General features: G+C 42.7%; 1 protein-coding gene across 4 annotated transcripts; it reads left to right on the top strand.

The window, feature by feature from the left end:
• Positions 1–5,171: 5,171 nt before the first annotated feature.
• Znf143 (zinc finger protein 143) lies at positions 5,172–43,698 on the top strand. 4 transcript variants are annotated; one of them, XM_028894631.2, is made up of 16 exons: positions 5,172–5,277; positions 11,717–11,835; positions 12,145–12,237; positions 13,045–13,128; positions 13,969–14,049; positions 18,348–18,544; positions 20,577–20,651; positions 22,099–22,218; positions 26,346–26,421; positions 27,858–27,983; positions 29,594–29,773; positions 33,559–33,786; positions 35,514–35,662; positions 38,895–39,056; positions 41,191–41,337; positions 42,558–43,698. In XM_028894631.2, the coding sequence occupies exons 2-16, from the start codon at positions 11,724–11,726 to the stop codon at positions 42,639–42,641; spliced, it is 1,914 nt and encodes a 637-aa protein (XP_028750464.1). In that variant the 5' UTR covers positions 5,172–5,277; positions 11,717–11,723; the 3' UTR covers positions 42,642–43,698. The 4 variants fall into 4 exon arrangements, with proteins under 4 accessions (XP_028750464.1, XP_028750463.1, XP_028750462.1 ...); XM_028894630.2 differs by having other exon boundaries at positions 13,966–14,049; XM_028894629.2 differs by having other exon boundaries at positions 5,183–5,277; positions 11,721–11,835.
• Positions 43,699–58,434: the final 14,736 nt, after the last annotated feature.

Below are 58,434 nucleotides of genomic sequence, written 5' to 3'. Positions count from 1 at the left end.
ACTGTCTCTTATGTAATATAATCTAATCACCATTTATAGATATTTAATGTTAGGATTTATAATTATTTAAATAGTGTTCAAGTGGTGTTTTTAATGCATCAGATATACCTAAATTTTCATTTTTTCCCATTACACTTAACCTCAAATTTTAAGTTTCTAGAAGATAACAGTGAACCTTTCTTCCCCCCCCCAAAAAAAAAATCATAAAAATTATGGGTGGGTTTTTTTTGTGTTTGAGACAGGGTCTCTATGTAACCCTTGCTTCCTGGAACTTACTGTGTAGACTAGGCTAGCTTTGAACTCTGTACCTCCCTAGTAGGGTATTAAAGGCCTGTCTCCATGTCCTGCAGAAGTAAATTTCTCTTTTATGTGTTTGGGTGTTTTGCTTCCAAGTGCATGAAGTCAGTACCCAAAGAGTCGAGAAGAGGGCGTCAGATACCCTAGAACTGGAGTTAATAACATGCTTGTGAGCCACCATGGAGGTTCTGAGAATTGAACCTGGGTATGCTGGAATTATCAGCCAGTGTACTTAACCTGAGACATCTCTTCAGTGATCTAGTTCTTGTAATTTGTGTACATACTTTCCCCACTTAATTTTGATGCTGTTCTTCCTTTTGTTCACAGTACTGCTATTCTATTAATTTATGAATGAGTTATTTCCTGATAGTCTTACCTCTGAAAGAGACCAGAGTATAGCAAGGGCGACCAACACACTACCTTGTAGCATATGCTGTGCCTGTGGTAGGCCAGAAGACAGAATTGTAGTCAGCTGGGGCTGGAATTAGGGATGGTTGTGAGCCACCCCTTGGGAGTGGGAGAACCTAGGCACTCTGCAAGAGTAGGTGTTCTTAACTGCTGAGGCAGATGTCTAGCCCTGGAGCTTGGAACTTTTTGAGGTAAGATTATCACAGGATACACTGGTCTTTGTTTGTTTTAACTCTTCTGCCTCAATGTAAGATTAGATATGTGCCACCACACCTGACTAAGATCAGTTCTTTTAAGACTTTTTTTTTTTCAAGACAGGGTTTCTCTGTGTAGTTTTGGTGCCTGTCCGGGATTAAAAGCATGCACCACCACCGACTGGCTGACATCTTTTCATTTTTATCATTTATTTGTGTGTCTGTGTATTTGCCCAAGGAGGTCAGAGAGGTATCTGTAGCAAGTCTTTCTCTGCCAATTCCCAAATAATGGCATGGAAACGTAATATTAATTATGAAAGCTTGGCCTTAGCTTAGGCTTGTCCCAGTAGCTCTTATAACATAACTCATTTATTTTAATCTACGTTCTGTTGTGTGGCTATTACCACATCTGTACTGCTCATGCTACCTTTTCTGCCTGGCTGGCAATCCCACCTTTCTTCCTCTATCCCCAGATGTCCTGCCTAATCCCTTCCAGCCTAGCTATTGGCCATTCAGCTCTTTATTAAACCAATCACAGTGACACATCTTAACACAGTGTAAAGGAATATATTCATTCTCCAACAAGTGTCAGCTCCCTGAAGCTGGAGCTCCAGGCAGTTGTGAGGTACTTGATGCGGGTGCAAGTAATCTTACTCTGGTCTCCTGGAAGAACAATTTGTGTTGAAAACCAGAAGCCATTTCTCTAGTCCCAGATTTTCTTAAATTTGTGGGTTTGGGGCTGCACATATATTTATGCACCTTTTGCATGGTACCCAAAGAGACAAGAAGGTGTTAAATCTTCAGGAACTCAAGGTACAGATGGTTGGTTGTGAACTACAATGTGGGTGCTGAGAATTGAACCTGGGTTCCCTAGAAGTGGAGCTAGTCTTTAACCTGACCCCTCTCTCCAGCCCCAGAACAGAGGTTCTTAAATTGAACAATTGTGTTTCTCCAGAGGCTTAATAGAGCTAGGTTGTATCTAACTAGCTAAAGTAAGTCAGTGACACTATAGGCTTCTTACATTTGAGTGCAGCATGTGTGAGCGAGGCAGCTTAGTACCCATACGCTGAATAAATCAGATGTGATGAAAAAGCCTCCCTGGGCTGGCCTGAAACTTTGTGGACCAGGCTGGAAGCATAGACCCACCTGCTGTTGTACTGGGATTAAAGATAACTACCACCATACTCAACTAATTTTTTTTTTAAATTGAGTTCTCTTAAATCAAGCAAACTAGGAAAAGAACTTTCTCTGCCTGATAATGCTGCAATGCGCTCCTTCCAAGTTAATTAACTACATGTACTCCAGATATAATAAGTACTTTATTTTGCCCCCCACCAGGAATTGACAAATTTATTCAGTTTGAGCATATAAGAGTGACCAGAATATCCAAAACAATCCTGAAAAAGAACATGGTTTAGTAATGACAGTGTAGTGGTACTGGTTTTGGCCAAAGAATAAAGAGCTGAGGAAGAAACCTTATGTGATCATTTAATAGGGTGGGAATTAATAATCTTGATGCAAGTACCTACATGCAAAGGCATAACATGGGTCTCTCAGCTCATATCATATCCCTAAATTACTTAAATAGATTGAAGATCATAATTTTAGATTAGACAAAGCCAGAACACAAAAAGTAGACTACTAAAAATTTATGGATTTGCCAGACATGTTTTATATGTACAGGATATAAGTCTGGCACAACCTCAGCAGCTTAGCAAAATTTCTTTTTTTTTTTTTAAATTCCTCAGAGAATAAGTCTTTAAGATTGTAGCTCCAGTGGCAACAACGCTTGCATGCATAAGGCTGAGTCCCAACATTAGCCTGAAAAGTTAACCAAGAATATACTGGTACATCATAAATCTGATTGGTTGGTATCCAGACACAGAAGAAACTAATGGAAGGCTGTAAATTTAACCTAGCAGCACCCAAACTTTACCAATACAAGACAACTTATAAACCTGGCAAGGAGGAGACACAGCTCAATAGCAGGGCATTGCCTAGCATATCGGAGTACCCAGGATTGATCTCTACCAATACACACACACATACTGATGCACAAAGAATCAGTAAACATTCCTGTTGATATTAAAATGGTCACTATAGAATCACCATACCTAGCAATTTCTTTAGTGAGTAGCCTGAGGTATGGAATTTACTGAACTTAATGGGATCAAAAGTCCTCATCTAGCCTCCTGTACCCATACTACACAGATATACATGCAGACAAAACACTTTTATACATAAAATCTTACCATCTATGGGTACAGACAGTATATTTTTATTTTCAGTCCTGTACTGCAAATCTCATAGATTTAAATAAGCAAAGCCAGCCAGTGGCAAGTAAGCTAATCCAATGTCATCCCATTTTTCCCAAGGGCTTAAGAGCAATCACAACTTCATTTTGCATTCCTGGGAATTAAACCAAGGTATATCCAACACTCAAGTACTTCTAAAGCAGTTCTCAACTTGTAGACCTATACTCCTCAGGAGGGTCAGACACCCTTTCACAGGGGTCATATATCAGATATCCACATTACAATTCATAACTAGCAGAATTACAGTTATAAAGTATAGCAACAAAATGATTTTATGACTGGAAGTCACCACAACATGAGAAAGTATTAAAGGGTTACAGCGTCACTAAGGTTGAGAACCACTGTTCTAAAGACATGCCTATAATCCCATTATTGGCCGGGTGGAGGTAGAAAGACCCCGTCTCTAAGAGGATAAGAAAAGGTGACATACACCTGTCATGCTAGGGTTTGGGAGTTGGCGCCTGGTGGATCATTCAATTGTTCAAGATCATGTTATCGCCCTCTACATAGCAAGTCTGAGGCCAGATGAGCCACAGAAGACCTCTCAAGTCAAAAAAGAATATTATGTTTAAACGTTTCAAGTCCTGTTCCCTATTAAATGAATAGGTATCCCAATTACATAATTATGCCTTGGTTAGAATAAACATAACTAAAAACCTGGAATGATGTTGGATCTGGTGGCATAGACTTGTACTCCTAGCACTCCGGAGGCTGAAGCAAGATGATTCCCTACCAAGTTCATAGCCTCCTGGACTACACTGCAAAGCTCAGTCTCAAAATAAACGGGGTGAGGGTGAAAGTATATAAAACTGAAGTTCCGACTAGATTCGGTTAGAAATTCAGATATTTTCTACTTGTTATCAATAACATTCTTACTTTATCTATTCCATCATTACCTGAAATGCAACAAACTGAATAAAACTGCTGCTTGTTAATCTCCCTATTCTATTGAAATATAAACCTGGCAACTAACTATTTACGCACACTGCAGCTCAGCTCATCTTTACCGAGTACCACCTGAAATGCCTCATGTTTGAAATGGTTTACAAAAGGGTTGGGCCGAGGGCACCAATAAATATCATACCACACACGCCACAACTAATGTCTCAATAGGCTTAAAGAACACGACAGATGCTTTCTCCATCCTCCATTTCGGGCAAAACATGGAAAGCACATACAAAGGAACGCAGCAACGCCAAGTAGGTCGACTACTAACTTCAGAGCCACAAGTTCACGGTCACACAAGACCATTTGCACGGTGTCCCAGCGGAAGCTGGGATCCGCCGGAACTGCAAAAAGTAGCAGAAAGCTTAACTTCCCACCGCACAGCGGTGCCCGGAGACCGGGAAAGGGCAGGCAGTTTCGGAACACGGTCGCGGCCATCAGGGGTAGAGACAAAGAGCCCCAGAGTGAAGGCCTTGGCCGGCTCAGAGAGCCCCAAGGGAGCGCGTGGACCCCACCCCCCCGTGCTGCCCTACCACCCCCTGAATCCTCCCTCCTAATGGAATAACATTCGTCAATAGCAAGGCCAGGCCCATGCGGCCTCCGACAAGCGCTCCGGCAAGCCCACCGGGAGCTCCAAAGCCTCCAGCTCGGTCCTGTAGGGAAAATGGCGCCCATCACCCCATTTCCCTCCCGGGCAATCAAAAGGACCAACCTCCCTCCCTCGCTACAAAATGGCGCCTCCCGCTGGCGCCCCAGAATCGGCATAATTCCCTCGTCGGTAGGGTGGAGTGGTCCGGGATGAGCGGTTCTTCCAACCAGTCAGACACAGAAGCTTTCATTCTGACCTTGGCGCTAACCACTCAGGCGCGGGCAGGAAGGCCAAGCTACGATGACGCACCCAAAGTGGGTGTGGACAGTGACGTTTTCCTGCCCGTCACTCAATTTGGACCAATAGAGAACAAGAGTCTTCCGGTGAGTGACGTAATGACAACCCAATGGAGGCTAGGGGCGGGCTTCAGAATTGCTATGCGGGTTACGGGGCCTGGGGGCCGGGCGGCTGTTTCCTGTCCTGGTGCATGGTGGTCGGACGAAGGAATTGTTGGAAAATTTTCTCGGAGGTTCGTATATAAATGTGTTTTTACCCAGTGTGCATTATTCTCCGCCCGGCCGCCGCCCTCAGCGCGACGGCGCGGGCCCACTTGGGTCCCGGCTCTACCTCCGGCTCTACCTCATGCCGGGCCTTAGGCCTGGCCGATCCTACGGCCGCCTTCGTAGCGGAGCCCGGGCAAAAGCGGAGTTTATTAATAACCCAAGGCCGCCACTCTGGGGCGGCTGAGCTTTTCCTGCTGAGGACGCCACCCTCCCCCCATCACGCCGCGCCCCGCCTGTTCCCCTTAGGGGCCCACTGAGGGGAGGGAGAGCAAGAGGGGAGGGTGGAGCTCTCGGGAGCCGGGCGGCTTTCTTCGGCTTGACCTTCCGCGCGGAGTCCCCAGGCGCTCCGTGGCGAAGCTCATCGGGCTGGGCCTCCGGGCCTCAGCTCGCCGCAAGCCCCGGCAGGGACGCGGGCCCTGCGGCTGGGGACACCGCCTGCGCATCGTATCCGGGTTTCTTTTCTGCTCTGATCGTGGGCATATGTGTTCTTTTTCACAATTTTTCTTTAAAGGCCTCTGAGCCCTAACATCGAATATTCAAAAGTAGCCATTTGTCATTTCCCTGTTTGCTTTCCATTTGGCCAAATAACAAATGTTTCATAGTGGGACTTTTGTTCACTCTTTTAACTTTTCCCCTTCCATTACATCTAATAAGTAGAGAAGAATATCACTGCCCATCTATTATTTTAGAATCAAGCTTTGCCTTCACTTTAGAAATATCCAAACTGGCATAGTCCGTTGAAAATATTAGAAATTGCAAGTTTCAGATTGTGTTCAGTTTGGTCCTTAATTTTTCCAGGAATGACTTGTTCTGCTGTAGTTGGCAAAAACCTGAATAAGAACACTCTTAATTCTAAGTATATGTTAAATTCATTGTGCAGTGTTGGGATTACAAAACAAGCATAAATTTAATCCTGAGATTTTGACTATTTGGAGATTTAATCAGTTCTACAAATTTTCTCTTCCCTTTTATTTTGAATAGTTGTATCTAGGCTTGGTGGCTCTGTCTATAATCCCAACATTCAGAGAGCCTGAGATTGGAGGAGTACCTCATCAAGTTCAAGGCTACCCTTTATTGCATAGTTACAGCTAGGTACACAATGTAAGGTACTATCTCAGAATAAGTAAATAACATTTTGACAGAATTCACAAACCTTCACATCATCTTCTAAAACTATCAAAACTGGGTCTAGTAGTTCAACTTTGTAATCTTCGCTCCCAAGGCTGAGATAGGAGAAATTACAAATTCAAAGCCTGCCTTGATTACAGGTTGGGTTTAAGGCCAACCTGAGCAACTTAGTAGTGAGGCCCTATCTCAGAAAAGTGAGAATCAGGTTGGAGATGTAGAGCAGTGGTGGAGTGCATACCCTGCCAGAGACAAGACCTTCAATTCACCCTGTAAAACTGCAAATGAACTCACCATGCTGGTGCATACCTGTAATCCTAATACTTTCGAGTAGAGACAGGCAGGTCAGGAGTTGAGTTCATTCTTGGCTACATATTGTTTTCAAGTCCAGCCAGTCATGGCTACACAAGAGCTTGTACCAGGAAAGAAAAGGAAAAAAAAAAAAAAAAAAAAAAAAAAAAACTAGCCTGGGAAGGTGGTACTTGCCTTTAATCCCAGCAAGACTCAGAAAGAAGATGGATCTCTGAGTTCAAAGTCAGGGCTACTCAGAGAAACACTGTCTCAAAAAGAAAAAAAAATACTATAAATATTTGGCTGGCCTGGTGTCCAAGGAGGCCAGAAGAAGCTGTCAGGTCCCCTGGAACTGGAGTTACAGTGATTGTGAGCCTTCATGTGGGTGCTGGGAACCAAACCTAGGTCCTCTGGAATAACAGCCAGTGATCTTAACCACAGCGCCATCTCTACAGCTCACTTTTCTTTCTTTTTTTCTTTGTTTTTTTTTTTTTTCTTCGAGACAGGGTTTCTCTGTGTAGCTTTGCGCCTTTCCTGGATCTCGCTCTGTAGACCAGGCTAGCCTTGAACTCACAAAGATCCACCTGCCTCTGCCTCCTAAATGCTGGGATTAAAGCCGTGCACCACCACTGCCCGGCTCTTTGCCAATTCTTATTACTACCAGTCTTTTGTTTTGTTCTGTTTGAGACAGGTCATGCTATGGAGTATAAACTGCACATAAACTTAGCATCATGCCTGACCGTCTGTGTGCCACCACACACAGTGACATTCTATTACAGCCATCCTATGGAGCATTAAGTCATGGCATCTCTTGTGGGTTTGGTTTGCATTTGTGTGATTTCTAGTGAAGTTGAACACTTATTCGTTTGTTTCTTGACCAATTATCTTTGGAGAAATGTCTGTTTGTATCCTTTCCCTATTTAAAAGTTGGATTAGGACCGGAGAGGGCTCAGCAGTTAAAGGCTAAGGCTCACAACCAAAAAGTTAGATTATATGGGAAGTTATAAAGCTTGATTATGTACTCTTTTTTTTTAAGTTTATTACACTTATCTCTCTCTCTCTCTCTCTCTCTCTCTCTCTCTGTGTGTGTGTGTGTGTGTGTGTGTGTGTGTGTGTAAGAGGGAGATAGAGAGTGTATATATGAGTTTGGGTGGTCGTATATGTCAAAGGACAAATTGTGAAAGTCAGTTTTCTCCTTCCTCCATGTGAGACCCAGGAATTGAACTCAAGTTATTAGATTTGGCTGTATAGGAGAGAGCACTTATCCTGGATTGGATCCTCTGCAGTGGGGTAGGGGGGAGGGTGATGGAATGGAATATTGGAAGTCTCTTATCTCTACATTTAATTCCTGGGAGTAAATCATTTGAATTTGCCCGGGGCGGTGGTGGTGCACGCCTTTAATCCCAGCACTCGGGAGGCAGAGGCAGGCGGATCTTTGTGAGTTCGAGGCCAGCCTGGTCTACAGAGATAGATCCAGGAAAGGTGCAAAGCTACACAGAGAAACCCTGTCTCAAAAAACAAAAAAATCATTTGAATTTATATACATGCTTGCTTGCTTTGCTATTATATACAGTGTTTAAAACCAGAGTGTAACCATACCAGGCATACTCTTCGGCCACTTGTTTTTTCTTCACTATGTATCTTGGACACATTTTTCACCGTTTCCTGTAGATTTCTCTTTTTACTGCTGGCTAGAGATCAAACCCACAGTCTTGTAGATGGCAGCCAGGAGCTCTAAAGCAGAGCTGTGTCTTAAGAGGTGCTTTTTTTTTTTTTTTTTTTCTGTCTCCCACTTCAATTAATGGTAGCATATTTAAACACATCTTTTTGGTGGACTTCTAGATTGTTGATGTCTTTTTGCTGTTGCAGATAACGTTCCAGTGAACTGTGCACACTTATACAATTGTTTTTAAATTTTTCATGATAATTTATTTATTTGAGGGAGGGCATACACTTCTGCAGTGCTTGTGTGGAGGTCAGAGGACAACTTGAGGGAGTCTCTCTCCTTCCCCTCTGTGTGTCCCAGGGATCAGATTCAGGTCATCAGTGGCATCTGCTGAGCCACCTCACAGGCACTCAGGAGTGTTTAATAAATACTGAGAATCATATGGTTGGACATCTTTGTGTTTGTTTGTTTTATGGATGAACATGATAGCGCATGCCTTTAATTCCAGCACTTGAAAGACAGGGAGGCAGATGTCTGAGTTCAGGCCAGCCAGGATTGCATAGTGAGACTATCTCAAAAAACCAACCAAACAAAAAGATTTATTAATGACTGAGCCGCCTTTTTAACAATTGGTACCAAGTTGTCCAATTACAGTGTAAATTTTGTTTAACCTCTACACAGTACTTTAATGTCCAGTTTTTGTCCTGTGTAGCCCTGGAATGAGGTTTTTGGTTGTTTTGTTTTGTTTTTGAGGCAGAGTATCCTGTTGTAGCCTTGGCTGTCCTGGAACTAGCTCTGTAGAATAGGCTGACTCACAGGGATCCTCTTGCCTCTGCCTCCCTCTCAAGTACTGGGATTAAAGGCATATGCTACCACACCCAGCTCTAGAATGAGTTTCTTAAAGATGAAGGTTGCTGGGCATGCTGGTGTTAAAGCGCTCAGGTAGCATGTATGAGGCCTTGAGTTCTGTTGCACCTCCAAAAGGGGGGCAAAATAATAATAGCAATATATACAATAAGGAAGACTTTTTGCTTTTGTTTTTTGAGACAGGGTTTCTCTGTGTAGCTCTGGCTGTCCTGGAACTCACTTTGTAGACCAGGCTGGCCCCAAACTCAAGGAGATCTGCCTGCCTCTGCCTACCAAGCTTTGCAGATACTACCAGGCAGGAAGACTTCTTTCTTATTTCTCTATATCTCTGATAGCATATACTAGGTAGTGAAGTGTGTATTCACATATGTCAACATTGTGTACACACACTTTTGAGGAGCTTGCTGATGGTAAGGATGGTAGGGATGTTTTTGTTTTTTTGAGACAGGGTTTCTCTGTGTAGCTTTGCGCCTTTCCTGGAACTCATTCTGTAGCCCAGGCTGGACTCAAACTCACAGAGATCCTCCTGGCTCTGCTTCCCAAGTGCTGGGATTAAAGGTGTGTGCCGCCACAGCCCGACTGATGGTAAGGATCTTAAGGAGAATGTAAGAATGGAATTACAAAGGTAGGTGGGAAACTGAGCTTCTGCTCAGTTGGGGTTAATTCTGCAAACAGTGTGATGCAGGGGGTGGGGAGATGTTCAATTCTGAAAGGGTTCTATCCTAAGATTTCTTTGCAAGGTTCCGAAGTTCTTCCTCTTCTTTAGAGGAACCTAAGCTAAAATGTTTTTGGTTGTTTTGTTTTGTTTTTCAGAGCTGAGGACCAGGGCCTTGACTTTGCTAGGCAAGCATTTTACCACTTAGCTAAATCCCCAAACTCTAGAATATTTTAGAGATTTATTTTTATGTGTGTTTGTATTTTACCTGCATGTATATGACTGTGTAAGTGTGCCAGGTTCCCTTGAACTGAAGTTATAGACAGTTGTAAGCTGCCATGTGGGTGCTGGGAATTGAACCTGGGTCCTTTGGAAGAACAGCCAGGGTTCTTAAACCACTGAGCTGTCTCTCCAGCCCTGTCCATAAGTAAATAAATAAATAAGTAAGTAAATAAATAAATAAATAAATAAATAAATAAATAAGATGAAGGCTGGAACGATGGCTCAGCAGTTAAGAGCCCTGGCTGTTCTTCCAGAGAACCCAAGTTCAATTCCCAGCAACCACATGACAGCTCACAACTGTCTGCAACTCCAATTCCAGGGGATCCAACACCCTCACATTGACATACATGCAGACAAAACACATTAAATAAAATTTTTAAGTCTTTTGGTAGATAGTTTTTTATTTCTTTTGGGTAGATTCTAGGAATAACTGGAGTTTCAGTGTATCTACAGAGGATTTACAAAAAATTAAAGGACACACTAACAGATAGTGAGAAATTATTAAGTGTCTGTATGTGTCTTGAACAGTGAATCACCCTCAATCCTTGGGAAGTATTATTAGCAACAGCTTGAAAACTGAGTTGTGACAGGAGAGAGTAATAGCTGGGATAGATGTGGTATTTTGCTTGCTTTATTTATACTTTTTCATGGATAGATGCTGATGCTAAGAAACTGGGGTAATTGAGTCATTCATATAAGGCCCCAGAGCTACCTAAGGAGGAGAGACTGATAAATGTAGAGAACGGGAGGGATGAAGTGCAATCTGATACTATAATTTTGAGGTGGTGTGATTTATATTATTGTTTTGAGACAGGGTTTCACTGTGTAGCCCTGGGTGGCCTAGAACTATAGATCAGACTAGCCTCAGATTCACAAAGATCCTGCCTCTGGAGTGCTGGGGTTAAAAGCGTGCAGCTAGACACCCTACCAGTAAGTTTTTCAGTATTACAGAAAGCAGACCTGGGCCTGTTTGCCAAACTGCTATGTGTAGATATGTCCTTCAGCTGTGTCATTAGTGTGTCTGTCTTGCTGGAGTTTGAAGAGATGTTTGTTAGTTTTAATAACCCTACCCTACATATTAAGTGAAATTTCATCTTCCATTAAGCACCATTCACATCTTTATCACAGTTTTTTTGTGATTCACAAATGTTATTTGCAGCTTTTTTAACAATAAAATGATTTTTTGCTTGTTTTGTTTTTTTGAGATAAGGTTTGGCTGTGTAGCTCTGACTGTTCTAGAATTCATTATGTAGACCAGGATGCCTCTGTCTCCTGAGTGCTGGGATTAAAGATATGTGTCACCATGCCCGACCAAGATTTTACATTTGTGTATTCAGTGTGCTCACTGGTGTGCATGTGTGGATGACTTGTAGAAGCTAGTTCTTTCTTTCCTCTTACGGGATTCTGGGGATGAAACTCACGTTACTAAACTTGAAAGTAAGTGCTTTCCCTGCGAGCTGTCTCAGCTTCTATTTCATGTGCGTCTCCTTGTTCTCAAGTGCTCATGTTTTTCTTCAAGGTAGAAAATGTTGTTAGCCCAAATAAATCGGGATTCTCAGGGAATGACAGAATTTCCTGGAGGAGGAATGGAGGCCCAACATGTCACCCTGTGCCTGACAGAGGCAGTGACCGTGGCAGGTAAGCGATCGTGCTGGAAAGCATCATGGGAGCATTGAAACTGCAATTAAAGAACTTTTTACTTTTTAAAAGAATGCCATACATGTATCCAGTGTATCTTGATGATATCCAGACCCCTCTCACTCTCTGACATTTTCAATTTGGCTACATAATTTTGTAAATTCTAAAAAAAAAAAAAGATTCTATTTGAGTCTCCTTAAGAGCTAAACAACTTGTTTTTTTGCCTAGTTTTCATTTTATAGAAAAGAATTTAATATCATTAGCGTGCAAATATGTAGCTATCTGAAAAATAATTTTGTTTTATCATAGATGGTGACAATTTAGAAAATATGGAAGGTGTAAGTTTACAAGCTGTAACACTTGCAGATGGCTCCACTGCTTACATACAGCATAATTCTAAAGGTATGTGCATCACATGTGGCCAGTTGGTTAACATCAATGACTCAGAACCCTGACCAACTAGACCTCCATTCTAATCTCGTAAAGGTGCTGTGTGGCATATGATACTTAAAGTGGTTGCAATTTAACTTAAGTTTTGCTTTGATAATTTTGGGCTACTCTGAGATAGCTGAAAGATATTCTGGGGTACTAAAAGGGAAGGAGAAGAGAAGTAAGACATTTGTTACTTTTTTATTCTAGGTTGTGAGTCATTGTGTTTAGAAAACATGTACAGAATATATTTGGTTTTCTTAAAATGACATTGTCTAAAAAAAAAAAAAAATGACATTATCTCTGAATTGAGGTTTAGTTTGCTTCAGGAAATAGCCCAGTTTTAAAAACTCCTTTTTTGTATGGAAAACTGTCATGTGTATGTGGACAAAGGTATACACAGCTCCCAGGGATGATAATGTCAACTGAATTCACAAACACTGACATGTCTGTTCAGCTTCCCTGTGCTCAGGGCCATTGGTACCAAGTGGTTCTGAGAGATACAGAGGTTCAATGCATGCAGCTTACTGTGACAAGCCACTCTTCCTCTTGAATTTGTCTGATTGGAAATTGGAGGGAGGAAGGATGGCTGAGGGAGGATTTTCTGCTTTCTGTAGGGTCACTGGATGTGATATTGAATTGCCTCAGAACATTGAGGGAAGAACCAAGATGAACATGAGCTTACGTAGTGTATGTTTTTATAGTTGATATCATTTTGAAATTGTATAAAGTTTTAGATTTTTTTGCTGCTAATTTATTGGCTTGAATATTTTGTTACAGATGGGAGACTCATTGATGGCCAGGTCATTCAATTGGAAGATGGTTCTGCTGCCTATGTTCAACATGTCCCCATACCTAAAAGTAGTAAGTATTTAAGACACAACAGCCAAGCATGGTAGCTCATGCTTTTAATCCCAGCACTCAGAGCAGGAATGTCTCTGAATTTGAGGCCATCTTGGTCTATATAGTACAGGGTAGCCAGGGTTATACAATGAGATCATTTCTTTAAAAAAAAAAAAAAAAAAAAAAAAAAAGAGACAGTGCACAAGAAGCTCCTCTGATTCTCAGACCTCGTAATTTGCTGCCTCCAGCTTGTTCTTACTACCTAAATTTGGTCTGATTTCTAGTCTTTCTTGAAGATGGGTCAGTAGATACCAGGCAGATGATCAAACTTAACCAAGACTCCTTGGAAAAGACATTGCTGGCCTGAGCACAGAGATGAGTAGACAGAAATCCTAAGGAAATGTGGCTATGTTGGAGCTCATTTTCTTTTTTTCTCCTTTCAATTCTCCTCATCCCTGGAATATATTCTTAAAACAAGTCTCGAAATTCCCTTTTCTTTGTAATAGTTTCTCAGAGCAACTTCACTGAGATGATTTAAATGTCCAGTGACGGGGCTGGAGACATGGCTCAGCAGTTAAGAGCACTGACTGCTCTTCCAGAGGACCTGGGTTCAGTTCCCAGCACCCACATGGCAGCTCACAACTGTCTGTAACTCCAGTGCCAGGGGATCTGACATCTTCACACCAATGTACATAAAATAAATTTAAATAAGTTATTTTTTAAAATAATGTCCAGTCCAGTGTCCTGTCCAGTGATTCCTGAAGCAGGTATACGTGTTAATCTGACTCTGTTGCTGCTGCGTGAGTTAGCTGGAACATGCTGAAAGTGGGGGATCTAAATGTAAGCATTGCTCTTGAGCAGGGGACAGTTTGCGGCTGGAGGATGGGCAAGCGGTGCAGCTAGAAGATGGAACCACTGCATTTATTCACCATACTTCAAAAGGTACAATAGTTCTGTGACTATGAATAATATAGGGAAAAGTGGGAGCATGAGGAAAAGAACTGCCTTTGGCTGTTGGAGTGCTGTTGGGGAAACAGCTGTTTAGTCCTTGAAGTACACAGCAGCAGGTTAGGACGCTATTTAAGGAAAAACTTAGTGGCAGTTTGAGCTGTTCAGGGTCAGTTTATCACAATAAACAGCACAGACATGGAGACAGGTGTTTGAATACCAAGAACTGACATATGTCCAAATTATGGTTTCTCCATTTGTACTCAAAATGAATGTGTTATTCTTTTAGGTTAAATGTTACATTAAATATTGAGGATCTGTTTGCTTATTTGTTTGTTTATTTGTTTCGGTTTTTTCAAGACAGGGTTTCTCTGTGTAGTTTTGGTGCCTGTCCAGGATCTCACTTTGTTTTTTTTTTTTTTTTTTTTTTTTTTTTTTTTGGTTTTTTTCAAGACAGGGTTTCTCTGTGTAGCTTTGCGCCTTTCCTGGATCTCATTTTATAGACCAGGCTGGCCTTGAACTCACAGAGATCCGCCTGGCTCTGGATTAAAGGCGTGCACCATCACCGCCCAGCTGTTTGTTTGTTTTTTAATGTTCCTAAGGCAAGTAACTTTAATGTCCTAGACCTCAGGTTCCTATCTATACAGTAGAGGTGGTAAATTCTGCCTCACAGTATTTGTGTACAGTTTAAATATAAGACATATAGCCAATACTAGATATGGGGGCCTATGTCTGTAATCCTAGCATTTGGAAAGCAGCAACAGGAAGATCACTGCAACTTTAAAGATAGCCTTTCTACCATAGTGGGTACCAGGACAGTCTAGGCTACAGGCAAAACAAAAAGTAAATAAATTGTGTAGTACAATGCTCATAGTAACTACTCAAAAAAAAAAAAAAAAAAAAAAAAAACACAAATGTCCATTTCTCTTTTCATTTTTTTGAGTCTGCTGGACCTGGTGAGCGATTCTGAAGTGGGGAGTGTGGCATTGGGAGATGATAGCTATGAAATATAGACGTAGATGAAGAAAAAGAGACACAGGATAGCTTTGGGAGGGTTCTGGGTCAATACCACAGACACTGAGTTCATTACTTACAGCCTTTATATACCCAAAGCACGAGGGGCAGAAAGACCTTCCCCTTTCAAGGACATCACGGTTCAAGGAACAAAGTACAATCAAGTGTAAACACCTCCTTAGTATGAAGATACCTGGTGCCCAGCCTTATGGCAAATCATCCTGTAATTAGGCCAAAACATACTACTATGCAGCTTTTTTTGGGGGGCGGGGGGCATGGACAGATGGACGGACAAGCTCAGACTCTCTGACCTTGAGTCAAGAGGAAAAGAAGCCAGGAGCTGGGATCTGTGTGGGTTCCCACACCTTTAAATATAAAAGAATGATTTTGTGTCTGTGTGTGTCACAAACTAGTCCCTTGATTTTAAGAATCTTTCACTTCAGCTTTGCTCCATTGACCCTTTGTAAACCATATTTCTTTCTGATGGAGAAAAATATGAGAGCACTCGAGTTTTTTTTATGTAGGCACTTAGTGCTGTGAACTTGCTTCTTAGACCCACCTTCTTTATGTCCCATAAGTTTGGATATGTTATGTTTTCTCATTCAATTCTAAAAAGTTTTCATTTTCTTCTTGATTTGACCCATTTTTCATTCAATAGTGAGTTGTTCAGCTTCCGTGAATCTGTATACTTTCTGCTGTTTCTGTCGTTGATACTCAGCTTTAATCATGATTGTCAGATAGGATGCAGGATGTTGTTGCAATTTTCTTATGTTTTCTGTCTAAGTATGTGGTCAGTTTTGGAGAAAGTTCCATACCTGCAGAGAAGAAAGTACACTCTTAAGTGATCTGTTAGGTCCATTTGACTTAGTACATTAACACCAGCATTTCCCTGTGTGAGGGTTAATGTGGCTTTAGCTGTAGTAGTGTTTCTTTTATGAACTTGGGTACCTTTGTGTTTGGTGCATAAATGTTTAGAACTGCAATATCCTCTTCTTGTTTTTTCCTTTAATGAGTATGTATTATCCTCACCTATCTTTCCTGGTTAGTTTTTGTTTGGAGTCTATTTTGTTATTATAATGGTGACTATGCCTGCTTACTTCTTGGTCTATTTGCTTGCAATATCCATCCTTTGACCCTGAGGCAATGTCTGTCTTTGGTGAAGTGCATTTCCTGGATGTAGAAGAAAGACAGATCCTGGTTTGTTTGTTTGGTTTGGTTTTTTGACCTGGTGTTTCTCTGTGTAGTTCTGGATGTCCAGAAAAACTTGCTCTATTGACCAACCAGGCTGGCCTCAAATACAGATCTGCCTGCTTCTGCCTTCTATGCCACTAAGCCCAGCTTGTTTTGTTTTGTTTTCCCCTTCTTCTTGATCGGTTTTTTTTTTTTTTTTTTTTTTTGGTTTCTCAAGACAGGGTTTCTCTGTGTAGTTTTGGTGCCTGTCCTGGATCTTGCTCTGTAGCCCAGGCTGGCCTCCAACTCACAGAGATCTGCCTGGCTCTGCCTCTTTTTTAGTGCTGGGATTAAAGGTGTGCACCATCATCACCACTGCCGCCGCCGCCACCGCCACCGCCGCCCAGCTTGATCCTGTTTTCTAATCTAGTCTGTTAATTGTGCCTTTTTATTGAGGAATTTAAGAGACTATAAATACTAAAAATGAGCAATGGGCAGTGTTTATTGATTCCTGTTGTTTTGTTATGGTGTGGGCTTCCCTCACCCTTTCTTTTCATTTGCTGGTGTGGGGTTATTTATTCCTGTGGTTTCTTTGGTGTGGTTAACTTTTTCAAGCTGACCTTTCTAGTGCCTTCTGTAAAGCTCGGTTGGTAGATGGATATTGCTTAGTTTTGATTTTATTGTAAGTTTTTTTTCCCCCAATTGTGATTAATAGTGTTGCTGGGTATAGTAGTCTGGGTACCTGTGGTTTCACAGAGTTTATAGAACATCTGCCCAGGCCCTTTGACTTCCAGAGTCTCCATAAAGTCGAGTGTTATTCTAATGGGCCTGCCTTTATATTTGACTTGGTCTGCTTCCCCTTGCAGCTTTTAATATCCTTTCTTCTGTATGTTTAGTGTTTTATTATGTGTCATAGGGAATCTTTTTTCTAGTCTTATTTGGTGTTCAGTATGCTTCTTATACCTTTATAGGTGCCTCCTTCTTTAGATTGGGGAAATTTTTTCTATGATTTTTTTTTCCTCTTGAGACAGGTTTCTCTGTGTATCCCTGGCTGTCCTAGAACTCACTCTGTAGACCAGGCTGGCCTCTAACTCAGAGATCCACCTGCCTCTGCCTCCCAAGTGCTGGGATTAAAGGCTTATGCCATCACTGACCAGCACTATGATTTTATTAAAAATAAATTCTGTTTGGCTGGGTGGTGGTGGCACATGCCTTTAATCCCAGCACTCGGGGAGGCAAAGGCAGGTGGATCTCCGTGAGTTCAAGGCAACCTGGGCTACAGAATGAGTTCCAGGACAGGCACCAAAACTACACAGAGAAACCCTCTCTTGAAAAAACAACAACAACAAAAATACAATCCCCTGTGTCCATTGCTCTTTTCTGTGCTGTGAAAAAAAAATTCTGTTTGTATTTTCAGGTCTTGAACTAATTTTCATTATTTCAATCAAATGTGTTTTCACAGTCTCCATTAAGGCATTTATTCATATCCTCTTTAAGGTCCTTGAACATATACATAATTGTTATCTTAAAGTCTTTGTTTTGTGCTTCAGCTAAATTGCATTTCTCAGGGTCTGTTGCCACAGGTATTGGTGGCTTCTGGAGGAGGTATATTGTCTTGGCTGTTCATGTTTGTATTTTTGTGCTGGATCTAGGCATCCAGAGTTACGATATTTGTGGTGTTTTCGGTGTAGATATATGGTCTTGTCTTTGTTGGGTGGGTGTTCTGTTCTTTGGTAGCTATTGCCCTCTCTGGGTCCTAGGCAACTGTGGTAGCTATGGGGTCCCTGGTAGAGAGTGCTTTCTGAGGGTGGACCAGCGCCACAAAGGAATGAAATAGGTGGGGGAAAGGCTGATATAGGCCATGGAAAAGAGCGAGGGGGACTAGGGCCTGCACCAAGAGGCGGAGTCCCTGGGGAGTAAAGTTAGGTACAGTAAAGTCACCTCCCCGAATCTCAGCCCAGTGTTGGCCACTGTGGGTCCCTGGTAGAAAGCATCTCTGTGGATTAGTGACCGACACAGGAATGGAGATGAGCCGTAAGGGAAAGCTGAGGAGCTTGGTGGCCTAGTGTCGGCCTTCAGTGTAATGCCTTTCGTTTCCATTTTCCCAGACAGTTATGACCAGAGCTCGCTTCAGGCAGTTCAATTGGAAGATGGCACAACAGCGTACATCCACCATGCAGTGCAAGTCCCACAGTCTGATACCATCTTGGCAATTCAGGCTGATGGGACAGTGGCAGGGCTGCACACTGGGGATGCTACAATTGATCCAGATACCATTAGTGCTTTGGAGCAGTATGCGGCAAAGGTATGGTACTTTGCAACTTCAATACCATCTCTGGACCAGGGGTGCAGTTGAGTCGTTATGGTGTTTGTTGTGACATGACGAAACCCTAGAGTCAGCACTAGCACTGATAAACCAAATGTGGTGGCACACATCCGCAGTTCAGGAGTTCATTGTCATCCTTAACTACCTAAAAGTTGAAGACCAGCCTGGGATACATGAGACCCTGTCTCAAAGACAAAGCAAACAAAAAAACACCACCAAAAAGAAGAAGCAGGACTAGGGAGAAGGATCAGCAGTTAAGGGCCTTGACTGCTCTTCCAGAGGACACAGGTTCAATTCCCAGCACCCACATGGCAGTTCACAACTGTCTGTAACTCCAAGATCTGACATCCTCACACAGACATAACAGTAGGCAAGACACCAATGCACATAAAATAAAAATAAATAAATTATAAAAGAAAGATGAAGTAAAAGTAGCAGCTAGCAATTTAAAATAAAAAATATGAGTCGGTACTAAAGAATTCAGCATTTCTTTTCAAATACGTGAATGCTAGGAGTGTAGTGCATGCTTATAGATGATCACAGGTTTAAAGACCCACTTGGGCTGCATAGTAAGATCTTGTCTCAACAACAATTAAAGAAATGCATAAAGAGGGCCAGAGATAGAGAGATGGCTCAGTTAAGAACACTTGTGCTGGGTGATGGTTGTGCACAGCTTTAATCCCAGCATTTGGGAGGTAGAGACAGGTGAGTTCGAGGCCAGCCTGGTCTACAGAGTGGGTTCCAGGACAGCTAGGGCTACACAGAGAAACTTTTGTCTCAAAAACCAACAACAACAAAACAAAAAAAAGAAAGAACACTTGTTGTTCTTGCATGGGACTCACATTTGACTCCTAGAACCCGATCCAAAACTCCAGTTCCAGGGGATATAAAACCCTCTTCTGACCTCCACAGGCACCAGGCACTGCAGTTGGGTTGGTATACTGACATACATGAAGGCAACATACCCATAAAATAAAATTTAAAACTTAAAAAAAGAAAGAATTGGGGAAGAATAACTGATTGGAGTAAACTTTAAAAAAATAAATAAATAGTCGATAATTTACAGTAGGAAGTCAAGGATGAGTTCCGTAAAGGATATAATAGAGTAGAAATCAGAAGTAAAATTAGAGATTAGGGCTGCAGAGATGGCTCAGTGGTTAAGAGTACTGGCTGCTCTTCCAGAGGTCCTGAGTTCAATTTGCAGCAACCACATGGTGGTTAACAACCATCTACAATGAGATCTGATGCCCTCTTCTGGCGTACGGGCAGACATGCAAACAGGACACTGTATACATAATAAATAAATCTTCAGAAAAAATAAAATAAATTAAAAAAAAAAGAAATTAGAGAGAGAGAGAAGTGGGGAGGATTCTTGAAGTTTTTGCCTGTACTAAAAGTGTATATTTTATATAATTTAAAAGTTTGGGCGTAGGGAGAGAGGGTATGGAGATATGGCTATAATCCCAGCATCAGGGATGTAGAGGCAGAAAGATCAGGAATTCAGGTTCATCCTTAACTATATAATGAGTTCAAGATCAGACTGGACCACATGAGACTCTATCTCACCTCCATACCCCAATAGCTTAGGGGAACTAATGGTATGGTTCAGTGGTAGAGTGCAAAGTACATGGAGCCTTGGGTTCAGTCCCTAGCACCATGATAACAGGTAAAAAATAGTTGGTTACTTTTTAATTTGGGAGGAGTTCTTTGTTGTTTGTTTTTTGAGACAGGGTTTCTCTGTTGGTCCTGATTTTCCTAGAACTCTCTCTTTAGAGCAGGCTGGCCTCGGACTCAGAGATTCACCTACTTCTGCCTCCTGAGTGATGGAATTAAAGATGTGTGCCACCACTGCCTGGCTGGGAGACTTTTAAGAATGTACAATGATAGCTGATAATAAATCTGCATGTTACCCAGCCTAAACCATTATCAAAATATAAAACCTGGGGCTAGAGCTCCTTTGTACAATACTTGTCTAAATGAAACCTTTTAAAGCTTTCTTTTATTCTTTGAGGTTTCCATTGATGGGAGTGAAAGCGTAACAAGTACAGGATTGATTGGAGAGAATGACCAAGAGAAAAAAATGCAGGTATGTAAAGCTGAGTCGTGTTAGTTGAAAAAAAAAATTTATTATTATTTTAAATTGTGTGTGTGTGCACTCAAACACCAGGATGTCTGTATGTTCTGGTACCTATGAATACTGTTGCCCCTATAGGTCAGAGGCATGTGATTTCCTTGAAGTTGGAGTTAAGGTGATTATGAATTGCCTGATGTGTTAGGAACTTGGGTCCTTTGGTAGCCATTTGCAATTTTTATGGTTTTAGACTTTTTGGGGTTTGTTTTGCTTTGTTAGCAATACTAGGGAAAAAATGACCCGCTACTGAATCTAAGTGTAGACTAGGATCCCATGGATTTTATCTCTTATGGGAGATTGAAGTGACCTGATAGCCTCTTTATCACTGCTTTTGAAATCGAAAGAAATACATTTGACATTGCCTTGAGGTTCCATTTCCTTTAGACAAAAGGAAAAGTGTAGCTGCTGAGATGGATTCCTTGAGTATGTCAGGAAATAACCAGGTACAATGGGAATTTTGTTTACTTTGGATATTTTTAGGTAGATTCTCACTGTAGCTAATAAGCCTTAATCTCATGATCCTCCACCTCAGTGTCCCTAACCCTGGGATTTCAGGCATGTGCCACAACACTGACATGCATCCTGGTTTTCTAGGTGGAAATGGATCTGTGAGCTCAAAATGTGCACTCTTTTAGTGTCCCTTTTGACTATTCCAGAGCACTGACTTCATTCAGCCTTAGAACAGAAAGAACCTTCATAATTTGAAGTGCTGGACTCTTAGCAAAATGATGTTCTGAGTTGTAGCTCCATAATATGGTTTCATCTTTTTGTAGTTAGATTTTTTCTTTGGGCTGCCATCTCACAAATAATGACATGGAGACTTACTATTAATTATGAAAGCTTGTCCTTAGCTTAGGCTTATTCTCAACTAGCTCTTGTAACTTAAATGAACCTATTTTTATTTATTTATTTATTTATTTATTTTATTTTATTTTATTTATTATGTATACAGTGTTGTGTCTCCATGTTTGCCTGCAGGCCAGAAGAGGGCACCAGATCTCATTATAGAAGGTTGTGAGCCACCACGTAGTTGCTGGGAATTGAACTCAGGACCTCTGGAAGAGCAGCCAGTGCTCTTAACCTCTGATCCATCTCTCCATCCCATGAACCCATTTATATTCATCTACATTCTTCCACGTGGCGTTACCTCTTTTCCATCTCACACCTCATATTTCCTTGTCTTGCTGGTGAATTTCATCTCTTGTATCCCCCCCCCCCCCAGACACAGTTTCTCTGTGTAGCTTTGCGCCTTTCTTAGATCTCGTCTGTAGACCAGGCTGGCCTCGAACTCACAGAGATCCACCTGCCTCTGCCACCGAGCACTGGGATTAAAGGCATGCGCCACCACCGCCGGGCTTGTATTTCTCTATAAGCACCTTAAGTCATATTTTTTTTTTTATAGATTGTCTTACAAGGACATGCTACAAGAGTAACTCCTAAATCTCAACAGAGTGGAGAGAAGGCATTTCGGTGTAAATACGATGGATGTGGCAAACTCTATACAACAGCTCATCATCTTAAGGTATGTATGTAAGAGAGAAGTAGCTAGTCACAAACATACTACGGCAGGCACTGACTGCCAGCATGGTCAGACTCAGACATTCCTGTTCACTCCCATTCAGAAGATACTGACACACACTCACACTCAGAAACACAGGAGTCCGGACAGGCTCAGTAACTATCTGTTCTCTAAGAGCTTGGATGATTTATCTCTGTATCCCTAATTCCAGCATATTCACTGGCAGATATCTATATTAAATTCAATACAATTAGTACATTTCAGTTATGGAACTTACGTAGTTTTCTTTCTTTCTTTTTCCTTTTTCTTTTTTGAGATAGGGTTTTCTCTGTGTAGCCCTGGCTATCCTGGAACTCACTCTGTAGATCAGGCTAGCTTGGAACTCACAGAGATCCACCTGCCTCTGCCTCCCGAGTCCTGGAATTAAAGCAAACTTACATAATTTTATGAGAGTTGTGTTTCATCACTAGAGTAGAAGTGAGTCACTACAATCTAGCAGAAGTTCAAGTTTAACCTGTGATTAGTGACGTGGCTCAGTGATAGAGCAGTTGTCTGTTACGTACAGGCCATGGGTTCAATCCTCAGCATTGTAGAAGGAAAAGACTATCTCGTTTTTTCAAATATTTGAGCCAAGAATTCTCTTCACTTATTTATTTTTCTTACAGATGCAGGGTCTTAGCTAGGTCATGGGGGCACACACTTTTAATCCTAGCACTCAAGAAGCAGAGTTGGATGGATCTCTGTGAGTTCAAGGCCAGCCAGGTGTACAAAGCGAGTTCCAGGACAGCTAGGGCTGTTACACAGAGAAACCTTGCCTCCAAAACAAAACAAAAAAGTATCAAGGGTCTTAAATTTGCTGGGCCAGTGTTCTACCATTGTCCTATGTCTCCAGCCCTTGGTTTTTTTGAGACAGCATCTCACTGTGTAGCTTAAGTTGACTTCTGATTTCTATCCTTCCTTCTCTACCCTCTAATTTCTGGGGTTGTAGGAATATGCCACCACACCCAGCAATATTAATTTGGTGGAGGGCTATTTTTGAAGTGTATACTACTATACCTAGCCTCAATATTTTTATTTTAATTACAACAAAACACAATAGAATATGCCATGACTTTTAACAAATAGCTCAGATTTAATGAGTAATTTACCTTCTCTAAGGAAATATATTTGGGACAGTGGTTTTAGAGCATATCTCTCATACTTATCAATGTATGACTTTGACATGTTAGGTGACCTCTTGGTACCTCATTTTCCCTTATCTATAAAACTGTTTGCCAGGCAGTGGTAACACACACCTTTAATCCCAGCACTCAGATTTTAATCTCAGGCAGATTTCTCTGAATTCAAGGCCGGCCTGGTCTACAAATTGAGTTTGAGAACAGCCAGAACCCTGTCTCGAAAAAAACACACAAAAAAAAAAAACCTGGTTATCTCAGGCTGGGAATGTCACTCACTCAGTAGAGTACTTGCCCCGTCCTGGATTCATTCTCTAGCCCCACGTAAACTGGTCATGGTGACACATACCCTTAATCAATGCTCAAGAGGTAAAGGCAGAAGCCTCAGAAGATTAAAGTCACCCTCACTGCAAAGCCAGGCTGGGATAGATGAGACTGTCTATAACATAACACTTTCTTACAGAGAGGTTGTGAAAATTAGTTAATATTGTTCATATAAATTACTAGAAAGAATGAACCCATTAAAGGTTCAGTGAATGTTGGGCATTGGCATAAGTACTCATACCTCGTAGCAGCCTTCAATAGTGGCTGCTATTTTACCTCACTTTACAGAGAGGGCATTGAGGCTTAGAAAGGCAGGTGCAGAGTTGGAGATGTAGCTCAGTTAGTAGAGTGTAGCTGGAATTTTCTTTGGGCCTCCAACCAGCTCCCAAATTAAGACACAGAGACTTATTAATTATGAATGCTTGACCTTAGCTTAGGCTTGTCCCACTAGCTCTTTTAGCTTAATTTAGCCTGCATCTATTCATCTATGTTTTGCCTTGGGACTGTTTACCTTTCTTTTACTCTGTATGTCCTACTTTCCTGCTTCCTCTGTATCTGGCTGGATGGCACCTGGCATCTCCCTGTGGTCCCCTTTTCTTTCTTCCTCGAGCCTCAATTCCTCCTCCTATTCTCTCCCTATCTGGAAGTTCCACCTATACCTCTTCCCTCGCTATTGGTCATTTAGCTTTTAATTAGACCAATCAGATACCTTAGGCAGACAAGGTAAAATAGCAATACATCTTTACATAATTAAACAGTTCCACCTATACCACCTCCCTCACTATTGGCCATTTAACTTTTTATTAGACCAATCAGATGCCTTAGGCAGGGAAGGTAATACAGCAACACATCTTTACATAATTAAACAAATGCAACACAACTTTACATAGTTAAACAAATATTCTGCAACATAACTTTACATAGTTAAACAAATACTCTGAAACATAAACAAATGCAGTGTTCTTTGCATAGTTAAACAAATATTCCAAAACAGAACAGTGCTTGACTAACATGAATAAGATCTATCTCTAGCACCCCATAATCTGGGTGTGGTGGTACATACCTGTCCCAGTACTCAGGAGGATCAAGAGCACAAGGTCATCCTTGCCTACAGAGAGAGTTTGAGGCCATCGTGGAATACATGAGACTGCAGCTCAGATAGATAGGTAAGTAGGTAGGGAGAGAGACAGAGAGAAAAACAGGTACCCAAGGCCATTCCTCTAGTAGTGTAGCCTTGCTTCAGATTTGAGATACATGGCTTTCTAGCACAGGTTACATGCCACAGTCCACTTTGAGAAACCTGTTGCTCTCTTCCTCATTCTCATCATGCACATGTGTCATAGTAGTTCCTATGACAACTCTAAAAGCACTGAAATGATCCTGTTTTTTAGTTTAAATGAGTCCTTGTTGCTATGTAACATTTGGGTCTACATTGAGAATTACTGGGCTATAGTTTTTGTGGAAAAGCTTTTTTCTTAACTATAAATGCTCGGTCTTAGCTTGGCTTGTTTCTAGCCAGCTTTTCTTAACTTTAAATTAACCTGTCTGTCTTTTGCCTCTGGTCTTTTACCTTTCTCAGTTTCTTTCTTTTTCTTTTTTTTTTTAAATAATTTATTTAATTTTATTTTATAAATAAATAAAATAAATTGGTGTGTGGGTGTCAGATCTCCTGGAACTGGAGTCACAGACAGTTGTGAGCTGCCATGTGGGCACTGGGAATTGAACCTTGGTCCTCTGGAATAGCAACCAGTGCTCTTAACCACTGAGCCATCTCTCCAGCCCCTCTATTTCTTGTTTTGTTGGTTTTTCAAGACAGAGTTTCTCTGTGTAACAGTCCTGGCTGTTGTGGAACTCAATATGTAGATCAGGCTGGCCTCAAATTGATACCCCTCCCTCTGCCTCCCAAGTACTGGGATTAAAGGAGTGCACCACCACTGCCTGGCTCCTTTCTCTATTTCTTTTGTTTTTGTTTTTCAAGACAGGGTTTCTCTGTGTAGTTTTGGTGTCTGTCTTGGATCTCGCTCTGTAGACTAGGCTGGCCTCGAACTCACAGAGATCCACCTGGCTCTGCCTCCTGAGTGCTGGGATCAAAGGCTTGTGCCACCACCGCCCAGCTCCTTTCTCTATTTCTTATACCTTCCTTTCTTACTCCATTGCTGGTTATATAACTGGGTGGCTGGCCCCCTTGCGTCTTCCTCTCCTCTCTTGCTCCTTCTCTGGCTACTTCCTCTTTCCTCTCAGATTTCTCCTATATATTCTCTATGCCCCACCTATTCTTTCTCTTGCCTTACTATTGACCATTCAGTTCTTTATTAAACCATCAGGTGTTTTAGACAGGCACAGTAACACAGCTTCACAGAGTTAAACAAATATAATATAAACATAAGTAACACATCTTAAAATAATATTCTACAACACAATAGGACTAGTGATATAGCTCAGTAATAGCTATGGCATCTCATATCTGAGGCCCTGGGTTCAGTCCCTAGTACTGTAAAAAGAAAAAGAAGTTGGGGGAAAAGCATAAAACAAAGTCATTTACTAGTAGAGGAAAAAATAGATTTAACTTGAAAATATCTTTGTCACAGAACATGGAAAGGAAACAGAATCATGCTTGTGTTTTAATAACAGGTCCATGAACGTTCACACACAGGAGACCGGCCTTATCAGTGTGAGCATTCAGGCTGTGGGAAAGCATTTGCGACAGGTAAAAACATAAATTTTCTTTGCTTTTTAGTTCAGTGGGGGATTGCCCAGGGCAAACCGGAGGCAGGACCCCTTTCTGTTTTCTGAGACCACAGTAGCACATGATCAACTTTTTAGTCGTACTATTTTTATATTTGTATATACATGTGCCTGCATGAATTTATGTGCACCATGTATGTGCAGGTTCCCCTATAAGCCAAAAGAGGTGATTGGATCCCCTGGAATTGTAGTTGTGAGCCACGTGATGTGGGTGCTGGGAACCCAAACCTATGTCCTCTGCTACAGCAGTATGCACTTTGAACTGCTAAGCCATCTATCCAGTCCTTTCAGTCTTTTTCCTAATTGCCTCTTGTCCCGCTTGCTCTGGACCTCCCTCTGTGTTATCATTTTTCTCAAAGATCTAGCTCTGCCTACATATTTGCTGCTCCTCATTCCATCCTCTGCTTTCTTCTACCAGGAAAAATAAAAGCCGTGCGTTAAAAGCCAGGTATGGCAGTGCTCAATTTTAATCCCAGCACTGGGGAGGCAGAGGCAGACAGTTTTCTATTAGTTTGAAGCCAGACTGATATGTGCAATGTGTCCCAGGCCAGCCAAGGTTACAAGCCAAGGCTGCCCCCAACCCCAAATGCTGACTTAAAATATAACTAATACAGCCCTAGAGAGCCATAGAGAATTGAGCCATGTGTCATGGGGGTGCTGGGAATCCAACCCAGATCCTTATTACATGAGTAACAAGTGCCCTGAATCACTGAGCCAGCTCTCAAGCCCCACCCTTTTTTTAAAAAAAAAAAGATTTATTTATTTATTATGTATACAACATATGACTGCAGGCCAGAAGAGGGCACCAGATCTCATTACAGATGGCTGTGAGCCACCATGTGGTTGCTGGGAATTGAACTCAGGACCTCTGGAAGAACAGTCAGTGCTCTTAACCTCGAGCCATTTCTCCAGCCCCTAGCCCCACCCTTTTTAACATTTGGTTTTTCTGTTTAGTTGGTTTGTTTTTGAGGCATTGTCTCACACTGTATCCCAGGCTGCCCTCAAATTGATGACGGTCCTCCTATTTCAGCTTCCCATATATTGGGATTACAGGCATGAGCCACCATACCTAACTTGCCTCATATATTTTTAATAGTCATGCTATTAAAATTTTTATTTTTATTTTATTTTATCCTGGTTATTTGCTGTATATTCCCATAAGTTACTTTCCAAATACTTGTTTAGAGGTGTACTGTGTTGCTAAATTTCTTTTTCTTTTCTTTTTTGTTTTTCAAGACAGGGTCTCTTTGTGTAGCCTGGCTGTTCTGGAACTCAATCTGTAGACCAGGCTGGCCTCAAACTCAAAAAGATCTGCCTGCCTTTCCCTTTCGAGTGCTGGAATTAAGGGTGTGTGCCAGCACCACCTGGCACTAAATTTCTTTAAAATATTTCTTAAAGGTTATGGATTAAAAAGTCATTTCAGAACTCATACTGGAGAAAAGCCATATCGATGTTCAGAAGATAATTGTACAAAATCTTTCAAAACTTCAGGAGATCTACAGAAGCACATCAGAACCCATACAGGTACCAATACAATCAATTTCAAATCTAGGCCAGGAATTATGTTTTTGGTGGTAGCACAGGCTGGTGTTGGAGTTGATGCCTCGAATCAGCTTCTCCGGTTCTGGGGTTACAAACTGGTACTATCAGGCTAAACCAGAAATTCTTAATCTGCGGGGTGGGGATGGAGTCTCTGAAAAAAAAAAAAAAAAAAAAATATAAAGAATCATTGTCAGGCCTTATCTTAAACCCCTAAAATTTCATCAGTTTGCTGTTTGTGCCTGCGTACTTCTTTCCGAGGTGAAACCCCAGCAATACAACAGTAGCCCTCGTTCACCAACCCTCTGGCTTTGCAGAAACTGCCTGAGCAACAGTGTATTTTCCTAGGATTACTCATTTGATAGATAGCCAAATGGAGAACAGACCCTAAGGTATAGGATTCCTCTCTTGTTGCTAAAGGAAATACATAGTAGTCTCAGCACTTGGAGGCAGAGGCAGGCACATTTTGTGAGTTACGGAGCAGTCTGGTCTACAGAGCTAGTTCCAGGACAGCCAGGGCTACACAGAGAAACCTTATCTGGAAAAACCAAAAAAGAAAAAAAAATGTCTCCAATAAATGATATACCTACACATATAGGTACATATATGTGTATGTTCAGCAGATATTTTTATGTGTTCTATGGGTGGTACTAGATTAAAGAAATAGCAGATTGTTTTCTTATTATTGCATTTATTAATTATCATGGATGCATACACTACGATGTATGCATGGAGGTTAGAAGACAGCTTGCAGAAGTTGGTTCTCACCTTCTACCATGTAGTTCCCAGGGACAGAAGCACTCAAGCTGTTAATAGAGTTGGTGACAAGTGCTTTTTGTCTTTTCTTTTCGTTTCGTTTTTTTTTCAGAGCTGAGGACGGAACCCAGGGCCTTGCACTTGCTAGGCAAATGCTCTACCACTGAGCTAAATCCTTAACCCTGGGTGACAAGTGCTTTAACCTCCCACCTACTGAGCCATCTCACTGACCCCAGAAATTATTTTTCTTTGTGGTATTATAGAATAAATAAAATAAGAAATAAGCCTTAGGGAATCCTATAGTTCAAACTTAATCCTTTTTATAAAATAAAATTGTATTACACTTACTTTGTATGTTTATGCACATGTGTGCACCATGGCACACGATGGCGGCTGAGAACAGTTTTCAGGAGTTGATTTTTCCTCTATCCTTTAGGTTCCAGGGATGCAACTCAGGCAGTTTGTTTGTTTTGGCAGCAAGCATTTATACCCATGGAGCCATCTTGCTAAACCTTAAGTCTTATTCCTGAGCCTATTTTTCTTTTATCTTTTCTCTGACGTTTTAGTCTATGTTTTTCTCAGCTCAGTTTTTAGTAGGATTCTATCTTGGAAAGTCACAGTCATTGATGAGTGTTGAATGCCATTCAGTTTTCTTATGTCAACCCAAGTTTGGAGTGGAAGATGCCTTCTCTAGAACACCAGTGCTTAGAAGGGAAGTTCAGGGCAAGCAGGCTGCAGACTGGGGTGAGACCCTGGACGGAGCCAAGTGATGAGACATTTCCATTCTCTGTGTATTTTATGTTTTGCGCCATTTAACTTACTCCCTTTTGTATCTTCAGGAGAAAGGCCCTTTAAGTGTCCTATTGAAGGCTGTGGTCGGTCCTTTACAACATCAAATATCAGAAAAGTGCATATTAGAACACACACAGGAGAAAGACCTTACTACTGCACAGAACCAGGATGTGGGAGGGCATTTGCCAGCGCAACCAATTATAAAAACCATGTGAGGATACACACAGGTAATGATTGCTGATGTCTTGGCCCTGCCTTTCAAGGTTTCCAACTAGTCTCTTCCTCCCAGTTCACATGACGAGAAGAGGTTAAGCAGCTTCAAGATTTCTTTAAAGAAACAACACATGTGGGGTGCACACCTTTTATCCCAGCACTGGGCAGGCAGAGCCAGAGGCAGGCGTGAGCGCTTGCACATGTCAGGTTCTGGTTTTGATCTGGCACTCCACAAATAAAGGAAGAAAGCAGCAGACAGGGAGGGAAAGATTCAGAATGTAAACGGCAGTGCGTTTATGTACGACTGATCAGGTGAATCAGTGCAGCCAACAGTAGGAGCTCCAAAGCTGTGAAGGCGGACGCTGGTGCACACCTGTAATCCCAGCCCTTGACACATGGAGAGAGCAGGATCAGAAGTTCAATGTCATCTTCGGCTATATAGTAAGTGTAAGGCCAGCCTAAGTACGTGGACACTTAAAAACAAAGACACAGGCTGGGCACGCCTTTAATCTCAGCACTCTGGAGGCAAAGCCAGGTGAATCTCTGTGAGTTCAAGGCCCCCCTGGTCTACAGAGCGAGATCCAGGACAGGCACCAAAACTACATAGAGAAAAACCCTGTCTCAAAAAACAAACAACAACAACAAAGATACCCCTATCTCCCCACCTCCAAAAAGCTTCAGTCAAGTCGGTTCCCTTTTTGACTGTTTGGTGCCACCTAGTGTTGGTTTCTGCTTCAGCCTAGGCAGCTAGACTGCTGTTCCAAGTGGTAATGGGCAGCCATTTTCCTGTTTAGGAATCATCTGCCAAATCTTTCCCTTCACCGAGTCTGAGACTCTTCATTGAAATAAGAGCATTTGGCCAGGCGGTGGTGGCGCACACCTTTAATCCCAGCACTTGGGAGGCAGAGGCAGGCGGGTCTTTGTGAGTTCGAGGCCAGCCTGGTCTACAGAGCGAGATCCAGGAAAGGCGCAAAGCTATTCAGAGAAACCCTGTCTTGAAAAACCAAAAAAAAAAAAAAAAAAAAAAGAAAAAGAAAAAAGAAAGAATTAAGAACATTTATTTACTTACTTACTTATTGGCAAGATCTCTCTTCATAGCCCTGGCTGTCCTGGAACTCACTCTGTAGACCAGGCTGGCCTGGAACTCGTAGAGATCCACCTGCCTCTGCCTCCTGAGTACTGAGACTAAAAGCATGAGCCACCATGACCAGCCAAAATAAGAACTTTAAAAAAAAAAAACTTTTTCTTGCCTACTTTGAGAATAGCATCTAGAGAGTAAACAAGAATCCATTTTCAATTACTGTATGTCTGATGATATGTAATGTTATAATTTGTGAATCTTTTTACTGTATAGAATTGTAAGAAAAGGTAGTTACACAAGAAAATGGAAATAAAAATGACCCAGGACATGAATGAGTATACAAGTATACATGCTTTATCATCCAGACTGACCCCAACACTGAACTGGGGTTCTAATTCCAGGTCTTCCACAGGGCTCTTTGTATTCTCCCTCCATTCTGTATGTATTCTCTCCTTCCACAGGGGAGACTTGGCTTCTGACATCCAAACATTTACATAGTCACTCAGTCTTGTCTCTCATCCTACTCCGCCCTCTCCACACACCTCTCCCCACACCCCCCTTTCTCTCTTGTTCTAGTCTTGCTGTATAGCCCAGGCTAACCTCAAAGTTTCTGTACATCTCACTACCCTGGAACCATTGTTCCTTTTTCCTTTGCCTCCATAGTGCTAGAATTACAGCCTATGGCAAGACACCTAGCTCACGTGTTCAGTCTTTAATTACATCTAAAATAGTCTCACAATTGCTTCACCCATACTACTACAGTGAACAAACCTACAAAGGCTGGGGAGATGGCACTGTGGATAAGGTCGCTTGCTGCCAACCCTGACAACCTGAGTTCAGTTCCCAGGACCCACAAGATAGAAGAGAACAGACTCCTACAGTTTGTCTTTAAACCTCTACATGCTCTACACACATGCATTGCCCACACACACACACACACACACACACACTCACTCTCTCTCCTCTCTCTCTCTAAATGAGTGTAATTTTTAAAAGCTTACAAAAACAGGCTGGAGAGATAGATGACTTAGTGGTTAAAAGCACCGCTGCTCTTTCAGAGGACCCAGACTTGGTTCCTAGAACTCACATGAGGTCTAAAAACCATCTGTAATTCCACTTTCAGAGAAAATTATGCCCTGTTGTCTCCTTGGGCACTGCACATAGTTGGTGCACGGAAATAAATATATATCATGATATATATAAAATATATATCAAAAACACCCATACACATAAAATTAAATAAATAGCCGGGCATGGTGATACATGCCTTTACTAGCACTCAGGAGGCAGAGGCAGGTGACTTTCTGAACTAGAGGCCAGCCTGGTGTACATACTGAGTTCTCAGACAGCCAAGGAAGAACCCTGCTTACACAAACAAACAAAGCCTTTGTTTTTGTTTGTTTTTAATTTATAAAGGGCTGAAGAGATGGCTCAGCAGTTAAGAACAAGTACTGTTCCTGCAGAGGATCTGAGTTTGGTTCCCAACACACATCATGTCAGGTGGCTTACAACTGCCTGTAACTCTTATGTTTTTGGTTGAGCCATCTCGCAGCTAGACAGCTAGACAGCCTGTAGCTCTAGCACCAGGGGATCTGATGCCTCTTTTGACACACACACAGAGACACACAAGTACACATAATGTTTTCTTTCTTTTTAAAGATTTATTTATTTATTTACTATGTATACAGTGTTCTACTTGCATGTATGCCTGCCCGCCAGAAGAGGGCATCAGATCTTGTTACAGGTGTTTGCTGAGAATTGAACTCAGAACCTCTGGAAGAGCAGCCAGTGCTCTTAACCTTTGAGCCATCTCTCCAGCCCATGTTTTTCTTAATGTATAAGAAGAATTAAGGATTAATTTGTAATCCTTCCTGACAGCCCAAAACTGAAAGCATCAGTCAAATACTACAGAGGCAGATACTGTAACAGGCTGCAGAAATGCCTCACTTTTAAACACTTGCAATACAAGCATGAGGATCTGAGTTCAAATCTCCTGCATTCACAGAAAATTTTGCTGAGTATGGCAAAATGCCCCTGTTATTTTACCTCTGGGAAGGTCAGGAGGTCAGCCAATCTTGTCAAATCAGTGAGTTCCAGATTCAATAAGAGATGGAGTCGGGCCTGGTGTACATGTATTTAATCACACTGTAACCCGCACTGGCTTGGAACTTGTTATGTAGACCAGGCTGGCCTTGAACTCACAGAAATCCACCTGCCTCTGCCTCAACAGGGATTATGATTATGTGCCACATACCCCACAAAGATTTTATGTTTTAATTATGTGTATGGGAGAGGGGGTATGCATAGGAATACAGTGCCCATGTAGACCAGAAGGTGGTATTGGGTGCCCTGGAGGTGGAATTATGTTGGTTATAAGCCACCTGATGTGGGTGCTGAGAACTGAACTCTGGTCCTCTGCAAGAGAAGCAAGCACTCTTAACCACTGAACCATCTCTCCAGCCACTCAGGCTCTTTTTGAGCCAAGTCAGAACCATAGCAAATTTTCTCTTGTGTGCTGTTTCATTTCAAGATGAAAAGGGACACCCCCACACACACACCTCCCGATGTGAGGAATTGAACTCTGCATCATGCATGCTAAACAAGCATTATAGTGATGGATGATTTGGCTGTTTATTTTTAGAAGTCCCACTCTCTACTTGTGGAGTAATGACTTGTACCTATGTAAAAATGACCTCTGTGTGTGTGTTCTTTACTTAGGAGAAAAGCCATATGTCTGTACGGTTCCTGGTTGTGACAAAAGGTTTACAGAATATTCCAGTTTGTATAAACACCATGTCGTTCATACTCACTCTAAACCATACAACTGTAACCACTGTGGGAAGACATACAAACAGATCTCCACACTAGCCATGCACAAACGGACAGCTCACAATGACACAGAGCCCATTGAGGAGGAGCAGGAAGCCTTCTTCGAGCCTCCCCCAGGTGAGAGCTTTGACAGTTACATCTGTTTTGAGTTTGAGAATCAGCATATGGCCCATGCCATTTTCTCAGATCCTTTTGTTTCATTTGTGGAATCACACATATGTGATTTACAACTGTGGTAAGTGTTGCAGAAGGACACAGATGCCCCCGGTTGTGGAAGAGGAAGAACTTAGTACCTTCTGTGAGAGCAGAGGAAGCTTCCTGAAGACATGTTCTTGGAAAGATTAAGGAGGCAAAGAAGCAAGGCCTGGGGGAAGGGAAGGGAACAGATCTAAGGCAAGGGACTTGCAGATAGATGGAGGGTTTGGCAAGTGAGAAAGACCAAGTGCTTGGTGAGAGGAGGGCAAGGTAGAGACTTTGGAGGAAGCCTGGCCAATATAGCAGTTCTGCCTGGGAAGAGCAAAGACTTCTCTTCTCATTTTCAACACCTGAGTGAAATGTTCAGACACATTTAAGTTAAAAAAGTTGTTGATGGGGTCGGGCAGTGGTGGTGTATACCTTCAATCCCAGCACTCGGGAGACAGAGGCAGACAGATCTCTGAGTTGAAGGCCAGCCTGTTCTACAGAGTGAGTTCCAGGGCAGTCAGGGTGACACAGAGAAACCCTGTCTCAAAACAAACAAAAAAACCCAACTGTGATTGCTTTTCTAAAATACAGATTTGTGCTCCTTTTTCTGGGTTTGTAAAACTGGAATAATGGTATATAAACAACTGAAAAGAAAAGGCACAAAGTGATATATGTAAGAACATTACACTTCAGTGACTGTCACCATCTGAACACACACTAGGTAAATTTGCACACTAAAATCCTTCATATACCAGTATTTTTAGATTAGTACCTGGAGTATTAAGTTTCTCTTTGAAGAGGGACTTTCTTGCTTGTTCCATGGGAGCTGGCAAGTTTTGAGAGAAGAGAGAGGTCGGTAATCTTCCTGGTTGCCCAGTCTAGCAGTTTTAGATGTTGAAATTGTCATTCACTTTCTGATCCCTTTTTGGGGGGGTGGGGATTGTTGACACAGGGTTTCTGCCTGGTTCCCTTGCTAATTCTTTGTGAAAAAAGAACTGGACTGGAGTTCCTGTTCTGTTACTTATTAAATGATTAACCTCAGCTCAGATAACATGCACAGTGATGTCATTGTGTACCAATAGCTTGCTGTCAATCACGTGTGTAAAAGACGAGTAGATTGTGTGTACAAGCCATTCTGGTTTTGTGGTTAATGTTTATAGAGACTCTTTTATTACCTTCATGAATCTTAAATGACTTAAGGAACTTGGTATAGACTTACTCTCTTGGAGGGGCAAGTCTATCTTTGTGTGTAATTCCTCCCTTCGTGTCCCCAGTATGGATGTGCACAGTGGCACAAATCACTCCATCTAAATGTAAAGGCGAGGCCTTCTCAAATCAGAACACTTAAAGTTGATGGATAGGGTTTGATTTAGCTTGGCTTGGCAGAAGTGAAGATAGAAGAATTAAGACGAGGTCCTGAAAACTGTTTTCATGGTTTAGAATATAAAAATCCTTTTGTTTGTTTTTTGAGACAAAGGTTTGTACAACCCAGATTGGCCTTGAACTCCCTGCATAGCTATGGCTGCCCAACCACCTTCTGAGTGCTAGAGTGACAGGCATGTATGACCGTGCCCGGCTCTCAATTCAATTTTCTGTTTCATTTCTGTTGTCTAAATAGATTGGTTAGTTGGTCAAATAAATTATTCATTTATTTTAAACAGGTCAAGGTGATGATGTTCTTAAAGGGTCCCAGATCACATATGTTACAGGTGTAGAAGGAGAGGACATTGTATCTACACAGGTAGCCACAGTAACCCAGTCTGGGTTGAGTCAACAAGTTACACTTATATCCCAGGATGGCACTCAACATGTAAGTATCTACTAAAAGTCAAGAAAGTTAAATATTTCTCTGCACCTTGAAAGACAGGCTGAGTCCCCATGGAGGAAACCCTTGAGTAGCAAAGCATGAAGTTTGGACTTCGGCCAGTAGGCCAGTGGTTCTCAAACTTCTTAATGCTGCATGCGACCCTTTAATACAGGTCCTCATGTTGTGGTGACCCCCAACCACAACAGCTGTTTTCATTGCTACTTCATAGCTGTAATTTTGCTACTGTTGTGGATCATAATGTAAATACCTGTGTTTTCCGGTGGTCTTAGGCGACCCCTGTGAAAGGGTTGTTTGACTGCCTCAGGAGTCACTACCCACAGGTTGAGAACCACTGCTCTAGGCAGTGGTCGATCACCCAGAGGTTTTCCATAGTCTGCTGAAAAAGATAGTATGAAGTAGTAATAGTAGAGGGTGTTTATGTCTGTAGAAAACAAATGGTATTGACAGGTGTGACTCAAAGGTGAAATGACAGAGGTCAGAACCACAAGGAGATTGGGACCTTCAAACGTACCGGGTCTGATCTGGAGAATGGCTTAGCATTTAAGAGCACTGGCTTCTCTTCCAGGGGTCCTAAATTCAGTTCCCAGAACTCACATGGTGGCTCATAACTGCCTGTAATAGAATCTGATGCCATCTCCTGGTGTGCAGACATATATGTAGACAAAATACTCAAATATATAAAATACATAAATAAGTCTTTTTTAAAAAAAGAAAAAAGTTCTGGGTAGTTGTGGTGCTCACCTTTAATCCCAGCACCCAGGAGGCAGAGGCAGGTGGATCTCTGTGAGTTTGACGCCAGCCTGGTGTACAAAACTAGTTCCACAGAGAAACCCTGCCTAGGGGGAAAAAAAGAGAGTAGTGGAATGGGTTGTTGTAGTTTTGGTAAAGCAAAACAAAACACAAGCACATGGACTACCAGGATGTTCTGTCTTCCATGGAGAGCTCTCTTCCTGCCCATCTGTATTAGAACTTGCTCCTGCAGTCAGGATGCCCTCTGTTTTTTGTTTTATTTGGCTTGTTTGGTTGGTTTGGTTTGGTGGCTTTTGACACAGGGTTTCACTATGCAGCCCTGAATGGCTTAGAACTCTGTGTAGACCAGGACTTGAATTTACAGAAATCCTCCTGCCTCACCCACCAAGGTCTGAGATTACAGCTGTATGTCACCATACCCCACCTTTCTTTGTTTTGATAACTTTTTTGGTTTTTCAAGACAGGGTTTCTCTGTGTCCCTTTGTGCCTTTCCTGGAACTCACTCTGTAGCCTAGGCTGGCCTCGAACTCACAGAGATCCACCTGTCTCTGCCTCCCGAGTGCTTTCATCTTCCAAGTGCTGAGATTATAGTTGTGCCACCACTCCTGTCCTGGTTTTGTAACATTTTTTGTTGTTGTTCGTTTATTTGTTTGTTTTTGGAGCTGAGGACCAAACCCAGGGCCTTGTGCTTGCTAGGCAAGCGCTCTACCACTGAGCTAAATCCCCAGCCCTGGTTTTGTAGCTGTTAACATGCTGATATTAGCTAGGAGGCAGACTACTCAGGATTGAGAAATACCAGTGCATTCATACCGTCACATGCACCCATATCCCTACCTTTGTCTTGTGCGTCCACACAGTGCTTTGTGTCCACTGATTGACAAGCAAGATAAACGCATTTGCCTAACCCCTAACAGATGTTTGTTCACCATCTGTCCTGACACTTTCTAAATCAGATAATTGATTACATACAGAATCTGTATGATGTTGTCTGATCTAGTTTTCCTCCCTGCAATTTCTTCTGTAGCAACTCCAAAACAGATGTGATGGTCTGACAGTCTCTCTTCTGTGCAGCCAGGAGCAGTGTTGAGTAGCTCTGGTGTCTATAGGGAACCCAACTCTACACCATTCATCCATGGCTCTCTCAAACGCTGCAGAGTGAGGCTAATTCTATCCCAAAACTGTCATCTCAGTGTTGTGTTCTTTCTAAACTTACTCCTCCATTTCTTTCAGGAATTTTATTTCATTCTCTGAGTCATTCAGATATTTTTGGCCTTCTATTCTATGAAGACTTTTTGTTTGTTTATTTGTTTATTTGAGATAGAATTTCTTCTGTGTGTAGCCCTGGCTGTCCTAGAACTCATTTGTAGACCAGGCTGGCCTCCAATCCACTGAGATCCACCTGCCTCTGCCTCCCGAGTGCTAGGACTATAGGCGTGCGCCGCCACCACCACCCAGCCCATGAAGACATTGTTTTAGATAGTTTGACTTCTACAAAAGAGTGATGTTAAAGTCTAGAAAGAGACATTTCTAACATAATCAAGTGATAATTTCTCATGATCAGGGGTAAATATTTGAAGGGTATATAAACTACTCTGGCAGCCTGAGAGAGAAAATAATCCGTCCTCAAGAAATCTTAGAATGATCTTCTCATACAAGGTAATTCAGTGGGCACTGAAGGATCTTCTGAGCTTGCCAGACAAAGCCATGAAAATGTGACAGAATGTGATCCCTCCTGGGGGCTGCAGGTGGTTAGTAGTGGCTGGGACATCAGATGCAGATTCGAGGCGATAGAAAATGGGGTTAAGAACGTTTGTAAAGAAGTTGAGAGGTGGGGCTGGAGAGAAGGCTCAGTGGTTGAGAGCAGTGACTGCTCTTCCAGAGGACCCAGGCTCAGTTCCCAGCACCCACATGGCAGCTCACACCTGTCTGTAATTCCAGTTCCAGGGGACCCGACACCTTACACAGACATACATGCAGGCAGAACACTAATGCAAATGAAATAATAAGAAGAAGCTGACAGGTGAAAAGCGCACACAGGATGGCTAGACCATAGGGAACAGAGGTTTGTGCTGGATGCAAGGTGTCAAGGTGTAGAGATGGTTAGAGTGGGAAGAGTTAGGCCCAGTACCTGTAAAGATATTAGATTATGGCAGAAGTAAGGGTCTAAGCTGGGCGTAGTGGCTCACAACTGTAACCTCAGTAAGCAGAAAGCTGAGGCAGGAGGATTACTGCAGTGTTCCAGGCCATTGTGGGAACAAGACCCTGTCTAAAACAACAAAAAACAAAAACAAACTAACAAAACAGGCATTGACTTGTCTGATGAGTTAAAGAGTTTATTCCACTGTAAAATGTTTATTTGCTCTCACACAGTAAACTTATACGAGGATTATGCTCTGTCCTTAGTTAAGATTGCCAAATGTAACAAGAAACATTATCTGATTTGTAAAATGCACTGTGTTTGCAGGTCAACATATCTCAAGCTGACATGCAGGCCATTGGCAACACCATCACCATGGTAACGCAGGACGGCACACCTATCACGGTCCCCACTCACGATGCAGTCATCTCCTCAGCAGGAACACACTCTGTGGCTATGGTCACCGCCGAGGGCACAGAAGGACAGCAGGTAACTACTCTTGTTCACTGTTAGTACATACATCACTGTCAAAACTTGCACAGAAGCTGTGCTCTACATTCCTATTTAGGCGTCTAAACTTCAGGCCGACTATAACTTCTTTAGCCAATTAGTCCTCGAAGTTACTGTTTTCTCTACCTGTAAAATAGGAATGATAGTTACATCAGCACCATAAAGTTCACAGCAGGATGGAAGCAATGGGGACTGGAGAGACAGCTCAGTGGTTACAAGAGTGCTTGCTGCTCTTCAGAGGACCCAAATTCAGTTCCCAGCACCCACATTAGGCTGGTTTTTGTTTTTGTTTTTTTTTTTTTTTTTAAGGTTTTTCAAGACAGGGTTTCTCTGTGTAGCCCTGGCTATCCTGGAACTAGTTCTGTAAACCAGGTTGGCCTTGAATTCATAGAGATCTGCCTGCCTCTGCCACCCCAGTACTAGTATTAAAGGCATGTGCCACCATGCCCAGCCACATTAAGTATCTTACAACTGCCTATAACTCCAGCTGGCCTCCAAGGGTACCCACACACACATAGCATATACTTCCATAGATATAAACACATTAAAATTAAATTTTATCTAAAAACACATATACAGTGCCAGGCAGTGGTGGCGCATGTCTTTAATCCCAGCACTTAGGAGGCAGAAGCAGGCAGATCTTTGTGAGTTTGAGGCCAGCCTGGTCTACAGAGCAAGTTCTAGGACAGGCTCTATCTAAAGCTACACAGAGAAACTGTATCTCAAAAAACCAACAATCAATCAAAAAACAACAAAAAAACACCTACAGCTAGTCGTACAGGTACAAGCCTTTAGTCCAAGCACTTGGAAGGAAGAAGCAAGCAGATCTTTGAGTCTAGCCTGGTGTACAGAGCAATTTCCAAGGGCTACATAGTGAGGCCCTTGTCTCAAAAACACCACCAGAACAAAGCTAGAGAGATGACTCAGTGGTTAAGAACGCTGGCTATTCTTCCAGAGGACCTGTTCAAGTCCCACCACACACATGGCAGCTAATAAGCATTTGTAACCCCAGTCTCAAGGGATCTGATGCCCTCTGACACCTGGCACACATACATGGCAGACATACATGCAGGCAAAACACCTATATACATAAAATAAAAATAAATAACTTAAGCTGTCATTGTGGCAAGAGGCTTCAGGAGACACTGCAAAGATCCATGAGTTTAGGTGGGGAGTGTCTCTAAGGAGATGTTGCTGTTGGTCAGTCATATCACCAGTCCTTCCGGGTTCCCGGGTTAAATGGAAAGCTAATTGTAAATACAAAAGGAGAAAATAGTCCTGTCCACACTCAGGAATAAATAGGCATCTGTGGTATGCGTTAGTTGACTTTTATAACGTCCTCGGCATCCACTTAGGATAGCAGAACCTGGGAACAGCCTCATCTTCCTAACCAGTGAAGTTAGGCAGCTCCCACTTTTACCCAGAGTACTCTTGAGGAGAGAGGGATGAGAAACTTGTAGATAGAGTGATAGGCTTAGTCAACGAGAGGAAAGACAGAAACACAGGAGAGTTTTGGGAGGACTTGGGTCAATACCCAACGGCCCAGAACTTTTTGTTTGTTTGTTTTTGTTTTGTTTTGTTTTTTGAGACAGGGTTTCTCTGTGTAGCTTTGCGTCTTTCCTGGAACTCACTCTGTAGCCCAGGCTGGCCTTGAACTCATAGAGATTCTCCTACCTCTTCCTCCCAAGTGCTGGGATTAAAGGTGTGCGCCACCATCGCATGGCCCCAGAACTTTATTCAAAAGGGCTTTTTATAACAATGCCATAGGGTGAGGAAAAAGACCTCCCCCTTGCTAGATATAGCCAAGTGTAGACCCTTCCAAATACCTGGTACCCAGGTCCATGATCCAATCATCCTCTTATGCAGTCCTGCTGGTAAAGCAAGCTCAGATCTCAGTAGGACAGCTCTGTGGGCTCCCACAGTACTCTCTACCTGTTTTGCCATCGACTTACTTCATGATTGTAGGTAAATCCTTTCTGAGGGAGCCTTAACTTCCTCAAATGAAAGGAAGTGCCTATGCATCTCTGGCCCCTCACAAAAAAAATAGACTTCAATCTGTTTGAGTCATAGGTAATTTTTTCATGTGTGTTTTGTTCATTTTGCTTCACTTAAGGTTGCAATTGTGGCTCAAGACCTGGCAGCATTCCATACAGCCTCTTCAGAAATGGGACACCAACAACATAGCCATCATTTAGTAACTACAGAAACCAGACCTCTGACCTTAGTGGCAACGTCCAATGGCACTCAGATTGCAGTTCAGGTGAGTACAGGTTAGGTGAACAGCAGCAGCAGTACAAAGTTCTCACCCTGGCTCTCTGGGTCTTAGGTGTGACTTTTCAGTGTTTACGCCATGCACAAAATCATCTGGGTGCCTACCTTGCTTTAAGACAATTACTATAATGGATGTGATCTCAAAATGACCAGAAACCAGGCAATAGAGGCATGTGCCTTTAATCCCAGGAGGCAGAGGCAAGGTGAGCTGTCTGAGTTCAAGGCCAGCCTACTTTACATTGTGGTGGTATTGTGTTCCCCAAAATATTGTGCACCCTAAAAAACTTATCTGGGGTCAGATAGTTCCGCGACAGCCAGGGCTATGTAGAGAGACCCTTTCTCAGAACACCTCCCCCCACCCTACCCCCAGAAAAAAAAAGACCCAACCTGGGCTGGAAGTATGCAGTTGGAGTGCTTGTTTGGAATGCATGGAACCCTGTACCACAAACCAGGCCTGGTAGCTCAGTCCTATAATCTGAACACGCAAGTGGAAGCAGAAAGATCAAAAGTTGAATGAAGGTCATTGGCCTAAGCTATATGAAGCCTTAATCAAAACAAACTAACAGTGTTCTTTACGACTTTGCTTTGCATATTCTTGGGGAATTAATAGCAAGAGAAAATTGTCAGGCATGTATCCTTGTGTGTACTCAGACAGCCATCTTCACAGTCAAGATGGAGTTTAACGAGGCGGGGTTTTTATGAGGCACATGAGAGCTACTCCTTGGAAGTGAACCTGCTGTGAACAGACCCTCAGTGATTCCTCCAAGAGTGCCCACACAGCCCCAAAGTGAGGTGTGTCAGAAGACATGGAGCATTCTCTGGGGAAGAGTCCCTGTTCCCAGCAGAAAATATAAACCCTGCACGCCAGGTGCACAGACCTTCTGTATAAGGAGTGGTTTCTCCTTATGTTTACTTGACAAACAGGGAAATGCCAGCCATTAGTTTTCTTTAGTGCATGGATGCAGAAGCAAGCTGCTGAGCAAGTGCTCCATTGGCTGTGCTGACGTGGCATTTGAAGAACGTAAAGTAAGTAAGTAAGTAATTAGAAGTTTTGATTTTATCTATTAGTAATCAAGTTAGCTAATATTTTAGCATTCCCAAGCATCAGAATTACAGAGAGAAATGACACTTCTACCATTAACAATTCTCTGGATTCATCACCTAGACCAGGACTCTGGATTATTGATGTTCTGTGTGATCTGCTTTCAGCTTGGAGAACAGCCATCTCTGGAAGAAGCCATCAGGATAGCATCTAGGATCCAACAAGGAGAAACGCCAGGGTTGGATGATTAATACTCAACCACAGAGCAATAAAGTAGGAGGAAGGAGCCTCCCATCTTCTGGCTGCAGAGATCCCTGAAGCCCGGCCCGGCAGAGCAGAAGATCCATTCCTGAAGCACTGTACACGTTTTTTATGCAAGAGTGGAGAACATTTTCTTCTTGACACTTTTGTGTACATAGCCCCTGGAATAAATTCCCAAAGTGATTCATTGTGTACAAGGAAGTATGAAATTAGGGCACTACAGCAATCCTTCATGTTACTCTTTATCACACAGCAGACTTCTGGAATCCACCCACAAGACCGTCCAGGTCTATACAGAGTCAAGATGAGATTTTAACTTACTGTGAAAAAAAAAAAAAGGCTATATCTAATGTGCCGAAGACTCTACATGTCAAACAATCATAACTTCAAAGCCATCACAGAAAATAAAGGATGCAAGCCTTCAGATGTCCCTCCAGTTAGTGTCTGGATTTTTTTCCCACCATACACCCCTTTTTATTTGTATTTCAAGAATTGAAGACCTCATTTATAGTGTCCCATCCCTGTTTATATAATGCTTCTTCAAACTAAAATGCTAATTATTTTAGCATTACATTGGATTGTGTACAAAATGTATAAGTTTGGTTATTTTAAAGTAAACATTAAATCCTGTGTTGGAAGGCAGGCACGGTGGCTTGTGCCTGGAATCCCAGTATTGAGGAAGCTGAGGCAGGAGGAGTGCCATGAGTTTGAGACTGGCCTGGGCTAGGTAGTGAATTCCAGGCCAGTCTAGACTACAGAGTAAATACTTCCTCAAAAGACAAAGAAGGAATATCCAGTGTTTGGGTTGTTAAAGAGTCTACTACTCAACCTTCTGATTTTTTGCTACTGTTTTTTATGATAATCAACTATGAGGGTTTCCCATGGGTCCAGCCCAGGCTTATAGTACTATGGCTGGAAACTGATTTACTGAAAAAACTGGGTTAGTGAGTTATGTAAACTATTTATTTTTGTTCTTAAGCTTTTGTTTTAAAGCTTATTTACCCTAAAGTTTATTATTGATTTTGAATACAGCAGTTTTTAAAACAATACTTTCTGTTTGTTTCATTAAATTGATCTGGTGTTGGAGAAGTTGTACAAGGACCTACAATATAACAGTGTAATCCTATATACAAAGGCCAAGAGTATATCCTGGATAGGCAAAGAACGAATGCTTCTCTGTATAGTACTGTGTACTCAACAGTCTTGGGAAAATTTAAGATTTATTGTCTCCAACTTAACCAGGCCTGGCAGTTCTAAAAGGCAGAACAGGCCAAGGCCAGACAGCCCTGGCTTCCTGCCTCCATGTCCAGTGTGGGTTTTCTACTATACCTCAGGAGCCTGGAATGTAAGGTGCTATAACGGGGGGTATCAAGATGACTTTTGTTTGATAGCTTCTGCTTGCTTAATAACAAGAGATGAAAGCCTTTTTTAAAAAGGTTTATTTTGGGCCGGGCGGCGGTGGTGGCGCACACCTTTAATCCCAGCAACCAGGAGGCAAAGCCAAGCGGATCTCTGTGAGTTCGAGGCCAGCCTGGGCTACCGAGTGAGTTCCAGGAAAGGCGCAAAACTACACAGAGAAACCCTGTCTTGAAAAACCAAAAAAAAAGAAAGAAAGGTTTATTTTGAGGGGCTGGAGAGATGGCTCATCGGTTAAGAGCACTGGCTGCTCTTCCAGAGGACCCAGGTTCAATTCCCAGCACCCACATGGCAGCTCACAGCTGTCTGTAAAGTTCCAGGACTTCTAACACCCTCACACAGACATACATGCAGGCAAAACACCGATGAACAAAAAAGAAAAATAAATTTTAAAAAGTGTTTATTTTATGTGTATGGGTATTTTGTTTACATGTGTTTCTGTGTACTATATTTGTGCAGAACCCATGAAGATCTGAAGAGGGCATCAGGTCCCTTAGAATTGGAATTGCAGACAGTTGTGAACTAACGTGGGTGCTGGTAGCTGAACCCAGATCCTCTGCAAGAGTAGCTAGTGCTCTTAAAGCAAAGCCATTTCTTCAGCCCCTTGGTTTTTGTTGTTTGTTCTGTTCTGTTTTGTTTTGTTTTTGAGACAAGGTCTCACTGTATAGCTCTACTTGACCTGGAGTTTGAAGCCATCTTCCATCTGTGCTAGGATTGCGGGCAAAATTCCCCATACCATTGACTAACGTCAAGAGTTCAGCAAGGGAGCCTTCAGGGCTTTCAAAGGTGTCGCAACCACCACTCCTATCCTTCACCCAGCTTGGGGTGTCAGAGCCCTAACATGGCCGCTTTTCATGTCAAGCTGGATGATACAAAGGCGAAAGTGTGCTGTTTCATTTAATGTGAATGTTTCCTTTGATGAGTTCTCTGATCTCCTGAAGCCAGGATCATGACTAGTCATTTCGAGAAGCCCTTCAGGGCTGATTACGTTTCACGCAAGGCCCTTCGTAGGTACATGCCAGTGTGCTAGTCATCTCTAGGTCCAGCCTTCATTTGTGATGGTGGTGTGTACACATCCATAGAGTACCCATCTGAGGTATGGTGGGCAGACTGGAGAATGTGAGGTCTCAGGGTGGCCTAGAATGGGCTTACTCTTTTCAACATGAAAACCTAAACTGTGGGCCTCTCTGAGCCTTTGTCCACCTATACTCAGACTCTAGCGAGCTTCACTCCATCCCAGGCCCCATGCCAGCCAGATTGAGCCGCACTTAGCTGGACAGTTCTGATAAGCCCTATTATTCAGAGCTAGAAGAAGAAGGAAAAAAAGCCTTCCTACTGGCACCCAGAGAAAACGGGACATAGGGTGCTGTTCTTTGTCCCCAACCCATCTAGTGTCTAGCAAGGTAGCATGCTCCCTCAAAGTATACAACTGCTATGGGTCTCAACAGAAGCACTGGAAAGTTCTCCCGAAAATAAACCCTCCAAAGGCACTTAAAACAAGTCCACGTCAGAAACAGCATGTTGAGTATTGGCCTGTGTGATAAGATCCAGGAGGAACTGAGCAAAATACTTCGTTCCAGGAAAAACAGCCAGCTCTACCTTAAAGTGGCTTGAGGCCCCAGCAAAACCTGTTGCAAGCCCAGGAAGACAGCAGCCCAGAGGGCGAAATTGCTTACTGTGAACCCTGTCCTCAATCGCCAAACCCTGGAAGCTGGAAGGAGAGAACTGACTGCAAAGTTGTACACGTACACACACACACACACACACACACACACACACACACACACACACACACACGATTCTTTGTTTTGTTGTGCATGGGTGTTTTCCCTGCAGGTATAGTCTGTACTGCATGTGTGCCAGAAGAGGGCATTAAATCCACTGTAACTGGAGTTACAAACAGACCATTGTGAGCTGCCATGTGAGTGCTGGGAACTGAACCCAGGTTCTCTCAAAGAGCAGGCAGTGCTGTTAATTACTAAGCCATCCCTCTAGCCCTTAATTAGTTAATTTTTAAAAAGAGAGAGAGACAAAACACATTGCCTACAGTGTGCGCTCCAGATGACTTCCACTGGCCTCCACAAGCCACAAGGCTCAGAGGGCCAGGTCTTTTTCTTCCATGTCTTTCAACCCTTGGGACCAAACTAATGGAGCTCATAAGCAACTTGGAAAACTGTACTTGGTGCTGAAATTGGATTGCATTTTTTCAACCTGAGGAACTTGCCATCCAGTATTTCCTGGCTTCAGCTAAGATTGCAGGCCAGGGGCTGAAGAGATGGTTCAGTGGTTAAGAGCACTTGCTGCTCTTGCAGAGGACCCAAGTTCAGTTCCCAGTACTAATGTCAGGTGACCCACAATGGCCTGTAACTCCAGCTTCAGGGTATCTGGTGCCACTTCTGTACTTCAAGGGCACTGCATGCATGTGGTGCACAGACATACAGTCAGGAACACACATACACACACATATCAGATAATAAATATTTTTAGGAAGATTGCAGGCCAGTTGCCTGTCAGCAACTATTTACCAGTGATCAGGCTGTGGAAGCAGAAGTGGGCACAGTGGAAAGCTGTTGCCAAGGACAGAAACCTACACTTAGGGGAGGTGGCGCACACCTTTAATCCTAGCACTCAGGAGGCAGAGGCAGGTGGATCTCTGAGGCCAGCCTGGTCTACAGAGTGAGTTTCAGGTCAGCCAGGGAAACACAGAGAAATGCTGCCTCAAAAACAAAAAACAAAAACCATAAATAAATAAATAATAAAAATAAACCTACATTTCTGTTTTTAGGCACTGTGGCTGCTTGCCCACTTACAGTTTTTTTGTTTTCAATTTTATGTACATTGGTGTTTTGTCAGAATGTACATCTGTGTGAGGGTGTTAGATCCTCTAGAACTAAAGTTACAGACCGTTGTAAGCTGTCATGTGGGTGCTGGGAATTGAACCCAGGTCCTGTGGAAGATCAGACACTGTTCTTAACCACTGAGCCATCTCTCCAGCCCCTATAGTGTTTTTGGTTTTTTGTTTGTTTTGTTTGTTTGTTTGTTTGTTTTGTTTTTGTTTTCCAAGACAGGGTTTCTCTGTGTAGCCCTGACTGTCCTAGAACTCCCTCTGTAGACCAGGCTGGTCTCCAACTCAGAGATCCACTTGCCCCTTCCTCCCAAGTGCTAGGATTAAAGGCATGTGCCACTACTGCCTGGCAAACTCTGTATTGTTTTAAATTATGTGTATGTGTATATCTGAGTGTGAGTTTGTGCACATGAGTGTAGCACTTGCCCTAGGAGAGAAGAAGACATTGGATCCCCTGGAGCTGGAATTACAGGCTTTTGGGAGTCACCTGGTATGGGTGCTGGGAACTGAACTTGGGGCCCCTAGGACATACTCTTAATCACTGAGCTATCTCTCCAGCCCACCTTAGAAGTTCTTACAAACTTACCATGAAGTTCCATGCGACAGTGGGACATGCAATTGGTACCATGCCAGGGAACACAGTGACAGGCTGGTGAAGTGTAGGCAGGGAAAGAATTCAGCAAGACGAGAACACACAGTACTGAGTTTATTCGATGGGCTGCACCACAGCCCCAGCAGTCGAGAGAAATTGCACAAAAGTATTCTTTTTTTTTTTTTTTTTTTTTTTTTTGGCTGAGAGGGGGTGGTATCTGTGTGGTCAGTCAGGCATGTGTCCATGTCTTTGAGGTGCCTGTGTAGTGCTCCTGTCTGGATGACTAGGCAGTGTCTCATTATTTTGCTGCTGAATGGGTTTTACAATATGAATTGTTTCTCTTTGGGATGGGTTTATTGTGCATAGCAGTAAAGGTCATGAGGGGTCAAATTCCTGATGGTCTGAGTCTGCTCATTAAAGACTAGCATCTTCTACAGTAGTGTCAGGGTGCCCTATGACAGACTGCAGCCAGGCCTTGTTAAAGAGTAACTCCTTTTAATCCTTGGAGGCAGCAGGGGCCATACTCTTGAGCCCAGCCCAATCTGAGACCAAAGCAGTTGTAGTGATATATTATGTGCCCTAATAAAATTTGCCTGAAGATCAGAGAACAGAACAAGCCGCTAGATTAAACATAGATGCCAGGCAGTGGTGACACACACCTTTAATCCTAGCCCTCAGGAGGCAGAGATCCATCTGGATCTCTGTGAGTTCAAAGCCACCCTGGACTACATGAGATTGATTCTGTCTAGGAGAGAAACAGAGCCAGGCAGTGGTGACACACACCTTTAATCCCAGCACTAGGAAGGAAGCAATATGGCTGGGTGGAGAAAGGTGTATAAGGTATGAGAAGACAGGAACTAAAAGCTTTTCAGCTGAAGCCCTTTTTGGCTGAAGCTATTCGGCTGGAGAGCGTTTGGCTGAGGACTCCGAGACATTCAGAGGATTCGTGGAGTTGGTGAGGTGAGAAGTGGCTGTGGCTTGTTCCTTTGTCTCTGATCTTTCAGCATTTACCCGATATCTGGCTCCGGGTTTTTTATTATAAGACCACTTAAAAATTGTGCAACAAGCAGTCTTATCCAAATTAGTTTAGCACTTGGATTAGTTACATCACCATAGAGTGGCATCCACACTCCCCACACAGATTAGCAGGGTCAGATCACTCCAGAGGACAAAGCTTATCTTCTAGAACTAGTTCGGACCTGAGTAGGAATACTGGAGGAAAAGGAGTCCTGCTTGGTGGTGGTGGTCTGTCATGTGATAGAACATAGTGCTGGAGCGGCACTTGGGAGAAGAGGGGGAGTGTCACTTGTAGAGGTCATTAGAAGGCCCTCAGTGGTGGGAGGCAGGCTGAGATGCCAATGGTAATGTGGATAAACTGAGACAATACCATCTGGAGTTTGAGAGCCTCCAGTCTAGGGATAGTTTCAGAAGCCTCTCTGGGGGTTGGAGAGCTGGCTCAGCAGTTGGGAGCATTGACTGTTCTTCCTGAAGACCAGGTTCAAGTCGCAGCACCCACATGGCAACTCACAATCGTCTACAACAGCTCCACAGTATCAGACACCCTGCATGCAGACAGAACACCAGTGTACATTAAACAAATAATAAATAAATAAATAAATAAATAAATAAATAAAATATAATAAATCAGCCTCTCTGGAGGGTCAGGTGTAGAATAAATATCTCAAAATAGATTGGGTCCTTTTCAGCCAGAAGAGCACTCTCTTAATTAATGAGCCATTCAGCCCCACCCTGGCTGTCCTGGAACTCGATCTGTAGACCAGGCTGGCCTCAAACTCAGAGATCCATGAGTGCTGCCTCTGCCTACCAAGTGCTGGGATTAAAAGTGTGCCACCACTGCCCGGCTCTTTCGTTCTTTCTTTCTTTTTTTTAAGATGAGTCTCATTACTGGCTGGCTTGCAAGCTGGCCTCAGATTCAAGGACATCTGTTTGCCTCTGTCTCCTTGGGATAAAAGGCATGGACTACCATGCCAGGCTCACATTTTTCTTTCTTGCTGGTTCCCTTTTCCTTAAGTCCTAACATAGAGCAACATAACAAATAAATCTACCAATTTCCTAAAAGAGAGGTAAATCTAAATTACAATCACGACAGAATGTAACAAACTCAAACTGCCTGTTAACATTATTAAGCTATGAAGTGCGGTCTGTGGTAGGTCCCAGGCATACTTTACTGTGCTTGGGTCAGTTCAAGGGCTCTTTTAGACATCTTGTTAGTCTCCTAAGAGTCTAAGAGTTACATAGTGTTACAGTCCTACCAGGTCTGGGGAAGATACCAAATGACCCTGGATAATGAGTTGTCTATTCTGAACAAAGGCAGAGGAAACAGTCGAGAGTCTTTCTATGTTAACCTTGTCATTTCAGTTTGGGATACAAAAGGCATGTGTTTTCCTGCATTTCAGTTTGGGATATAAAAGGCATGTGTTTTCCTGAAGAACTAGGAGAGATATTAAAAGGCTGTTTTTTTTCCTGGAGGACCGAGGGGAATAGTTTGATGTGTTCAGTGGCTTAGGCTGGACAAGAGACCTGTTGTAGGGTCCAGAAAAGGCACACTTTTGTATTTGGGACAGGTTAGACAGGGGGTAGGAGACATGTACCTGGATGGTGCCCAAGTCCCCATTAGTCACCTTAAGAAGATGAAGGACATCCTCTGAGGGAGAGAGAAGCCACTCTCAATTGTTCCCTGAGTGCCAGATATGAAGTTCCTAAGCAAATGTATGAGGAGATGTGTATCTGGGTTTAGAGGGGAAAAACCCATAGGCAGAAAGGAAGGAGAGGAACAAGAGGGAGTAGGAATGGGAGGTAAGAGCAGAGGGGTGGCTCGTAACAGAAAAGCCAGAGATTGAACAGGGCCTTGAGTGTGACAGGGGAAGGGTCATCAAGGATGCTCTCCAGGGCTGAGTTTAAGGAAGACTAGTGTTAGAGGGTCTAGTAAGAAAGATGTAGATGGCATCCTGCTCACAGTTGAAGTCCTTATGACAAGGCTATGGAAAACTAGCTATAAGGAACCTTGGGTGCTGGAGTGGTTAAGAGCACTGACTGTTCTTCCAGAAGACCTAGGTTCAATTCCCAGCACCCACATGGTGGCTCCTAACCATCTGTAATTCCTGTTCCACTGGATCTGATGCCCTCTTCTGGGCTCCTCTGGCACTAGAGACACATAAGGTACACATGGAAATGCATACACATAAAAATTTTTTAAAAAAAAAATGGCTTTTTTTTGACACAGGTTTTCTGCTGTGAAATATTCCTTTACACTGTGTGAATATATGTCATTGTAATTGGTTTAATAAAGAAGCTGACTGGCCAACAGCTGAGCATAATAAGGTTAGGCGGCAGAGCCAGACTAGGAGAATGCTGAGATGAAGAAGAGAGGAGTCAGAGGAGTCGGCAGCAGACACAAGGAGAATCGAGATAAGCATGCCATACTGAGAAAAGATACCAAGACACATGGCAGAGCATAGATAAGAAATATGGGTTAGTGTAAATGTAAGAGCTAGTAACAAGCCTGAGCTACTGGCCAAGCATTTATAGTTAATAATAATACTTTCTTGTGGCTATTTGGGAAGCAACTGCCAGGATAGACACTTCTGCCTACAAATTTAAAACTTCCCTTTTTAACTAGACAAAAAGGGGGAAATGCTGTGGAATAATCCTTTTATACACTATAACGATTTGTCACTCAAATTGGTTTAATAAAAAGATGACTGGCTAGCAGTCAGGCAGGAATTATAAGTGGGACAACCAAACTAAGGATGCTGGGATGAAGAAGAGGGGAGTCATCAGAGGACACAGAGGGAACAAAACATGCTGGATGGAAGACAGTAAAACCATGAGCCATGTGGAAATACATAGATTAATAAAAATGTGTTCATTTCAGTTGTAAGAGCTAGTTAGTAATAACCCTGAGCCATTGGCCGAGCATTTGTAATTAATATAAGCCTCTGTGTGGTTACTTGGTATTGGTGGCTGGGAAAGAAGACTCCACCTACAGGTTTCTTTGTGTAGAGTTGGCTGTCCTGGAACTATGTCCATAGACCAAGCTGGCCTCAAACTCCCAGAGATCCACCTGCCTCTGCCTCCCAAGTGCTGGGATTAAAGGTGTGCACCACCTCCAGCAATATTTTTTTTAAAGAAATAACTCTTGGCACTCCTCCCTGGATTAAAAGAACAGATATCTGTGTTGTGGGATAATCTTTTTTTTTTTTTTTTTGTACACTGTGATGATGTGTCACTCTGATTGGTTTAATAAAAAGCTGAACAGCCTGAGCCAGATGGTGGTGGTGCATGCCTTTTAATCCCAGCACTCGGGAGGCAGAGGCAGGTGGATCTCTGGGAGTTTGAGGCCAGCCTAGTCTACAAAGCGAGTTCCAGGAAAGGTGCAAAGCTACATAGAGAAACCCTGTCTTGGGAAAAAAAAAAAAAAAAGCTGAACAGCTAATAGCTAGGCAGGATTTTTGGCAGAGAGGATGCTGGGAAGAAGAACCTTCCTATAAACCTATTCTCAACCTACAAACCTACATTCAAGAACAATTTCTTAATAGAATGTATAAAAATAACAAAATCACTCAAGTAACATGAAAATATTTTTTAAATTAAATATACTGAAGAATATTAACTCTCCCTTTTCTTTTTTTTCCTTTTTTTTTTTGTTGTTGTTTTTTGTTTGTTTTTTTTTTCGAGACAGGGTTTCTCTGTGCAGCTTTGCACCTTTCCTGGAACTCATTATGTAGCCCAGGCTGGCCTGAAACTCACAGAGATCCGCCTGCCTCTGCCTCCCAAGTGCTGGGATTAAAGGCGTGCGCCACCACCACCCGGCTTTTCTTTATATTTTAAATTAAATCTCAAGCCCAGTTAGAAAACCCGAATTTCTCTATAAGCAGTTCCATTTTTACACAAACAGTTCCATCATCACCGTTGATAGAGTCTATATGCATAAGTAAATAGAAACTGTCCCATTGTAATGAAATCATTACTGTCCATTGCATTTCTTAACTCCGAAAGTTCAAAAAGAGTCTGGTACCATTCCTAAAAGTTCCTCTGAGCGTTCGTCGTCAGGACCTGGCTTGTCATCTGCCCTTAAGTCTGTGTATAGCTGTCAGAATCGTAATGACTCTGAAGCAAACAGTTCCAAATAGAGAAGTCCCACAACCAAAACTTTTCAGTTCAAGCAAGTCTCCCTGAAACTTTCGCTTTCAGCCAGCGCTGTGCTTTGCAGTCTGCAGCCTTCCGTACCCTGGTAGCTGCGGGACTAGGCTAGAGAGCTTCACCTCAGAGCCATACAGGCTCAAGGCTCCTTCAGCTGCCATGAGCTGAAACTGTGGCCTTTCCATAGCAACCCCGGCTTTGGGAGGAAAACCCAATTACCTGCATCACTGACAGTCCAAGTGCTTAGCAAACCAGGTCCCGGAATCCTCCATACTCTGTCCTATTGTATCCACGAATGTAGCCGCAGGGCAGTTCCATGATTTCAGTCACATCCTGCTGGGAGCTTGGGTTACAGTCAGTCTCAGAAGATCCCTTAGAGCCTCAGGCTGGCTGTTCAGCTTGGAGTACAGTTCTCACCTCCACAGCTTCCTGCTTTCCAGCGTCTCAGCTGCTTGCCCGGCACTGACACCATTCTGCTCTCGGCCTCCAGAAGCAGGCTGAACTCTGCCGTCGCTGCTCGGCCCGCTGGTCACTTTTCCCGCAGCGTGGCATCACTGCTGGGCTTTGCGAGCTGCCGCCCACCGCCGTTTGCCTTTCTCGTGGCTTGCATGTCCACTTCTCACGGTGGCTTCTTCACGGCCGAAAGCCTGCGGATCCTCACCACTAGTGCGGGCTCTGTTTTCGCTGGCTCTCGGGATGTGCTGCTTGAGAAGCTAAGACTGTCCACGGGTCTCCGCACTGGACACTACTTTCTGCTTCTACTTTCTGCAGCTGCTTCTTGCTATTATTGGTGATTTCTGGAACTGCCAGGTCCTCAGTCCGCCATGGACACTGCTCTCCGCGTCCCAGTTGGGAAAACCTACTCTAAATTACTGTTTTCACCATATCCTTAAACCTAAAGCCTATATATTCTAAACCTACATTTCTCTGACTCACTTTATTTACACTTCTTATTTACAACTAGCATGGTCATTTACTACATGTATTTACATTAAGCATTTAGACTTACCTTCAACATTTATACTTTTTCAAATATCTAACTTAGCAAACACCTAAAAGAGATAAATTACTTCTTATTCTTAACTTACACTGGGAAAAATCTTTTAGCAAACTCTCTATAGGGCTACCCTAAACCTATATTTATAAACCTTACCCAAGTCTCACTTAAGTCTAAACCTTACCTAAGTCTTAGTTACATTCTATAGGTCTACTTTATAAACCTTAACATCTAGAAGAGATCTTTTAACTATTATCACTTCACATATAACAGAACTAATTGAACACTGAAGCAAACATCTATAAGATATTTCTTAACACTTAGAAAAGATTTTTTTTTAAGATTTATTTATTTATTATGTATACAGTGTTGTCTAGACACACCCCTGCAGACCAGAAGAGGGCACCAGATCTCACTACAGATGGTTGTGAGCCACCATGTGGTTGCTGGGAATTGAACTCAGGACCTTTGGAAGAACAAGCAGTGCTCTTAACCTCTGAGCCATCTCTCCAGCCCCCTAGAAAAGATTTTTTAACTAAATTATTATACAAGACCAGAAATACACAAATCATTTCTAAAGTTCAGAGTTCATAGCTTTATTTGTTTATTATGTATACAGTGTTCTGCCTACATATATGCCTGCAAGCCAGAAGAGGGCACCAGATCTCACTACAGATAGTTGTGAGCTACCATGTAGTTGCTGGGATTTGAACTCAGGACCTCTGGAAGAGCAGCCAGTGTTCTTAACCTCTGAACCATCTCTCCAGCCCCATAGTCAGCTTTGATATTATTCTAAAAGTTCTTCAGAGTTTGAAGCAAGATCTGTCAGTGGATCTTTCAATGCTGGGATTTAGTGAATGCTGTTGCTAGGGAGTTGTAACACTTATTGCTAGAGAACTGTAACATTTTTGGAAAAAATGCTACTCCCCAAAGTTACCTTTCCCCCTGCGGAGCTCTCTTAGCGGTTCCAGAACCAGCAGAGATGCTTAGCCGCTGATCGTTTCTGACTAGAGGTTGTCTCTTTACCCAAATTCACAACAGTTCTCCTGTGCCATAATTCAGACAAACGTTTCTGTAACAACAGAAAAACTACCGTAAAGCCTTGTCTTAGGCTGAAGTTGAAATTCCCATATTGGACTGCCATAAAGCTCTTAGCAACAATTTCTGCGTAGCTATTAGACCATATAAGGCATTGTTTCAAACCTGCATTGATACTACATTTCCCAGAAAGCCTTTCGGGTACGCTAGCAAAGTTTCTGGTTCCCTTTACAGGGTTTCGCTTTTGCATTGGGAGATTTTTCTTTCCTAAGCTTGCTTTAGAATGCTTGTGCCACCACCGTTTTACAGATGTGTCTCTCCAATTAGATCTTTCACTTGACCTAGTTCCTGAGCTTTTCGTCCATTTGTCTGGGCACTCAGGCTGTGGTCTATTGCCTGAGTCAGTGAGGCAAACCAAAGCATTTGTTGCAGAATGGTCCTTTCTCTGATAGAAAAAGAAAGCTGCTTTCCAGGATAGCTCCCGGTCCTGTCCCGGCCGGCTTCCTTTCCCAGATAGTGCCACTGACTCTGTAGCACACAGGCAGATCAGGGAGGAATCTGCCTGTCTCTGCAGAGGGATTTCTGACTGCTTTTTACTGGCTAGAAGAGACAGAGCTTAGAAGAGAGATTTTTGGGAACTCAAGCCCTGCCTCCCTCATTGCAGGGAGGATTTTTTTCTGGCTTGAAAGAAGGACAGAACTTGGGTTTTGCTGTTCTAAGAGGTTTGTCACAGGTGATTTCCCATACTAATTATCTCCAGGTGATTTATTTTTGTCCTTTACTGAAAGAAAACAAAGTTCTGAAAGGCTTTTTAGAGAGAGATTAAGTTTTTTTAAGAAAGCTTTTTAGTTTGAAAGAGAAAGATTAAGTTTTTCCTAGAACTTCTGTTCTCTACACTCTTCTGGCTTCATGGCCCAGAGGGAACTAATTCTGAGGGTACGATGTCGAACTGCCGCCGAGCAGAGGATTTTTGTTTCCCTCCACACCCGCTACAGGAAAAATCTCTTTCTTCTGCTTTTTTAGCATTTTAGCTGTCCCCAGGCCAAATGCTTCCATAGGAATCTTTTCTACCCCATAGGCTCAAAGAAGATAGATTTTCCCCCTGCCCTTTAAGTTCAAAGAAGATAGATTTTTCCCCCCAGTTTGCGTTCATAGCCCCATAGTTAGGCTTATCTTAATCCTATTTTACCCTAGGCTTTTTCTTTCTATATTCCTAACCCAATATTTCTATTTTTTATCTTCCTTAATTTTTATAGATGAGAGAGAGAGAGAGAGAGAGAGAGAGAGAGAGAGAGAGAGAGATTATATTATAGAGAAATCTAATGCTGCAGCCTTGTGGTATTTCACTGACTATCTATACACCCAAGAATACTGATGCCTTCATTTTTCAATTCCTTATTGGCATGCCTACACTCGCAACACCCACAATCCTTTCGCCAAGTTCTAGGGTTATTTTTTTCTTTTTTATCTTTTTCTTTGTCCCTGTTCGGGTACCATCTCTGGGGATCATCCCCCACCATTATTTACCTCAAGGACTCTTGAGGAATGAGGGATAAGAGACTTAGAAATAGAGGGGAGAGCTGGGCAGTGGTGGCACACACCTTTAATCCCAGCACTCAGGAAGCAAAGGCAGGCGGATCTCTGTGAGTTCGAGGCCAGCCTGGTCTACAGAGCAAGATCCAGGACAGGCACCAAAACTACACAGAGAAATCCTGTCTCGAGAAATCCTGTCTCGAAAAAAAAAAAAAAAAAAAAAATAGAGTGGAGAGAAAACACAGAATAGGCTCAGGTGGGCCTAGATCCTTATCCAAACAGGCCTAGAACTTCATTCCAAAGGTCTGTTTATAACAATGCCAAGAGGTGGAGCAAAAGACCTCCCTCTTGCTAGTTACAGTCAAGTGAAGACCCTTACAAACAGCTGGTACCCAGGCCTGGGGTCTAATCAACCTCTTATGCAGTCCTGCTGGGTACAGCCGCTAGGAAACCTAGTGGCTATAACAGTTTGCCTGCACTTTTTCCTGTTTTTTGACAAAGAGGACTCATATTTCATCCTGCCTTCCTAGCACTCTTGTCTCAGCCCTTCTCTTCCTGCTGTAGATGTGAAACGTGTTTTGGAAATAAGTGTTCCTTGTGTCTTATTTCATTTGATATATCTATTTATCTTTGTGGAGTTTACATTTTTTGTCATCATATTCAGTGTGTGTGTGTGTGTGTGTGTGTGCGCCCTGTGCCCCTGGGTATTTATGTGAAGCTGGTTCTCTTTTACCATTTGAGTCTCCAGGATGGAACTCAGATCACTGTGTTTGGCGGCAGACTCCTTTAGACGCTGAGCCATCTCAATGGACTTCCTTAGAGAAGATGTGCAGTTGGTCTCTAGTTGGTCCCCTCTACTCTTAACCTTACCTTTTTTTTTTTTTTTTTTTTTGGTTTTTCGAGACAGGGTTTCTCTGTGTAGCTTTGCGCCTTTCCTGGGACTTACTTGGTAGCCCAGGCTGGCCTCGAACTCACAGAGATCCGCCTGGCTCTGCCTCCCGAGTGATGGGAATAAAGGCAGTGCGCCACCACTGCCTGGCTTAACCTCACTTCTAATGAAAACTAACAAAAGCTTTTTGTTTCTGTTTTTCTTTTTTTAAAGATTTACTTATTTACTCATTTTATATATATACACACAGTGTTCTTCCTGCATGTATGCCTGCACGCAGAAGAGGGTTCCAGATCTCACTATAGATGGTTGTGAGCCACCATGTGGGTGCTTGGAATTGAACTCAGGGCCTCTGGAAGAGCAGCCAGTGCCCTTAACCTCTTAAGCCACCTCTCCAGCCCCTGTTTTTTCAAGACAGGGTTTCTCTGTGCAGTCCTGCCTTTCCTGGAACTCACTCTGTAGACCAGGCTGGCCTGGAACTCACAGAGATCCACCTGCCTCTGCCTCTTAAGAACTGAGATTAAAGGCATGTGCGTGCCGCCCCCCCCCCCCACCACCACCACCACCTGGCTAACAAAAGCATTTTTTAACTCTTTTCTGCATTCAAGTGAAGAAAACAAAAAACAACATAAGATCTGTCTTGAAAGTTATCTCAGAGCTAGAGGTGTTGCCCCCAGCAATTGCCTATCACCCACAAGGCCCTAAATCAGTGGTTCTCAACCTGTGGGTAGAGACCCCCCCCCATCGTCAAACTTTTCTCTCCAAACATATTTACATCATGATTCATAACAGTGGCAAATCTACAGTTATGAGGCAGCAACGAAAATAAAATGAGTAAATAAGTTAATCTTTAAAAAAAGAAAAACAAACAAAAATAACGTTTTGGGTCCCCACAACATGAGGAATTGTATTGTTGAAGGGTCGCAGCATTAGGAAGGTTGAGAACCACTGCACTAGTTTCAATACCCACATTCGTCCTTGCATGGTCTCACCTCCTGTAGGCTTCCCTGAGACTCCCAGAACTCTGCCCCAAATCCCCAAGGCACTAAAGAAGAACGCTGGAAACAGCTCTACGCTGCGTTGCAGACTCAGTCTCTGCATCTGGCACAGAAACCCTGCGGTTTCTAAGGAAAAGGGAACGAGTCAAAATGTCCTGGTGTCTGTGTGTGCTTATCTTTTAAAACAGGAAATTTTTGTTCCACACCAGTAATCTTCGTGTCCAGGACCCTGGGAGGGCAGAGGCTCACCCGGTAAAACTGCTCAGACAGGTTTCCCTCTTCCTCGAGGCTTTTCTAACACCCTGAAGCTGC

Source organism: Peromyscus leucopus, chromosome 1, assembly GCF_004664715.2.
Source record: "Peromyscus leucopus breed LL Stock chromosome 1, UCI_PerLeu_2.1, whole genome shotgun sequence".
Taxonomy (NCBI): Eukaryota; Metazoa; Chordata; class Mammalia; order Rodentia; family Cricetidae; genus Peromyscus; species Peromyscus leucopus.
This window is presented reverse-complemented; position numbering and strand designations above follow the sequence as displayed.

What these genes read in the sequence shown, in the direction of transcription:
- Znf143 (XM_028894627.2), top strand. Translation starts at nt 5,236, where the DNA reads ATGGTGGTCGGACGAAGGAATTGTTGGAAAATTTTCTCGGAG. An exon ending in CTTCTTCGAGCCTCCCCCAG is followed by an intron (nt 33,787 to 35,513) that starts GTGAGAGCTTTG and finishes TATTTTAAACAG; the next exon opens with GTCAAGGTGATGATGTTCTT. An exon ending in CCCAGGATGGCACTCAACAT is followed by an intron (nt 35,663 to 38,894) that starts GTAAGTATCTAC and finishes CTGTGTTTGCAG; the next exon opens with GTCAACATATCTCAAGCTGA.